Genomic DNA, 71884 nt, shown 5'->3' with positions numbered 1-71884 from the left:
TGTTCATCCAAGAGCCCAACCCAAGGAGAATGAGACCGGAAAGCTTCAGGCTTCAGCATGCGTCTCCATGCCTGGCCAGAGTCCACTCACCGTGTGCCGTCAGCCAGCAGAACCCGCTCATCACACCACCACGCTGCTTGAAGAGGTCAGGGAGTCCAAAGGAATGGGGCAGTTGAGAGATCCTACCACATCAACACTCGCAGGATGAAGGGCGAAGTCACGTAGCCAGGAATGGAGCTAGACAAACTCCAGATAAATGAGCAACCACTCAGCGTACAGACACTAAGTCCATTCTGAGAAGCCCATACTCCCACAATTGGGGGGGCTCCTCAGCGCAAAGACATGAAGTCCAGCATGAAAAGAGCTTCACCCCAACCAGATCAGGGGTTCTTCACTAAGGCCACTACAAAGGCAATCCTCCAAATATTATAGGGGCTCCCCAGTGCAAAGACATGAAGTCCAGCAGGAAAAAAGGGCCACCCCGGCACTTCAGGGGCTCTTCAGTATATGACCACTACAAAGCCCATGCTCCAAATATTATAGGGGCTCCCCAGTGCAAAGACATGAAGTCCTGCATGAAAAAAGTGCACCCCAAATAGATCAGTGGCTCTTCAGTATATGACCACGACAAAGGACCTCCAGTGACTGTTGCTGCTGTCTATCTTCTGTCGCTTTGTGAGATTGTGAGCCCCTCGTGAGCACAGATCCATCTTATTCATTTATTATTTCTCTGTGTAAACCGCCCCGAGCCATTTTTGGACGGGCGGTATTGAAAGTGGATAAATAAAAAAAATAATCTACTCTTTCTCCTCTTTAGAAGGCCTTCTTGAGGACCAGGGCTGTTCATCCAAGAGCCCAACCCAAGGAGAATGAGACCGGAAAGCTTCAGGCTTCAGCACGCGTCTCCATGCCTAGCCAGAGTCCACTCACCGTGTGCCTTCAGCCAGCAGAACCCGCTCATCACACCACCACGCTGCTTGAAGAGGTCAGGGAGTCCAAGGGGATGGGGCAGTTGAGAGATCCTACCAAATCAACACTCGCAGGATGAAGGGCGAAGTCACGCAGCCAGGAATGGAGCTAGACAAACTCCAGATAAATTCATTTATTTATTTATTTTTTATTTTTGCATTTATATACCGCCTTTCGTTAAAATGATAACCCCAAGGCGGTTTACAAAAGTTTAAAACATACAATAAAAAGACAATAAGAACACATCATGTCAAAAGTATAAAAACATATAAAAGCAGGCATAAAACAATACAACAAATAAATGAGCAACCACTCAGCATACAGAAACTAAGTCCATTCTGAGAAGCCCATACTCCCACAATTTGGGGGGGCTCCTCAGCGCAAAGACATGAAGTCCAGCATGAGAAGAGCTGCACACCATTCAATTGAGGGGCTCTTCAGTATGTCCACTACAAAGGCCATGCTCCAAATATTATAGTGGCTCCACAGTGCAAAGACATGAAGTCCAGCAGGAAAAAAGGGGCACCCCAGGCACTTCAGGGGATCTTCAGTATATGACCACTACAAAGACCATGCTCCAAATATTATAGTGGCTCCCCATGGCTAAGACGTGAAGTCCAGCATGAAAAAAGCTAAGCCCTTACTAGATCAGGAGCTCCTCAGAATATGACAACTACAAAGGCCATGCTCCAACTATTATAGGGGCTCCCCAGTGCAAAGACGTGAAGTCCAGCATGAAGAGCTGCACACCATTCAATTGAGGGGCTCTTCAGTATGTCCACTACAAAGGCCATGCTCCAAATATTATAGTGGCTCCACAGTGCAAAGACATGAAGTCCAGCAGGAAAAAAGGGGCACCCCAGGCACTTCAGGGGATCTTCAGTATATGACCACTACAAAGACCATGCTCGAAATATTATAGTGGCTCCCCATGGCTTAAACGTGAAGTCCAGCATGAAAAAAGATCCACCCTTACCAGATCAGGGGCTCCTCAGAACATGACAACTACAAAGGCCATGCTCCAACTATTATAGGGGCTCCCCAGTGCAAAGACGTGAAGTCCTGCATGAAAAAAGTGCACCCCAAATAGATCAGTGGCTCTTCAGTATATGACCACTACAAAGGACCTCCAGTGACTGTTGCTGCTGTCTATCTGCTGTCGCTTTGTGAGATTGTGAGCCCCTCATGAACACAGATCCATCTTAGTTATTTATTATTTCTCTGTGTATAAGGCCCCGAGCCATTTTTGGACGGGCTCTATAGAAAGTGGATAAATAAAAAAAATAATCTACTCTTCCCCCTTTAGAAGGCCTTCTTGAGGACCAGGGCTGTTCATCCAAGAGCCCAACCCAAGGAGAATGAGACCGGAAAGCTTCAGGCTTCAGCACGCATCTCCATGCCTGGCCAGAGTCTACTCACCGTGTGCCTTCAGCCAGCAGAACCCGCTCATCACACCACCACGCTGCTTGAAGAGGTCAGGAAGGCCAAAGGGATGGGGCAGTTGAGAGATCCTACCAAATCAACACTCACAGGATGAAGGGCGAAGTCACGCAGCCACCGTGTGCCTTCATCACACCACCACGCTGCTTGAAGAGGTCAGGGAGGCCAAAGGGATGGGGCAGTTGAGAGATCCTACCACATCAACACTCACAGGATGAAGGGCGAAGTCACGCAGCCACCGTGTGCCTTCATCACACCACCACGCTGCTTGAAGAGGTCAGGGAGGCCAAAGGGATGGGGCAGTTGAGAGATCCTACCACATCAACACTCACTGGATGAAGGGCGAAGTCACGCAGCCAGGAATGGAGCTAGACAAACTCCAGATAAATGAGCAACCACTAAGTCCATTCTGAGAAGCCCATACTCCCACAATTTGGGGGGGCTCCTCAGCACAAAGACATGAAGTCCAGCATGAAAAGAGCTTCACCCCAACCAGATCAGGGGCTCTTCAGTATGGCCACTACAAAGACCATGCCCCAAATATTATAGGGGCTCCCCAGTGCAAAGACATGAGGTCCAGCAGGAAAAAAGTGCACTCCAAATAGATCAGTGGCTCTTCAGTATATGACCACTACAAAGGACCTCCAGTGACTGTTGCTGCTGTCTATCTTCTGTCGCTTTGCGAGCCTGTGAGCCACTCGTGGACACAGATCCATCTTATTTATTTATTTACTTATTATTTCTCTGTGTAAACCGGCCCCAGCCATTTTTCAACGGGAGGTATAGAAAGCGGACAAATAATTATAACAAAAATAATAATCTACTCTTTCCCCTCTGTAGAAGGCCTTCTTGAGGACCAGGTCTGTTCATCCAAGAGCCCAACCCAAGGAGAATGAGACCGGAAAGCTTCAGGCTTCAGCATGCGTCTCCATGCCTGGCCAGAGTCCACTCACCGTGTGCCGTCAGCCAGCAGAACCCGCTCATCACACCACCACGCTGCTTGAAGAGGTCAGGGAGTCCAAAGGAATGGGGCAGTTGAGAGATCCTACCACATCAACACTCGCAGGATGAAGGGCGAAGTCACGTAGCCAGGAATGGAGCTAGACAAACTCCAGATAAATGAGCAACCACTCAGGGTACAGACACTAAGTCCATTCTGAGAAGCCCATACTCCCACAATTGGGGGGGCTCCTCAGCGCAAAGACATGAAGTCCAGCATGAAAAGAGCTTCACCCCAACCAGATCAGGGGTTCTTCACTAAGGCCACTACAAAGGCAATCCTCCAAATATTATAGGGGCTCCCCAGTGCAAAGACATGAAGTCCAGCAGGAAAAAAGGGCCACCCCGGCACTTCAGGGGCTCTTCAGTATATGACCACTACAAAGCCCATGCTCCAAATATTATAGGGGCTCCCCAGTGCAAAGACATGAAGTCCTGCATGAAAAAAGTGCACCCCAAATAGATCAGTGGCTCTTCAGTATATGACCACGACAAAGGACCTCCAGTGACTGTTGCTGCTGTCTATCTTCTGTCGCTTTGTGAGATTGTGAGCCCCTCGTGAGCACAGATCCATCTTATTCATTTATTATTTCTCTGTGTAAACCGCCCCGAGCCATTTTTGGACGGGCGGTATTGAAAGTGGATAAATAAAAAAAATAATCTACTCTTTCTCCTCTTTAGAAGGCCTTCTTGAGGACCAGGGCTGTTCATCCAAGAGCCCAACCCAAGGAGAATGAGACCGGAAAGCTTCAGGCTTCAGCACGCGTCTCCATGCCTAGCCAGAGTCCACTCACCGTGTGCCTTCAGCCAGCAGAACCCGCTCATCACACCACCACGCTGCTTGAAGAGGTCAGGGAGTCCAAGGGGATGGGGCAGTTGAGAGATCCTACCAAATCAACACTCGCAGGATGAAGGGCGAAGTCACGCAGCCAGGAATGGAGCTAGACAAACTCCAGATAAATTCATTTATTTATTTATTTTTTATTTTTGCATTTATATACCGCCTTTCGTTAAAATGATAACCCCAAGGCGGTTTACAAAAGTTTAAAACATACAATAAAAAGACAATAAGAACACATCATGTCAAAAGTATAAAAACATATAAAAGCAGGCATAAAACAATACAACAAATAAATGAGCAACCACTCAGCATACAGAAACTAAGTCCATTCTGAGAAGCCCATACTCCCACAATTTGGGGGGGCTCCTCAGCGCAAAGACATGAAGTCCAGCATGAGAAGAGCTGCACACCATTCAATTGAGGGGCTCTTCAGTATGTCCACTACAAAGGCCATGCTCCAAATATTATAGTGGCTCCACAGTGCAAAGACATGAAGTCCAGCAGGAAAAAAGGGGCACCCCAGGCACTTCAGGGGATCTTCAGTATATGACCACTACAAAGACCATGTTCCAAATATTATAGTGGCTCCCCATGGCTAAGACGTGAAGTCCAGCATGAAAAAAGCTAAGCCCTTACTAGATCAGGAGCTCCTCAGAATATGACAACTACAAAGGCCATGCTCCAACTATTATAGGGGCTCCCCAGTGCAAAGACGTGAAGTCCAGCATGAAGAGCTGCACACCATTCAATTGAGGGGCTCTTCAGTATGTCCACTACAAAGGCCATGCTCCAAATATTATAGTGGCTCCACAGTGCAAAGACATGAAGTCCAGCAGGAAAAAAGGGGCACCCCAGGCACTTCAGGGGATCTTCAGTATATGACCACTACAAAGACCATGCTCGAAATATTATAGTGGCTCCCCATGGCTTAGACGTGAAGTCCAGCATGAAAAAAGATCCACCCTTACCAGATTAGGGGCTCCTCAGAACATGACAACTACAAAGGCCATGCTCCAACTATTATAGGGGCTCCCCAGTGCAAAGACGTGAAGTCCTGCATGAAAAAAGTGCACCCCAAATAGATCAGTGGCTCTTCAGTATATGACCACTACAAAGGACCTCCAGTGACTGTTGCTGCTGTCTATCTGCTGTCGCTTTGTGAGATTGTGAGCCCCTCATGAACACAGATCCATCTTAGTTATTTATTATTTCTCTGTGTATAAGGCCCCGAGCCATTTTTGGACGGGCTCTATAGAAAGTGGATAAATAAAAAAAATAATCTACTCTTCCCCCTTTAGAAGGCCTTCTTGAGGACCAGGGCTGTTCATCCAAGAGCCCAACCCAAGGAGAATGAGACCGGAAAGCTTCAGGCTTCAGCACGCATCTCCATGCCTGGCCAGAGTCTACTCACCGTGTGCCTTCAGCCAGCAGAACCCGCTCATCACACCACCACGCTGCTTGAAGAGGTCAGGAAGGCCAAAGGGATGGGGCAGTTGAGAGATCCTACCAAATCAACACTCACAGGATGAAGGGCGAAGTCACGCAGCCACCGTGTGCCTTCATCACACCACCACGCTGCTTGAAGAGGTCAGGGAGGCCAAAGGGATGGGGCAGTTGAGAGATCCTACCACATCAACACTCACAGGATGAAGGGCGAAGTCACGCAGCCACCGTGTGCCTTCATCACACCACCACGCTGCTTGAAGAGGTCAGGGAGGCCAAAGGGATGGGGCAGTTGAGAGATCCTACCACATCAACACTCACTGGATGAAGGGCGAAGTCACGCAGCCAGGAATGGAGCTAGACAAACTCCAGATAAATGAGCAACCACTAAGTCCATTCTGAGAAGCCCATACTCCCACAATTTGGGGGGGCTCCTCAGCACAAAGACATGAAGTCCAGCATGAAAAGAGCTTCACCCCAACCAGATCAGGGGCTCTTCAGTATGGCCACTACAAAGACCATGCCCCAAATATTATAGGGGCTCCCCAGTGCAAAGACATGAGGTCCAGCAGGAAAAAAGTGCACTCCAAATAGATCAGTGGCTCTTCAGTATATGACCACTACAAAGGACCTCCAGTGACTGTTGCTGCTGTCTATCTTCTGTCGCTTTGTGAGCCTGTGAGCCACTCGTGGACACAGATCCATCTTATTTATTTATTTACTTATTATTTCTCTGTGTAAACCGGCCCCAGCCATTTTTCAACGGGAGGTATAGAAAGCGGACAAATAATTATAACAAAAATAATAATCTACTCTTTCCCCTCTGTAGAAGGCCTTCTTGAGGACCAGGTCTGTTCATCCAAGAGCCCAACCCAAGGAGAATGAGACCGGAAAGCTTCAGGCTTCAGCATGCGTCTCCATGCCTGGCCAGAGTCCACTCACCGTGTGCCGTCAGCCAGCAGAACCCGCTCATCACACCACCACGCTGCTTGAAGAGGTCAGGGAGTCCAAAGGAATGGGGCAGTTGAGAGATCCTACCACATCAACACTCGCAGGATGAAGGGCGAAGTCACGCAGCCAGGAATGGAGCTAGACAAACTCCAGATAAATGAGCAACCACTCAGCGTACAGACACTAAGTCCATTCTGAGAAGCCCATACTCCCACAATTGGGGGGGCTCCTCAGCGCAAAGACATGAAGTCCAGCATGAAAAGAGCTTCACCCCAACCAGATCAGGGGTTCTTCACTAAGGCCACTACAAAGGCAATCCTCCAAATATTATAGGGGCTCCCCAGTGCAAAGACATGAAGTCCAGCAGGAAAAAAGGGCCACCCCGGCACTTCAGGGGCTCTTCAGTATATGACCACTACAAAGCCCATGCTCCAAATATTATAGGGGCTCCCCAGTGCAAAGACATGAAGTCCTGCATGAAAAAAGTGCACCCCAAATAGATCAGTGGCTCTTCAGTATATGACCACGACAAAGGACCTCCAGTGACTGTTGCTGCTGTCTATCTTCTGTCGCTTTGTGAGATTGTGAGCCCCTCGTGAGCACAGATCCATCTTATTCATTTATTATTTCTCTGTGTAAACCGCCCCGAGCCATTTTTGGACGGGCGGTATTGAAAGTGGATAAATAAAAAAAATAATCTACTCTTTCTCCTCTTTAGAAGGCCTTCTTGAGGACCAGGGCTGTTCATCCAAGAGCCCAACCCAAGGAGAATGAGACCGGAAAGCTTCAGGCTTCAGCACGCGTCTCCATGCCTAGCCAGAGTCCACTCACCGTGTGCCTTCAGCCAGCAGAACCCGCTCATCACACCACCACGCTGCTTGAAGAGGTCAGGGAGTCCAAGGGGATGGGGCAGTTGAGAGATCCTACCAAATCAACACTCGCAGGATGAAGGGCGAAGTCACGCAGCCAGGAATGGAGCTAGACAAACTCCAGATAAATTCATTTATTTATTTATTTATTATTTTTGCATTTATATACCGCCTTTCGTTAAAATGATAACCCCAAGGCGGTTTACAAAAGTTTAAAACATACAATAAAAAGACAATAAGAACACATCATGTCAAAAGTATAAAAACATATAAAAGCAGGCATAAAACAATACAACAAATAAATGAGCAACCACTCAGCATACAGAAACTAAGTCCATTCTGAGAAGCCCATACTCCCACAATTTGGGGGGGCTCCTCAGCGCAAAGACATGAAGTCCAGCATGAGAAGAGCTGCACACCATTCAATTGAGGGGCTCTTCAGTATGTCCACTACAAAGGCCATGCTCCAAATATTATAGTGGCTCCACAGTGCAAAGACATGAAGTCCAGCAGGAAAAAAGGGGCACCCCAGGCACTTCAGGGGATCTTCAGTATATGACCACTACAAAGACCATGCTCCAAATATTATAGTGGCTCCCCATGGCTAAGACGTGAAGTCCAGCATGAAAAAAGCTAAGCCCTTACTAGATCAGGAGCTCCTCAGAATATGACAACTACAAAGGCCATGCTCCAACTATTATAGGGGCTCCCCAGTGCAAAGACGTGAAGTCCAGCATGAAGAGCTGCACACCATTCAATTGAGGGGCTCTTCAGTATGTCCACTACAAAGGCCATGCTCCAAATATTATAGTGGCTCCACAGTGCAAAGACATGAAGTCCAGCAGGAAAAAAGGGGCACCCCAGGCACTTCAGGGGATCTTCAGTATATGACCACTACAAAGACCATGCTCCAAATATTATAGTGGCTCCCCATGGCTTAGACGTGAAGTCCAGCATGAAAAAAGATCCACCCTTACCAGATTAGGGGCTCCTCAGAACATGACAACTACAAAGGCCATGCTCCAACTATTATAGGGGCTCCCCAGTGCAAAGACGTGAAGTCCTGCATGAAAAAAGTGCACCCCAAATAGATCAGTGGCTCTTCAGTATATGACCACTACAAAGGACCTCCAGTGACTGTTGCTGCTGTCTATCTGCTGTCGCTTTGTGAGATTGTGAGCCCCTCATGAACACAGATCCATCTTAGTTATTTATTATTTCTCTGTGTATAAGGCCCCGAGCCATTTTTGGACGGGCTCTATAGAAAGTGGATAAATAAAAAAAATAATCTACTCTTCCCCCTTTAGAAGGCCTTCTTGAGGACCAGGGCTGTTCATCCAAGAGCCCAACCCAAGGAGAATGAGACCGGAAAGCTTCAGGCTTCAGCACGCATCTCCATGCCTGGCCAGAGTCTACTCACCGTGTGCCTTCAGCCAGCAGAACCCGCTCATCACACCACCACGCTGCTTGAAGAGGTCAGGAAGGCCAAAGGGATGGGGCAGTTGAGAGATCCTACCAAATCAACACTCACAGGATGAAGGGCGAAGTCACGCAGCCACCGTGTGCCTTCATCACACCACCACGCTGCTTGAAGAGGTCAGGGAGGCCAAAGGGATGGGGCAGTTGAGAGATCCTACCACATCAACACTCACAGGATGAAGGGCGAAGTCACGCAGCCACCGTGTGCCTTCATCACACCACCACGCTGCTTGAAGAGGTCAGGGAGGCCAAAGGGATGGGGCAGTTGAGAGATCCTACCACATCAACACTCACTGGATGAAGGGCGAAGTCACGCAGCCAGGAATGGAGCTAGACAAACTCCAGATAAATGAGCAACCACTCAGCGTACAGACACTAAGTCCATTCTGAGAAGCCCATACTCCCACAATTGGGGGGGCTCCTCAGCGCAAAGACATGAAGTCCAGCATGAAAAGAGCTTCACCCCAAGCAGATCAGGGGTTCTTCACTAAGGCCACTACAAAGGCAATCCTCCAAATATTATAGGGGCTCCCCAGTGCAAAGACATGAAGTCCAGCAGGAAAAAAGGGCCACCCCGGCACTTCAGGGGCTCTTCAGTATATGACCACTACAAAGCCCATGCTCCAAATATTATAGGGGCTCCCCAGTGCAAAGACATGAAGTCCTGCATGAAAAAAGTGCACCCCAAATAGATCAGTGGCTCTTCAGTATATGACCACGACAAAGGACCTCCAGTGACTGTTGCTGCTATCTTCTGTCGCTTTGTGAGATTGTGAGCCCCTCGTGAGCACAGATCCATCTTATTCATTTATTATTTCTCTGTGTAAACCGCCCCGAGCCATTTTTGGACGGGCGGTATTGAAAGTGGATAAATAAAAAAAATAATCTACTCTTTCTCCTCTTTAGAAGGCCTTCTTGAGGACCAGGGCTGTTCATCCAAGAGCCCAACCCAAGGAGAATGAGACCGGAAAGCTTCAGGCTTCAGCACGCGTCTCCATGCCTAGCCAGAGTCCACTCACCGTGTGCCTTCAGCCAGCAGAACCCGCTCATCACACCACCACGCTGCTTGAAGAGGTCAGGGAGTCCAAGGGGATGGGGCAGTTGAGAGATCCTACCAAATCAACACTCGCAGGATGAAGGGCGAAGTCACGCAGCCAGGAATGGAGCTAGACAAACTCCAGATAAATTCATTTATTTATTTATTTTTTATTTTTGCATTTATATACCGCCTTTCGTTAAAATGATAACCCCAAGGCGGTTTACAAAAGTTTAAAACATACAATAAAAAGACAATAAGAACACATCATGTCAAAAGTATAAAAACATATAAAAGCAGGCATAAAACAATACAACAAATAAATGAGCAACCACTCAGCATACAGAAACTAAGTCCATTCTGAGAAGCCCATACTCCCACAATTTGGGGGGGCTCCTCAGCGCAAAGACATGAAGTCCAGCATGAGAAGAGCTGCACACCATTCAATTGAGGGGCTCTTCAGTATGTCCACTACAAAGGCCATGCTCCAAATATTATAGTGGCTCCACAGTGCAAAGACATGAAGTCCAGCAGGAAAAAAGGGGCACCCCAGGCACTTCAGGGGATCTTCAGTATATGACCACTACAAAGACCATGCTCCAAATATTATAGTGGCTCCCCATGGCTAAGACGTGAAGTCCAGCATGAAAAAAGCTAAACCCTTACTAGATCAGGAGCTCCTCAGAATATGACAACTACAAAGGCCATGCTCCAACTATTATAGGGGCTCCCCAGTGCAAAGACGTGAAGTCCAGCATGAAGAGCTGCACACCATTCAATTGAGGGGCTCTTCAGTATGTCCACTACAAAGGCCATGCTCCAAATATTATAGTGGCTCCACAGTGCAAAGACATGAAGTCCAGCAGGAAAAAAGGGGCACCCCAGGCACTTCAGGGGATCTTCAGTATATGACCACTACAAAGACCATGCTCCAAATATTATAGTGGCTCCCCATGGCTTAGACGTGAAGTCCAGCATGAAAAAAGATCCACCCTTACCAGATCAGGGGCTCCTCAGAACATGACAACTACAAAGGCCATGCTCCAACTATTATAGGGGCTCCCCAGTGCAAAGACGTGAAGTCCTGCATGAAAAAAGTGCACCCCAAATAGATCAGTGGCTCTTCAGTATATGACCACTACAAAGGACCTCCAGTGACTGTTGCTGCTGTCTATCTGCTGTCGCTTTGTGAGATTGTGAGCCCCTCATGAACACAGATCCATCTTAGTTATTTATTATTTCTCTGTGTATAAGGCCCCGAGCCATTTTTGGACGGGCTCTATAGAAAGTGGATAAATAAAAAAAATAATCTACTCTTCCCCCTTTAGAAGGCCTTCTTGAGGACCAGGGCTGTTCATCCAAGAGCCCAACCCAAGGAGAATGAGACCGGAAAGCTTCAGGCTTCAGCACGCATCTCCATGCCTGGCCAGAGTCTACTCACCGTGTGCCTTCAGCCAGCAGAACCCGCTCATCACACCACCACGCTGCTTGAAGAGGTCAGGAAGGCCAAAGGGATGGGGCAGTTGAGAGATCCTACCAAATCAACACTCACAGGATGAAGGGCGAAGTCACGCAGCCACCGTGTGCCTTCATCACACCACCACGCTGCTTGAAGAGGTCAGGGAGGCCAAAGGGATGGGGCAGTTGAGAGATCCTACCACATCAACACTCACAGGATGAAGGGCGAAGTCACGCAGCCACTGTGTGCCTTCATCACACCACCACGCTGCTTGAAGAGGTTAGGGAGGCCAAAGGGATGGGGCAGTTGAGAGATCCTACCACATCAACACTCACTGGATGAAGGGCGAAGTCACGCAGCCAGGAATGGAGCTAGACAAACTCCAGATAAATGAGCAACCACTAAGTCCATTCTGAGAAGCCCATACTCCCACAATTTGGGGGGGCTCCTCAGCACAAAGACATGAAGTCCAGCATGAAAAGAGCTTCACCCCAACCAGATCAGGGGCTCTTCAGTATGGCCACTACAAAGACCATGCCCCAAATATTATAGGGGCTCCCCAGTGCAAAGACATGAGGTCCAGCAGGAAAAAAGTGCACTCCAAATAGATCAGTGGCTCTTCAGTATATGACCACTACAAAGGACCTCCAGTGACTGTTGCTGCTGTCTATCTTCTGTCGCTTTGTGAGCCTGTGAGCCACTCGTGGACACAGATCCATCTTATTTATTTATTTACTTATTATTTCTCTGTGTAAACCGGCCCCAGCCATTTTTCAACGGGAGGTATAGAAAGCGGACAAATAATTATAACAAAAATAATAATCTACTCTTTCCCCTCTGTAGAAGGCCTTCTTGAGGACCAGGTCTGTTCATCCAAGAGCCCAACCCAAGGAGAATGAGACCGGAAAGCTTCAGGCTTCAGCATGCGTCTCCATGCCTGGCCAGAGTCCACTCACCGTGTGCCGTCAGCCAGCAGAACCCGCTCATCACACCACCACGCTGCTTGAAGAGGTCAGGGAGTCCAAAGGAATGGGGCAGTTGAGAGATCCTACCACATCAACACTCGCAGGATGAAGGGCGAAGTCACGCAGCCAGGAATGGAGCTAGACAAACTCCAGATAAATGAGCAACCACTCAGCGTACAGACACTAAGTCCATTCTGAGAAGCCCATACTCCCACAATTGGGGGGGCTCCTCAGCGCAAAGACATGAAGTCCAGCATGAAAAGAGCTTCACCCCAACCAGATCAGGGGTTCTTCACTAAGGCCACTACAAAGGCAATCCTCCAAATATTATAGGGGCTCCCCAGTGCAAAGACATGAAGTCCAGCAGGAAAAAAGGGCCACCCCGGCACTTCAGGGGCTCTTCAGTATATGACCACTACAAAGCCCATGCTCCAAATATTATAGGGGCTCCCCAGTGCAAAGACATGAAGTCCTGCATGAAAAAAGTGCACCCCAAATAGATCAGTGGCTCTTCAGTATATGACCACGACAAAGGACCTCCAGTGACTGTTGCTGCTGTCTATCTTCTGTCGCTTTGTGAGATTGTGAGCCCCTCGTGAGCACAGATCCATCTTATTCATTTATTATTTCTCTGTGTAAACCGCCCCGAGCCATTTTTGGACGGGCGGTATTGAAAGTGGATAAATAAAAAAAATAATCTACTCTTTCTCCTCTTTAGAAGGCCTTCTTGAGGACCAGGGCTGTTCATCCAAGAGCCCAACCCAAGGAGAATGAGACCGGAAAGCTTCAGGCTTCAGCACGCGTCTCCATGCCTAGCCAGAGTCCACTCACCGTGTGCCTTCAGCCAGCAGAACCCGCTCATCACACCACCACGCTGCTTGAAGAGGTCAGGGAGTCCAAGGGGATGGGGCAGTTGAGAGATCCTACCAAATCAACACTCGCAGGATGAAGGGCGAAGTCACGCAGCCAGGAATGGAGCTAGACAAACTCCAGATAAATTCATTTATTTATTTATTTATTATTTTTGCATTTATATACCGCCTTTCGTTAAAATGATAACCCCAAGGCGGTTTACAAAAGTTTAAAACATACAATAAAAAGACAATAAGAACACATCATGTCAAAAGTATAAAAACATATAAAAGCAGGCATAAAACAATACAACAAATAAATGAGCAACCACTCAGCATACAGAAACTAAGTCCATTCTGAGAAGCCCATACTCCCACAATTTGGGGGGGCTCCTCAGCGCAAAGACATGAAGTCCAGCATGAGAAGAGCTGCACACCATTCAATTGAGGGGCTCTTCAGTATGTCCACTACAAAGGCCATGCTCCAAATATTATAGTGGCTCCACAGTGCAAAGACATGAAGTCCAGCAGGAAAAAAGGGGCACCCCAGGCACTTCAGGGGATCTTCAGTATATGACCACTACAAAGACCATGCTCCAAATATTATAGTGGCTCCCCATGGCTAAGACGTGAAGTCCAGCATGAAAAAAGCTAAGCCCTTACTAGATCAGGAGCTCCTCAGAATATGACAACTACAAAGGCCATGCTCCAACTATTATAGGGGCTCCCCAGTGCAAAGACGTGAAGTCCAGCATGAAGAGCTGCACACCATTCAATTGAGGGGCTCTTCAGTATGTCCACTACAAAGGCCATGCTCCAAATATTATAGTGGCTCCACAGTGCAAAGACATGAAGTCCAGCAGGAAAAAAGGGGCACCCCAGGCACTTCAGGGGATCTTCAGTATATGACCACTACAAAGACCATGCTCCAAATATTATAGTGGCTCCCCATGGCTTAGACGTGAAGTCCAGCATGAAAAAAGATCCACCCTTACCAGATTAGGGGCTCCTCAGAACATGACAACTACAAAGGCCATGCTCCAACTATTATAGGGGCTCCCCAGTGCAAAGACGTGAAGTCCTGCATGAAAAAAGTGCACCCCAAATAGATCAGTGGCTCTTCAGTATATGACCACTACAAAGGACCTCCAGTGACTGTTGCTGCTGTCTATCTGCTGTCGCTTTGTGAGATTGTGAGCCCCTCATGAACACAGATCCATCTTAGTTATTTATTATTTCTCTGTGTATAAGGCCCCGAGCCATTTTTGGACGGGCTCTATAGAAAGTGGATAAATAAAAAAAATAATCTACTCTTCCCCCTTTAGAAGGCCTTCTTGAGGACCAGGGCTGTTCATCCAAGAGCCCAACCCAAGGAGAATGAGACCGGAAAGCTTCAGGCTTCAGCACGCATCTCCATGCCTGGCCAGAGTCTACTCACCGTGTGCCTTCAGCCAGCAGAACCCGCTCATCACACCACCACGCTGCTTGAAGAGGTCAGGAAGGCCAAAGGGATGGGGCAGTTGAGAGATCCTACCAAATCAACACTCACAGGATGAAGGGCGAAGTCACGCAGCCACCGTGTGCCTTCATCACACCACCACGCTGCTTGAAGAGGTCAGGGAGGCCAAAGGGATGGGGCAGTTGAGAGATCCTACCACATCAACACTCACAGGATGAAGGGCGAAGTCACGCAGCCACCGTGTGCCTTCATCACACCACCACGCTGCTTGAAGAGGTCAGGGAGGCCAAAGGGATGGGGCAGTTGAGAGATCCTACCACATCAACACTCACTGGATGAAGGGCGAAGTCACGCAGCCAGGAATGGAGCTAGACAAACTCCAGATAAATGAGCAACCACTCAGCGTACAGACACTAAGTCCATTCTGAGAAGCCCATACTCCCACAATTGGGGGGGCTCCTCAGCGCAAAGACATGAAGTCCAGCATGAAAAGAGCTTCACCCCAAGCAGATCAGGGGTTCTTCACTAAGGCCACTACAAAGGCAATCCTCCAAATATTATAGGGGCTCCCCAGTGCAAAGACATGAAGTCCAGCAGGAAAAAAGGGCCACCCCGGCACTTCAGGGGCTCTTCAGTATATGACCACTACAAAGCCCATGCTCCAAATATTATAGGGGCTCCCCAGTGCAAAGACATGAAGTCCTGCATGAAAAAAGTGCACCCCAAATAGATCAGTGGCTCTTCAGTATATGACCACGACAAAGGACCTCCAGTGACTGTTGCTGCTATCTTCTGTCGCTTTGTGAGATTGTGAGCCCCTCGTGAGCACAGATCCATCTTATTCATTTATTATTTCTCTGTGTAAACCGCCCCGAGCCATTTTTGGACGGGCGGTATTGAAAGTGGATAAATAAAAAAAATAATCTACTCTTTCTCCTCTTTAGAAGGCCTTCTTGAGGACCAGGGCTGTTCATCCAAGAGCCCAACCCAAGGAGAATGAGACCGGAAAGCTTCAGGCTTCAGCACGCGTCTCCATGCCTAGCCAGAGTCCACTCACCGTGTGCCTTCAGCCAGCAGAACCCGCTCATCACACCACCACGCTGCTTGAAGAGGTCAGGGAGTCCAAGGGGATGGGGCAGTTGAGAGATCCTACCAAATCAACACTCGCAGGATGAAGGGCGAAGTCACGCAGCCAGGAATGGAGCTAGACAAACTCCAGATAAATTCATTTATTTATTTATTTTTTATTTTTGCATTTATATACCGCCTTTCGTTAAAATGATAACCCCAAGGCGGTTTACAAAAGTTTAAAACATACAATAAAAAGACAATAAGAACACATCATGTCAAAAGTATAAAAACATATAAAAGCAGGCATAAAACAATACAACAAATAAATGAGCAACCACTCAGCATACAGAAACTAAGTCCATTCTGAGAAGCCCATACTCCCACAATTTGGGGGGGCTCCTCAGCGCAAAGACATGAAGTCCAGCATGAGAAGAGCTGCACACCATTCAATTGAGGGGCTCTTCAGTATGTCCACTACAAAGGCCATGCTCCAAATATTATAGTGGCTCCACAGTGCAAAGACATGAAGTCCAGCAGGAAAAAAGGGGCACCCCAGGCACTTCAGGGGATCTTCAGTATATGACCACTACAAAGACCATGCTCCAAATATTATAGTGGCTCCCCATGGCTAAGACGTGAAGTCCAGCATGAAAAAAGCTAAACCCTTACTAGATCAGGAGCTCCTCAGAATATGACAACTACAAAGGCCATGCTCCAACTATTATAGGGGCTCCCCAGTGCAAAGACGTGAAGTCCAGCATGAAGAGCTGCACACCATTCAATTGAGGGGCTCTTCAGTATGTCCACTACAAAGGCCATGCTCCAAATATTATAGTGGCTCCACAGTGCAAAGACATGAAGTCCAGCAGGAAAAAAGGGGCACCCCAGGCACTTCAGGGGATCTTCAGTATATGACCACTACAAAGACCATGCTCCAAATATTATAGTGGCTCCCCATGGCTTAGACGTGAAGTCCAGCATGAAAAAAGATCCACCCTTACCAGATCAGGGGCTCCTCAGAACATGACAACTACAAAGGCCATGCTCCAACTATTATAGGGGCTCCCCAGTGCAAAGACGTGAAGTCCTGCATGAAAAAAGTGCACCCCAAATAGATCAGTGGCTCTTCAGTATATGACCACTACAAAGGACCTCCAGTGACTGTTGCTGCTGTCTATCTGCTGTCGCTTTGTGAGATTGTGAGCCCCTCATGAACACAGATCCATCTTAGTTATTTATTATTTCTCTGTGTATAAGGCCCCGAGCCATTTTTGGACGGGCTCTATAGAAAGTGGATAAATAAAAAAAATAATCTACTCTTCCCCCTTTAGAAGGCCTTCTTGAGGACCAGGGCTGTTCATCCAAGAGCCCAACCCAAGGAGAATGAGACCGGAAAGCTTCAGGCTTCAGCACGCATCTCCATGCCTGGCCAGAGTCTACTCACCGTGTGCCTTCAGCCAGCAGAACCCGCTCATCACACCACCACGCTGCTTGAAGAGGTCAGGAAGGCCAAAGGGATGGGGCAGTTGAGAGATCCTACCAAATCAACACTCACAGGATGAAGGGCGAAGTCACGCAGCCACCGTGTGCCTTCATCACACCACCACGCTGCTTGAAGAGGTCAGGGAGGCCAAAGGGATGGGGCAGTTGAGAGATCCTACCACATCAACACTCACAGGATGAAGGGCGAAGTCACGCAGCCACTGTGTGCCTTCATCACACCACCACGCTGCTTGAAGAGGTCAGGGAGGCCAAAGGGATGGGGCAGTTGAGAGATCCTACCACATCAACACTCACTGGATGAAGGGCGAAGTCACGCAGCCAGGAATGGAGCTAGACAAACTCCAGATAAATGAGCAACCACTAAGTCCATTCTGAGAAGCCCATACTCCCACAATTTGGGGGGGCTCCTCAGCACAAAGACATGAAGTCCAGCATGAAAAGAGCTTCACCCCAACCAGATCAGGGGCTCTTCAGTATGGCCACTACAAAGACCATGCCCCAAATATTATAGGGGCTCCCCAGTGCAAAGACATGAGGTCCAGCAGGAAAAAAGTGCACTCCAAATAGATCAGTGGCTCTTCAGTATATGACCACTACAAAGGACCTCCAGTGACTGTTGCTGCTGTCTATCTTCTGTCGCTTTGTGAGCCTGTGAGCCACTCGTGGACACAGATCCATCTTATTTATTTATTTACTTATTATTTCTCTGTGTAAACCGGCCCCAGCCATTTTTCAACGGGAGGTATAGAAAGCGGACAAATAATTATAACAAAAATAATAATCTACTCTTTCCCCTCTGTAGAAGGCCTTCTTGAGGACCAGGTCTGTTCATCCAAGAGCCCAACCCAAGGAGAATGAGACCGGAAAGCTTCAGGCTTCAGCATGCGTCTCCATGCCTGGCCAGAGTCCACTCACCGTGTGCCGTCAGCCAGCAGAACCCGCTCATCACACCACCACGCTGCTTGAAGAGGTCAGGGAGTCCAAAGGAATGGGGCAGTTGAGAGATCCTACCACATCAACACTCGCAGGATGAAGGGCGAAGTCACGTAGCCAGGAATGGAGCTAGACAAACTCCAGATAAATGAGCAACCACTCAGCGTACAGACACTAAGTCCATTCTGAGAAGCCCATACTCCCACAATTGGGGGGGCTCCTCAGCGCAAAGACATGAAGTCCAGCATGAAAAGAGCTTCACCCCAACCAGATCAGGGGTTCTTCACTAAGGCCACTACAAAGGCAATCCTCCAAATATTATAGGGGCTCCCCAGTGCAAAGACATGAAGTCCAGCAGGAAAAAAGGGCCACCCCGGCACTTCAGGGGCTCTTCAGTATATGACCACTACAAAGCCCATGCTCCAAATATTATAGGGGCTCCCCAGTGCAAAGACATGAAGTCCTGCATGAAAAAAGTGCACCCCAAATAGATCAGTGGCTCTTCAGTATATGACCACAACAAAGGACCTCCAGTGACTGTTGCTGCTGTCTATCTTCTGTCGCTTTGTGAGATTGTGAGCCCCTCGTGAGCACAGATCCATCTTATTCATTTATTATTTCTCTGTGTAAACCGCCCCGAGCCATTTTTGGACGGGCGGTATTGAAAGTGGATAAATAAAAAAAATAATCTACTCTTTCTCCTCTTTAGAAGGCCTTCTTGAGGACCAGGGCTGTTCATCCAAGAGCCCAACCCAAGGAGAATGAGACCGGAAAGCTTCAGGCTTCAGCACGCGTCTCCATGCCTAGCCAGAGTCCACTCACCGTGTGCCTTCACCCAGCAGAACCCGCTCATCACACCACCACGCTGCTTGAAGAGGTCAGGGAGTCCAAGGGGATGGGGCAGTTGAGAGATCCTACCAAATCAACACTCGCAGGATGAAGGGCGAAGTCACGCAGCCAGGAATGGAGCTAGACAAACTCCAGATAAATTCATTTATTTATTTATTTTTTATTTTTGCATTTATATACCGCCTTTCGTTAAAATGATAACCCCAAGGCGGTTTACAAAAGTTTAAAACATACAATAAAAAGACAATAAGAACACATCATGTCAAAAGTATAAAAACATATAAAAGCAGGCATAAAACAATACAACAAATAAATGAGCAACCACTCAGCATACAGAAACTAAGTCCATTCTGAGAAGCCCATACTCCCACAATTTGGGGGGGCTCCTCAGCGCAAAGACATGAAGTCCAGCATGAGAAGAGCTGCACACCATTCAATTGAGGGGCTCTTCAGTATGTCCACTACAAAGGCCATGCTCCAAATATTATAGTGGCTCCACAGTGCAAAGACATGAAGTCCAGCAGGAAAAAAGGGGCACCCCAGGCACTTCAGGGGATCTTCAGTATATGACCACTACAAAGACCATGCTCCAAATATTATAGTGGCTCCCCATGGCTAAGACGTGAAGTCCAGCATGAAAAAAGCTAAACCCTTACTAGATCAGGAGCTCCTCAGAATATGACAACTACAAAGGCCATGCTCCAACTATTATAGGGGCTCCCCAGTGCAAAGACGTGAAGTCCAGCATGAAGAGCTGCACACCATTCAATTGAGGGGCTCTTCAGTATGTCCACTACAAAGGCCATGCTCCAAATATTATAGTGGCTCCACAGTGCAAAGACATGAAGTCCAGCAGGAAAAAAGGGGCACCCCAGGCACTTCAGGGGATCTTCAGTATATGACCACTACAAAGACCATGCTCCAAATATTATAGTGGCTCCCCATGGCTTAGACGTGAAGTCCAGCATGAAAAAAGATCCACCCTTACCAGATCAGGGGCTCCTCAGAATATGACAACTACAAAGGCCATGCTCCAACTATTATAGGGGCTCCCCAGTGCAAAGACGTGAAGTCCTGCATGAAAAAAGTGCACCCCAAATAGATCAGTGGCTCTTCAGTATATGACCACTACAAAGGACCTCCAGTGACTGTTGCTGCTGTCTATCTGCTGTCGCTTTGTGAGATTGTGAGCCCCTCATGAACACAGATCCATCTTAGTTATTTATTATTTCTCTGTGTATAAGGCCCCGAGCCATTTTTGGACGGGCTCTATAGAAAGTGGATAAATAAAAAAAATAATCTACTCTTCCCCCTTTAGAAGGCCTTCTTGAGGACCAGGGCTGTTCATCCAAGAGCCCAACCCAAGGAGAATGAGACCGGAAAGCTTCAGGCTTCAGCACGCATCTCCATGCCTGGCCAGAGTCTACTCACCGTGTGCCTTCAGCCAGCAGAACCCGCTCATCACACCACCACGCTGCTTGAAGAGGTCAGGGAGGCCAAAGGGATGGGGCAGTTGAGAGATCCTACCAAATCAACACTCACAGGATGAAGGGCGAAGTCACGCAGCCACCGTGTGCCTTCATCACACCACCACGCTGCTTGAAGAGGTCAGGGAGGCCAAAGGGATGGGGCGGTTGAGAGATCCTACCACATCAACACTCACTGGATGAAGGGCGAAGTCACGCAGCCAGGAATGGAGCTAGACAAACTCCAGATAAATGAGCAACCACTAAGTCCATTCTGAGAAGCCCATACTCCCACAATTTGGGGGGGCTCCTCAGCACAAAGACATGAAGTCCAGCATGAAAAGAGATTCACCCCAACCAGATCAGGGGCTCTTCAGTATGGCCACTACAAAGACCATGCCCCAAATATTATAGGGGCTCCCCAGTGCAAAGACATGAGGTCCAGCAGGAAAAAAGTGCACTCCAAATAGATCAGTGGCTCTTCAGTATATGACCACTACAAAGGACCTCCAGTGACTGTTGCTGCTGTCTATCTTCTGTCGCTTTGTGAGCCTGTGAGCCACTCGTGGACACAGATCCATCTTATTTATTTATTTACTTATTATTTCTCTGTGTAAACCGGCCCCAGCCATTTTTCAACGGGAGGTATAGAAAGCGGACAAATAATTATAACAAAAATAATAATCTACTCTTTCCCCTCTGTAGAAGGCCTTCTTGAGGACCAGGTCTGTTCATCCAAGAGCCCAACCCAAGGAGAATGAGACCGGAAAGCTTCAGGCTTCAGCATGCGTCTCCATGCCTGGCCAGAGTCCACTCACCGTGTGCCGTCAGCCAGCAGAACCCGCTCATCACACCACCACGCTGCTTGAAGAGGTCAGGGAGTCCAAAGGAATGGGGCAGTTGAGAGATCCTACCACATCAACACTCGCAGGATGAAGGGCGAAGTCACGTAGCCAGGAATGGAGCTAGACAAACTCCAGATAAATGAGCAACCACTCAGCGTACAGACACTAAGTCCATTCTGAGAAGCCCATACTCCCACAATTGGGGGGGCTCCTCAGCGCAAAGACATGAAGTCCAGCATGAAAAGAGCTTCACCCCAACCAGATCAGGGGTTCTTCACTAAGGCCACTACAAAGGCAATCCTCCAAATATTATAGGGGCTCCCCAGTGCAAAGACATGAAGTCCAGCAGGAAAAAAGGGCCACCCCGGCACTTCAGGGGCTCTTCAGTATCTGACCACTACAAAGCCCATGCTCCAAATATTATAGGGGCTCCCCAGTGCAAAGACATGAAGTCCTGCATGAAAAAAGTGCACCCCAAATAGATCAGTGGCTCTTCAGTATATGACCACGACAAAGGACCTCCAGTGACTGTTGCTGCTGTCTATCTTCTGTCGCTTTGTGAGATTGTGAGCCCCTCGTGAGCACAGATCCATCTTATTCATTTATTATTTCTCTGTGTAAACCGCCCCGAGCCATTTTTGGACGGGCGGTATTGAAAGTGGATAAATAAAAAAAATAATCTACTCTTTCTCCTCTTTAGAAGGCCTTCTTGAGGACCAGGGCTGTTCATCCAAGAGCCCAACCCAAGGAGAATGAGACCGGAAAGCTTCAGGCTTCAGCACGCGTCTCCATGCCTAGCCAGAGTCCACTCACCGTGTGCCTTCAGCCAGCAGAACCCGCTCATCACACCACCACGCTGCTTGAAGAGGTCAGGGAGTCCAAGGGGATGGGGCAGTTGAGAGATCCTACCACATCAACACTCGCAGTATGAAGGGCGAAGTCACGCAGCCAGGAATGGAGCTAGACAAACTCCAGATAAATGAGCAGTCACTCAGCGTACAGACACTAAGTCCATTCTGAGAAGCCCATACTCCCACAATTGGGAGGGCTCCTCAGCGCAAAGACATGAAGTCCAGCATGAAAAGAGCTTCACCCCAAGCAGATCAGGGGCTCTTCAGTTTATGACCACTATAAAAACCATGCTCCAAATATTATAGGGGCTCCCCAGTGCTGAGACATTAAGTCCAGCAGGAAAAAAGGGGCACCCCAGGAACTTCAGAGGCTCTTCAGTATATAACCACTACAAAGACCATGATCCAAAAATTATAGGGGCTCCCCAGTGCTGAGACATGAAGTCCAACGGCACTTCAGGGGCTCTTCGGTATATTACCACTACAAAGACCATGCCCCAAATATTATAGGGGCTCCCCATTGCAAAGACGTGAAGTCCTGCATGAATAAAGTGTACCCCAAGCAGATCAGGGGCTCTTCAGTCTATGAGCACTATAAAAACCATGCTCCAAATATTATAGGGGCTCCCCAGTGCTGAGACATTAAGTCCAGCAGGAAAAAAGGGGCACCCCAGGAACTTCAGGGGCTCTTCAGTATATAACCACTACAAAGACCATGATCCAAAAATTATAGGGGCTCCCCAGTGCTGAGACATGAAGTCCACCGGCACTTCAGGGGCTCTTCGGTATATGACCACTACAAAGACCATGCCCCAAATATTATAGGGGCTCCCCATTGCAAAGACGTGAAGTCCTGCATGAATAAAGTGTACCCCAAATTGATCAGTGGCTCTTCAGTATATTACCACTAAAAAGACCTTGCTCCAATTATTATAGGGGCTGCCCAGTGCTAAGGCGTGCAGTCCAGCAGGAATAAAGCTGCACCCGAAACAGATCAGAAGTTCTTCAGTATATGACCACTACAAAGCCCATGCTCCAAATATTATAGGGGCTCCCCAGTGCTGAGACATGGAGTCCTGCATGAATAAAGTGCACCCCAAAGAGATCAGTGGCTCCTCAGTATATTACCACTAAAAAGACCTTGCTCCAATTATTATAGGGGCTCCCCAGTGCTAAGACATTCAGTTCAGCAGGAATAAAGCTGCACCCCAAATAGATCAGAAGCTCTTTAGTATATGACCACTACAAAGACCATGCTCCAAATATTATAGGGGCTCCCCAGTGCAAAGACGTGAAGTCCTGCATGAAAAAAGTGCACCCCAAATAGATCAGTGGCTCTTCAGTATATGACCACTAAAAAGACCTTGATCCAATTATTATAGGGGCTGCCCAGTGCTAAGACATGCAGTCCAGCAGGAAAAAAGGGTCACCCCAGGAACTTCAGGGGCTCTTCAGTATATGACCACTACAAAGAGCATGCTCCAAATATTATAGGGGCTCCCCAGTGATGAGACCTGGAGTCTACCGGCACTTCAGGGGCTCTTCAGTATATGACCACTACAAAGACCATGCTCCAAATATTATAGGGGCTCCCCATTGCAAAGACGTGAAGTCCTGCATGGATAAAGTGCACCCCAAATAGATCAGTGGCTCTTCAGTATATGACCACTAAAAAGACCTTGCTCCAATTATTATAGGGGCTGCCCAGTGCTAAGACATGCAGTCCAGCAGGAATAAAGGTGCACCCCAAACAGATCAGAAGCTCCTCATTATATGACCACTACAAAGACCATGCTCCAAATATTATAGGGGCTCCCCAGTGCTGAGATGTGAAGTCCTGCATGAAAAAGTGCACCCCAAAGAGATCAGTGGCTCTTCAGTATATGACCACTACAAAGACCATGCTCCAAATATTATAGTGGCTCCCCAGTGCTAAGACATTCAGTCCAGCAGGAATAAAGCTGCACCCCAAATAGATCAGTGGCTCTTCAGTATATGACCACTAAAAAGACCTTGCTCCAAATATTATAGGGGCTCCCCCATGCTGAGACATGAAGTCCAGCAGGAAAAAAGGGGCACCCCAGGAACTTCAGGGGCTCTTCAGTACATGACCACTACAAAGAGCATGCTCCAAATATTATAGGGGCTCCCCAGTGATGAGACATGGAGTCCACCGGCACTTCAGGGGCTCTTCAGTATATGACTACTACAAAGACCATTCTCCAAATATTATAGGGGCTCCCCTTTGCAAAGACGTGAAGTCCTGCATGAATAAAGTGCACCCCAAAGAGATCAGTGGCTCTTCAGTATATGACCACTAAAAAGACCTTGCTCCAATTATTATAGGCGCTGCCCAGTGCTAAGACATGCAGTCCAGCAGGAATAAAGGTGCACCCCAAACAGATCATAAGCTCTTCAGTATATGACCACTATAAAGCCCATGCTCCAAATATTATAGGGGCTCCCCAGTGCAAAGACGTGAAGTCCTGCATGAAAAAAGTGCACCCCAAATAGATCAGTGGCTCTTCAGTATATGACCACTAAAAAGACCTTGCTCCAATTATTATAGGGGCTGCCCAGTGCTAAGACATGCAGTCCAGCAGGAATAAAGCTGCACCCCAAACAGATCAGAAGCTCTTCTGTATATGACCACTACAAAGAACATGCTCCAAATATTATAGGGGCTCCCCAGTGCTGAGACATGAAGTCCAGCAGGAAAAAAGGGGACCCCAGGAACTTCAGGGGCTCTTCAGTATATGACCACTACAAAGAGCATGCTCCAAATATTATAGAGCCCCCCCCCCGGTGATGAGACATGGAGTCCACTGGCACTTCAGGGGCTCTTCAGTATATGACCACTACAAAGACCATGCTCCAAATATTATAGGGGCTGCCTAGTGCTAAGACATGCAATCCAGCAGGAAAAAAGCTGCACCCCAAACAGATCCGAAGCTCTTCAGTATGTGACCACTACAAAGACCATGCTTCAATTATTATAGGGGCTCCCCAGTGCAAAGACGTGAAGTCCAGCAGGAAAAAAGGGGCACCCCATGAACTTCAGGGGCTCTTCAGTATATTACCACTACAAAGACCATGCTGCAAATATTATAGGGGCTCCCTAGTGCTGAGACATGAAGTCCAGCAGGAAAAAAGGGGCACCCCGTGAACTTCAGGGGCTCTTCAGTATATGACCACTACAAAGACCATGCTCCAAATATTATAGGGGCTCCCCATTGCAAAAACGTGAAGTCCTGCATGAAAAAAGTACACCCCAAATAGATCAGTGGCTCTTCAGTATATTACCACTACAAAGACCATGCTTCAATTATTATAGGGGCTGCCCAGTGCAAAGACATGAAGTCCAGCATGAAAAAAGCTGAACTCCAGGCAAATCAGGGGTTCCCCAGTATAGACTCTATGAAGGCCATGTTCCCACAATTTGGGGGGCTCCCCAGTGCAGAGACGTGAAGTCCAGCATGGGATAGCTGATTCTCTGCTCTAGAAGGGGCCACTGCGTGTATGGACACTCAGTCGATATTTTCAGTCCACGTCCCTCTCAAATCAGGGGCTACTCAGTGCAGGGACATCCAGTCCATCCTGAAGCAGCCAGGCTCGAGGTCTATCAGCCTCTACCTAGGGATGCCTTGCAGAGAGAAAGCCAACAATTTGGGGGGCTCCTCAGCGCAAAGACATGAAGTCCAGCATGAAAAGAGCTGCACCCCATTCAAATGAGGGGCTCCCCAGGACAAAGTAGTCCAGCATGAAAAGAGCTTCACCCGAACCAGATCAGTGGCTCTTCAGTATATGACAACTACAAAGACCATGCTCCAAATATTATAGGGGCTCCCCAGAGCAAAGACATGAAGTCCAGCAGGAAAAAAAGCTGAACCACAGGCAAATCAGGTGTTCTCCAGTATACAGACTCTATGAAGGCCATGTTCCCACAATTTGGGGGGCTCCCCAGCGCAAAGACTTGAAGTCCAGCATGAAAAAAGCTGCACCCCAATTAGATCCGGGGCTCTTCAGTATATGACAACTACAACGGACATGCTCCAAATATTATAGGGGCTCCCCAGTGCAAAGACGTGAAGTCCAGCATGGGAAAGATGCACCCCAGCCTAATCAGGAGCTCCTCAATGTACAGCCACTAGGAAGGTCATGCTCCCACCATTATAGCCCCTCCCCAGTGCAAAGACATGAAGTCCAGCATGGGAAAGCCACACCCCAGCCCAGTTAGGGGCTCCCACTTGTATTGTCACTAAGAAGGCTATGTTCCCACATTTTTAGGGGTTCCTTCGTGCAGGGACATTAACTTCAGCACAAGATAGCCAAGCTCCAGGAACTCAGAGTGATACATGGCAGGGAGAAAGTCAGCAATCAAGCCATCCAATTTGTAGAAGCAGAACCTTTCCATTTCTTCTGTGAAGCATCTTGAAAAATAATCATTTCTACTTCTTCCCTTTTCATGTCTCCTGTTGCTTCTTTCTGCTTGTTTTTCTTCCTCCTTCTGCACTACTTTGTCTTTTCTCCCCTTTGCCTCCTAAACAAAGGAAAAAGCTTCATAAGTTTCAAGAAGAAGTTTCAAGACCTTTACTCTTTACTCTCTTTTGAATGGCTTATTAAAGACTATCTCCTTGGGATTGTTTTCAATTAAAGTCGGTATATAAATCTAACAATAAATTTTTAAAGATCTGTTCATCAAGGAGTCCAAGCCAAAAATGAGACAACTAGACCTGTTTGGATGGGGCAGCATATAAATATCATAAATAAATAAATAAATAAGGAGAACCAGACCTCAAATCTTAAGCCTTCAGGACTTGTTTCTTTGCCTCTTCACCGTCAGCCAGCCAAGCCTGCTCAGCACACCATGCTGCTTGAAGAGGTCAAGGATGCTGCATTCCCACTGTCCTTGCTTCCTCTGTGGGCAGGGCAGACCAAGCTGATTTTCTGGGCTGGTTGGAGATGTCACACTTCCACCATCCATCCTTTCCTCCACGGGCAGGGCAGACCAAGCTGATTGTCTGGGCAAGTCAGATATTCCATTTCACCACTATTCAGGGGCTTCTTAGAACCAAAGTGTAAAATCTAGGTGAAAGGCACACTCCTACTAAATGAAAGGCCATGTAGAGCAATGAGATAGTCTAGAACAAGAATGAGATCCTCTGACTAAATCAAGGGTTATTCAAAGCAAAAACATGGAGTCCATATAAGAAAGTAATCCTCTAGCTCCTTTGCAGGCTGCTCTGAGTAATGGGTGTCAGGGTACGCAACTTAGCTGTGAGGGGCTACAGCCAAGCCATCTTAGGGACTGCTATGAGAAAAAAATCCTATGCTTTCTGGGGTTTCAGGTTTTTATTGTGGATAAGCTTTTTTCATTATTTCCATATGCTACTTTGAATATCATTTTAATACGCTAGTTCTAAAGTATCTAACCTGCTTTGAAAATGCTTCACACTTTTTTTTAACTTTCCCTAATTAAATTAATGACCTATATTTCCTTTATTATACTGCACTAGATTTTTAAAAAGATTTTATCCTATTCTTTTAGATTTTAACCTATTCTTGTTTTATTTTATCCTATTTAAAGCCTGTTTTTGTTTTTGCTTTTACAAATATCATAAAGTTTGTATTTAAACAATATTCTAAGCAGCATATAGAGACAACGGGTGGGGTAAGCCATCCATAATCAAACCCTGGGAACACCCAAGCTCTTTGGAGGGAGCCACCACCTTCCAGACAGAGCAGCCTCCTGCTTATAGGGCTGGGGGGGAATATTTACAAGCTACCACGTTGCCATCGAAGAAGCACCAAGGGGCTCTTTCCAGGCCGCCCCTCTTCTCTCCCCGCCGAAGTCGCCTCTCTCACAGCTGTGTGGGGAGCTCCAGAAACCCGCCTCACAGCAACTCCCCTTCCAGCATGCACGGCTCTCGAGGGGCTCCTTGCGCGTCCTCTCAGGGCTGCTTCGCGAGGCTGAAATGAGAGAGTGGGAAAAAAGAAGACACGCCGCGGGGCGGCCGCGGGGAGGGAGGGAGGGAGGGACACGCAATGCATTGCAATGGAGCCTTGAGCTGGCGGCCCTTGGCTGCGCTCCCCTCCCTCACAAGGCCTCCTTCCCCTTCAGGCGCCTAAACTCAATGCGAGCGAGGAAACGCGCAGAACCCGTCGAGTTGCCTGGGCGGAGCCAGCAGCCGGCCAATCAACGGCGAGAAGGCAGCCTCGTGCTCTCAAGTCCGGGAGAGCGTGGCCAGCAGCCAGCCAATCAACCACCGCGGCCGAAGTTTGCGCGCGTGCGCGCGGTGACTCGAGCGGGAAAGGGAAAAAGAGGGCTGCGTGCTGCTGAGGGGGGATGGGTGGAGCAATGGCCGCGATGGTGGCTTTCCCCGCCTTCATCCCCCCCCCCCCCCGTTAGAGGGATACACTGAATGACTGAGCCAAGTTTCCAAGACTTGATGCCCATAGAAAGGACACGAGGGCGTCTCGTTCCCTTGCAAGGAGCACCAAGCTTGCCAGTTCTGACATAAACTGATCCTGGAGATTATTCCCCCTCCAATATTAATTTCTCCACAATGTCCATTCAGATCTCCAAGCTCCCTAGTTAGGAAACACACGCCAGAGTTAGCCATTCTTTCTGAATCGTTCTGGAGATTTCATTTTCCTCCAATATTTCTCCACAGTACCAATTCCTAGAGGCTCCAGGGGCTGGAGTGGGCAACCCTGACTGGAAGGATTTGGGGGCAGCTGAGGAGGAAAAGAGCCCCCACAGATACTGGGGGGCTCTTTTGCCCAATCTAGCCACTCCGCAAGGGAACAGGGGGACCCCTGCATCTGAATAAATCTTCATTTTGATGTCTTTTGATAGTATATTATATTTTCCAAGGGATGTTTTCACCCGACTGCCTGAGAGAGGTGTGTTCTTGACACATTTCTCTCAGGCAGCCAAGTTAAGACATTTCTTGGAAAAGGTGTGTCCTCAAAATGTCTTGGAATAAATATTGCTTCAGCAACTGCTCTTGGACTGTTTTTGAAGCCATCTCAGCTTATATTGATCCTCTGTTTTGAACCCCTGCATCTCTGTCATGAAGAGATGCTTGAGCTGCCATTTCTACTGCTAGGGACTTTTGGAAATTATTGGTGGTTATTAATAATAATAACAATAATAATAATAATAAGTGTTTATATCATAGTTTTCCACACAAAAATGTTCTCAAAGCAATGTGCAAAAAGTATGAGAAAATTGTTCCCTGCCCCAAAAGAGCTTACAGTGGAGGGGGAGATGGAGACAGCAGCAATAGCCACTGAAGACCTGCTATACTGGGCTGGAAAGCGACAATCACTTCCCCCTGCTTAATATCAGAGCGCCACAACTTTAAAAACGTGCCCCTTTGCCTGGTTCGTTCCTAGGCTGAACGGTTCCGCTTTTGCTCTCAGGGCTTTTAAAAATATGCAACCAGACACAACACATGGTTTCAAACAAACAGACAAAAGGCGTAGTTCTAAAAGAACATTTGTGCATTTCAAAAACTGAAGCCATGCACAAATTGTGTTGTTAGATGGTGTGTAAAGAAGTGGCTGGCAAGAATGAGAAAAGCCAAGTTTCTGCAGTGCCAGGCACCTCTCAAGCTCAGGACCACATTTCCACCAGAGATGCTTCCTGCAAACTCCAAAGACTAAACACTCGTTTGCAAGAGTGTATCTGAAGTTCAGTTCTGAGAGATCTCCCCCCACTCTGTGTAGGCTTCTACATGTTGTGCATGCAATAGGCTACCTAGCTTATGTGTACAGAGAAGGAAAATGCATAGGGCCACATCATATCCCCTTTCCCTTGCAAAACAATTGTTTTATCCCAATGCAAATCTTGAAGAGCATAAGAACAGTCCTGCTGGGTCAGGAGTTCAAGGCCACGCCCCCTTTACTTGTCTCCAAAGTAATTGAATTGTTCTCCCCCTTACTTTTATTGTAAGCCTTTTGGGGGCAGGGAACTAATTTATTTTTACATACCTTTGGCTGCGTAAACTGTTTTGAGCATTTCTTTTTCTGTTTCTAAAGTGCACAAAACTATTTTAATAACTAGCACAATCATTATATTTGTATCAATTTTATTTTGGGTGGTGTTACTATGTTTTGGCTAGGAACAAGCAGGGAACAGGGCAGCACAAACTGGGAGGCAGAGACAGTGAAGCAAGCAGCTGCTGACTTGGGCAAATTTTGGGGTGGGCATCGCCCACTCTGCCCTCAGTGAGGAGTCTCCCCTGTGCTGAACTGCTCCTTCTCTGCCAAATTTCTGCCTTGTGGGCCATGGCAATTGTCTCTGTGGGGCAGCAGAAAGGTCTTTGTGGACAGAGAGTAGGGAATTAGTTTTCTTTTAGAAACCCTGGTCTTTAGTAATTACGGTGTAGATTTGTTTTTATATATGCAGGTGATCCTACTGAATAATTTATAGGGGTGCAGAAAACTTAGTAATTGGCTCCTCCCCATGCCCCATATATTGTATCTAGCAGAGATGCACACAAAACTAATGTTACAATTCGTTTTGAATTCAAATTGAATCCCGATAATTTGTTTCAAATTTGAAAAAATGCGGATCTGGTCCAATAATTTGATTCAAATAGAATTTGAATCAATTCAACCCTGTTTTAGGACCCTTTTTAACCAACCAGGGTGGCTGAATGGTTTTTTGGAAGTGCCAAACAGTTCTTGAATTGAATTAGAACTGAATTTTAAAAAAATGATTTGAATTCTAATTGCCCTTTTAAGAGGTGATTCGATTAGAATGTGAATCACTTGAATCACCCAGATTCAAATTTGAGTCGATTTGCACATCCCTAGTTTCTAGCTCCATTTGCATGATGCCCACTGAATATTAATGTCATAAGGGAAGGTCCATTTCCAACAGCCCCTGGTCCATTTGTGGCCTCCCAGGACCAGCCCTCCTCCAAAGCCACTCCCAGACTTTGGAATGTGCTCCCCACAGAAATTCAAGGTTTAACACTGCTTGAGTAGGGGCTACCCTAAATTCTGGGGGACATGGTCACCATACCTTTGGTCCATCTAGCTCAGGGTTGTCTACCCAGACTGGCAGTGGCTTCTCCAGGGTTGCAGTCAGAGAGTCTCTCTCAGCCCTACCTTGGAGACACCAGGAAGGGAATTTGGAACCTTCTACATGCAAGCAGGAAGCTGCTCTTTCCCATCTGCTAAGGGGAAGCTCTTCCAGTGCTCAAAACATGTCGTCTCCCATGCAAATGTAGCCCAGGGTGAGCCCTGCTTTGCAAAGGGGACAATTCATGCTTGCGAGCACAAGACCAGCTCTCCTCCATCAACCCTAAGTGCAGCCCCCTGACTCTGGGGCCGATTAACCTTTTTGCCGCCCATAGGCACAAAGGCTTTTGCCGCCCTTAAAAAAAAAAGCTTGTGGGTGGGGGACAGGAAAATCCCCCCTTTTACTTTGATTTGAGGGGGGGGGAAGCTGTGGCGGCAGCAGTAGCTGTGGGGAGGGGGTGGGCTCTGCTATCTGCCATTCAGTCAGCTAGCAGGAGGAGAGGAGGAGGGAGCTGGAGCTTGCTGCTGCCACCCGTACAGCAGGCTTAGAGGTTAAAAAGGGGGCACTGTGACTCTCCTCTCCTCACCCCCTCACCCTCCTTGCAGCTGCAGCCAGACACCCCATCCCGCTGCCAGCAATCCTTGGGGGCAAAAGGGAGAACTTCCCCCTCGCCCGGTTGCCCCCCCCTCCTCACAGCTACTGCTGCCGCCATGGCTTTTTTTTCAAAGCAAAGTAGAAGGGGTAGTTTCCCCCTCGCCTCCCCTTGCTTCCTCGCTCAACTCCAGCTGGAGGCAAAGGCAAACTGGAGGGATGTGCAAACTGGTTTGACGTCAAATTGGTTCGGTTCGATGGTTTGAGGTTGAACCGAACCACCCCCGTTCGGTCCGACCCTGGAGAGAACCCCCCCCGGCCCATTTGGAGGGTTCGTGAGTTATATACACTTACCCCCTGGGGGGGGTGTCTCTGAGGCAGCAGGGGGCCTCCACGGAGGGTCCCCCTCCCCCACCAGCCTCCCATCCATCCCAAACCAGCCCATCCATCCATTTTTCAGCCCATTCGGGCCTTTCCCCCACTGGTGCAGTGGCCAGTTTAGAGGCCACTGCACCTGCACAATGGGCCTCTGCATGGCCTGGCAAGTTTGGGGGCTGGTTTTGGACGGCTTGGGGGATGGGGGCCTCCACAGACCCCCCACCTCTGCTTTGGAGAACCCCCCACAGATGGGGTAGGTTGAAATTTTTTTTAAAGCTTGTGAAACCCACCCCCCACAACCAAACTGAACCAGCGAGGGTGCCAGGGGGTGCTGGACTGAACTGGCCTGGTCTAGCTTGGGTCTGGTTCGGACTCAAACCGAACCGGACCAGCCAGTTCTGTGCACAACCCTAGCAAGCCGCACTTCTGGATTGGACATAACCAAGGTGCCGCTGAAATACCGTTATCAGCAGTGTAATGCACTACAAACCGAAGGTAACAAGTGGAGTTAGGGGAGAGAAACCGCAGGTCCATTTAAAAAAAAAAATTACAGATCCCCGGATTTGGACGTTCAGCTAGCAAAGCTGGAGGTGAATGGACCTCTGGTTTCATGTTTTGTCTGAATCCAGCCATTCTCTTAGAGACTCCCAAGCCCTCATCCCAGAATTGCCTGTCTGGCAGTGGAGTGACATTTGCAATCTACAGGCACAAGCCTCAGAGAGAGGCAACCATTTCTATTATGGTTTATTTCAGGGATTGGATGGAGGCATCAGTGCCAAGACTGAGTCCTTGGGGTTTCATTTTTGTGTCTTTTTTAAAAAAACCAAACCAAAAAATATCTGATTTTCTGACAAATGGCTCTATATGAGGCAAGCCAAGTTTTTAATGCTCCATTTGTAAGTAAGACAAAGTGCCAAAGAAATGGCTTGCCCATTAGTTAATAGGCAAAGATTCATAGGCACTGGTTGTAAATGTTCTACAGATGCTACAAATGCTATTAGTTTGTCATTTGCTAACAGAGGAAAGAGGCACCTTTTTAAAAGTGGCAATTCTCTTTATTTAGCAGCAGGAGAGCAACTGGCGCTATCCATCCCCAGCATAGCATCCCTTCGGTGGCTGTTGCCGGAGTCTATCTTATACTTCTTTTTTATATTGTGAGTCCTTTGGGGGACAGGGATCCATTGTATTTATTTATTTATAGCTATGGAAACTGCTTGGGCAACTTGAGTTGAAAAGCAGAATATAAATACTTGTCGTATACACAATGGTAAGCAGGGAGGATAACAGAGGAAGTAAACAGGAAGCCCCAGTGCACACACCCCCCCGCAATTTATCATTTATTCATTTATTTGATATCCCTGCAAACTGTGGTTAGTGTTGGACTAGGACCAGGAAGACCTGAGTTCGAATTCTCATTCAGCCATGGAACTCACTGGGTGACTCTGGGCCAGTCATGTATCTCTCAGCCTAACCTACCTCACAGGGTTGTTGTGAGGATAAAAATAAGTATGTACACTGCTCTGAGCTCTTCAGAGGAAGAGTGGGATATAAGCGTAAAAATACATAAACAAACAACCAAACAAACAAACTGAGCAGTGGTGGGTGGAGGGGTGAAGAAAGGAAAATTTTTAGTTTAAAAAAAAGATGACAGCAGGGAGACATGATAGAGGTCTATAAACTCATGCATGGTGTGGAAAGTGGATACAGAGAGATTTCTCTCCCTCGCACATAACACTAGAATCAGGGCTCATCCCATGAAACTGATTGCCAAGAAATTTAAGACCAACAAACGGAAGTACTTTTTCACACAACGCATAACCAACTTGTGGAATTCTCTGCCACAAGATGTGGTGAATGCCAGCAGCCTGGATGGCTTTAAGAAGGGTTTGGATCACTTCATGGAGGAGAGGTCTATCGACGGCTACTAGTCTGAGGGCTATAGGCCACCTCCAGCCACAGAGGCACGATGCCTCTGGATACCCGTTGCAGGGGAGTAACAGCAGGAGGGAGGGCATGCCCTCATCTCCTGCCTGTGGGCTTCCCAACAGCATCTCGTGGGCCACTGTGCGAAACAGGATGCTGGACTAGATGGGCCTTCTTGGGTCTGATCCAGCAGGGTTGTTCTTGTGTTCTTATGAAAAGCAGAGCTTGTACAACATCAGGACTGACAACATGTGAGTCACTGACTCTTCCTCTTGTTTGCACAGGAAGCTGCCATATACTGCGTCAGACCATTGGTCCATCCTGCTCAGTACTGTCTTCACAGACTGGCAGCGGCCTCTCCAAGGCTGCAGGCAGGAATCTCTCTCAGCCCGATCTTGGAGATGCTGCCAGGGAGGGAACTTGGAACCTGGATGCTCTTCCCAGAGCGGCTCCATCCCCTGAGGGGAATATCTTCTAATGCTCACACTTCTAGTCTCCCTTTCATAAGCAACCAGGGCAGACCCTGCTTAGCTAAGACGACAAGTCATGCTGGCTACCACAAGACCAGCTCTCCTCTGTATATTGTATTATGCGTACAATATACAGCAGCAGGAGTTGAAACAGCCCTGAGCTGGCACTCTAAAAGGGAAGACGTAATGGGCTGCAGGTGAAGTCTAGGCATTCACATCTCCCCCACCCTTCCATTCATTCTTTTGCTTCATTCATGAGGCTTTCATTTCCATTCACTCACACCCTGGAAATCAAGGCCTTCTGGCTTGAAGGAGTGCATTATGTCCTAATGGAGGCCCAATGTGCCTTGGCTCTCAGATGCTTGGAAGCTGTGGTGCTCAGACGTGTAGAGAGGATTGCTGGTCTTGCGGTAGCAAGCATGTATGGCCCCCTGTGCTAAGCAGGGTCTGCCCTGGTTGGCATTTGGATGGGAGACTCTATAGAAAACATAGGGACATAGGAAACTGCCATATACTGAGTCAGACCATTGGTCTATCTAGCTCAGTATTGTCTTCACAGACTAGCAGCGGCTTCTCCAAGGTTGCAGGCAGGAGTCTCTCTCAGCCTTATCTTGGAGATGCTGCCAGGGAGGGAACTTGGAACCTTCTGCTCTTCCCAGAGCGGCTTCATCCCGAGGGGAATATCTTGCAGTGCTCACACATCAAGTCTCCCATTCAGATGCAACCAGGGCAGACCCTGCTTAGCTATGGGGACAAGTCGTGCTTGCTACCACAAGACCAGCTCTCCCCTCTATATGTGTGAGCACTTTCAGATATTCCCCTTAGGTGATAGAGCCACTCAGGGAAAAGCATCAGCAGAAGGTTCCAAGTTCCCTCCCTGGCAGCATTTCCGAGATATAGCTGAGAGAGACTCCTGCCTGCAACTCTGGAGAAGCCGCTGCCAGTCTGTGTAGACCAACAATGTTGGGTCTCCAGATGTTATTGGACTTCAACTCCCATGATCCCCAACCAAAGGCCTCTGGGGCTGGGGATGATGGGAGTTGAAGTCCAATAACATCTGGGGACCCAACGTTGAGAATCCCTGGTGTAGACAATACTGAGCTAGATGGACCAATGGGACTCAGCATAAGGCAGCTTCCGATGTTCCTATGTTCCCCAAGGCCATTCATGGGTTTCGCTTTAGCCATCCTGATGGAGGACAAGCATCTGGATACTGTTCTCACCTTTCTCCCCAGGTTTCACGGAGAGGTCATGGCTGGTACCAGGGGCTGGCATTGGCTGGGCAGCGGCCAGGGGTTCCAGTCCAGCAGGGGATTCTTGACTCTGAAGCTGGAGGTGGCCTATAGCCCTAGTCTTAGTAGCCATTGATAGACATGTCCTCCATGAATTTGTCTAAGGCCCTTTTAAAGCCATCCAAGCTAGTGGCCATCACCACATCCCGTGGCAGAGAATTCCATTGGTTAATTCTGGGCTGCGTGAAAAAGTGCTTCCTTTTATCAGTCCTGAATTTCCTGACCTTCAGTGTCATGAGATGACCCCTGAAACAGATATTCACTATGTTATGCTGAACACAGGTACAGAAGTACACTTCCTATCTGTACCAGGTCTTGGAAGGGCCTGTATCCAGGTTCACTTTTAATATGAACCCAGGTACAGTCGCTCACACAAACCTGTGAATGAGTGTACAGACGTCTATACGCTTGTACAGCATAAAGTCGGAATCAGACAGGAGAGAGCGAGAAAATGTGACCAGTGACATTGTGAGGGGGTGATTGGTCTGTTGAGGGGGATCTCCATTTAGGAATACAGGAACATAGGGAACTGCCTTATACTGAGTATAAGGTCTCTATGAGCATGTCAAAAATAAAATAGAGCAGAAGCTTTCAAGTTCCCTCCCTGGCAGCATCTCCAAGATAGGGCTGAGGGAGATTCCTGCCTGCACCCTTGGAGAAGCCGCTGCCAGTCTGTGTAGACAATACTGAGCTCGATGGACCAAGGGTCTGACTCAGTATATGGCAGCTTCCTATGTTCCTATGTTCCGTCAAAAGAGGACTGGTTGTGAGACACACTGAACCATCACGTCATGTCGTGTTCCTGCTGACATGCAGAAGAGGTCATTTTGGACGACATCCACATTCCTTTCGGTTCCGGTGGGCTGGGCTGGCAAGGCATCCTCGGAGCAGCTGCACGCGAGATGGACAATACTGTCGTCCCCATCATGCCAGTGGCGCCGCTTGCTCCCAGTGCCTGGCACAGATCCCAGCGGGTGGGTGGGTGGGAGTCGGGAGCCTGTTCTTTATTTAGCCTCTGCGTCTCATTTCCGATCTGAGAGTTTCCCAAAGGATGAGCCGCTTCGGCAGGATTCGGTGGCGTTGTTCTGGGGAAAACCCGGCAGGATCTGCACAGTCAGGGCTTTGATGTGTTTCCTTTGGGCTGCTTCCTGCTCGCTGGAGCACAGGCTAAAAATATGCTTCTGCTGACATCATGGCTGCTTCCCTTCTCCCGTTGGGGTGGGAGCCACACAGGTCCCCAACCAACGCATTCCTCGGGAGGAGGGGGAGGAGGAAGAGGGAGGTCCCCTCCAGGCCTGCTCCGGACAGCTGCACACCAGCTGCAAGGGAGGTCGGGAAGCAGGCAGGTTGTTTAGGAGAACATCACCTGCTTGTTACAGGCTGTTTTCCGTTGCTCCAGGATGCGGCATTCCAACCAGGGCCGTCCCTTGGGGGTTTCTTTGGCACCCCAAGAAAAAGTTTGATTTCAACACTCAGCTGAGAAGCGTGAAGGCTTGTCTTTAATTTGAGCCAGGCAGGCTGTTCATTCACGAGGTCGTCTGACCGGCCAGCAAATGACTAGCCTGCCTGGCTGGAGGATACAGTGGGAGAGAGTTCTTCAGAGAGAAAAAGATGCTGCTGCTGTGAATCTGGAAACCCTGCCTGAGGCCATTTCTTTTTGGAAATGAACACTGATTCAGGCCATGCAGCGTCCAGAGAGGGAGTGCATCTTCGGAGACCAGCTGCTTATTGGGAGCTGAGGTGCCGTGAGCAAAGAAGACGGTGACTTCTGGGGGTGCAGAATGTGTAGGCGCTTTGGGGAAGCAGGGTGCCGTTTGACATCTTACAGTCTCACCCCACTGGGCAGTACTTCAGGGGTGCGGTGCAAGAGGGAGAGAAAGAAGAATGGGCAGTGCTGCATCCTGGTACTGTTTATACGCCCCTCGCAAACTGGCACCCTAGACCAGGGGTTCTCAAACTTGGGTCTTTAGAGGTTGTTGGACGACAACTCCCATCACTCAAAGGCCATTGTGTCTAGGGGTGATGGGAGTTGTAGTCCAACAACCTCTAAAGACCCAAGTTTGAGAACCCCTGCCCTAGACGATCACCTAGGTCTGCTTAATGGATGGGCCAGTCCTGCTTGCAAGGAGCCTGAGGAGAGGAGAGGTGAGGAATTTTCTGTCAACTTCCCCTCCTCCATACCACTTTCAAAGTTTGCAAGAGTTGGTTTTGCAAGGGAGCTGGCCCCCATGAGACTCTTGGGGCGCAGCAGCATTCGGTACTCTGCCTCAGGCACATGGATACCTTGGGATAACCATCCTGGGCCATTTTTGGAAGGGCAGTATAGAAATCAAATTAATAATAATACTAATACCTTGGGCTGCTTCTGGTTCCTTGGGCAGCAAAGCACATAGATGATTCCGGCTATCCCTACTTGGCAGGGGCAGTCCCTGTCAACGATGTAGTCGGACATGCAGAAGTTCAGGCGCTCCCATGAAGTTCAGGCGCTCCCCATAGCCACACTCACCATGGTGGCCAGACCCATCCCAATGGCCACACCGCTCTCTCAGATAGATGCAATAATTGGGAAGATGCTTTTACAAGGAGTCAAGGATCATTGAGACTCTAGGGAATGTCCTAGAATGGATGACAGGGAATGCCCCCTGAAAGGCATGGGTTCCTTCCAAATGGCCATAGGGATGCAATTTGGCAGGGCCAGTGGCCATTCCGAAATTCCACGCATTCCACGGCCATTTGGAAGGGACCAGTCCATTTCAGTGGGCATCCCTGGGCCTTCGTTTTAGGATGTCCTGCCACTAGTCCACCGTAGGGCTTGCATGTCGACGGTCCCAGGGGTTAGGGTCCCTGGCAGCATCTCCCGGAACGGATAGGAAAGACTCCTGCCTGAAATCTCGGAGAGCCGCTGCCAGTCAGTGCAGACAATACTGAGCCAGATGGTGCAATGGTCTGACTCAGTATAAGGCAACTTCCTATGTTCCTAATACAGGAAGGATGGTAATAAACAGTTGGAATAGCAAGAGAGCAGCATGTTATTTCTAATGAGAAAGCAAAGGGCTTTGTGTCCCTGCTGAGACACCCCCCCTTGGGGATGTAGTGTTGCCTCTCCCTGCAACACTACACCATTGGCCCTATTTTCTACTTGGGGCTGACCCATCCACTAGGTTTTAATAGCTCCGATGGTCCTGCCTTTATATATGAAAGAGCATGGGCACCTGATCACATATATGACCCCCTTCATGTCACAGGTAAAGAAGTCACGGAGTGTATATTCTCATGAGTTAGATACCGGACTTTTAAATAGCTCACGTTTCAAATGATTGATGCAAATCGTGGGACAATTTCCTAGGGGTAAATGTCTGTTCATAGACCCATCTGATACTGAGAACATAGGGACGTAGGAAGCTACCTTCTACCGAGTCAGACCATTGGTCCATCCAGCTCAGTACTGTCTACACTGACTGGCAGCAGTCATTTCCAAAAAAAGACCCCATCTCCATAAGGCTTTTGAGTGCACATAGGAGGCTGTCTTATGCCGAGTCAGAACATTTAGCTCAGTATTATCTACTACATACTCAGCCCTACCTGGCGATGCTGGCAGGGATTGAACCTGGGACATAGGGCCATAGGAATATAGGAAACTGCCTTCTCCTGAGTCAGACTGTTGGTCCATCTAGTTCAGTATTGCCTACCCAGACTGGCAGCAGTTTCTCCAAGGTTGCAGGCAGGAATCTCTCTCAGCCCTGTCTTGGAGATGCTGCCACAGAGGGAACTTGGAACCTTCTGCATGCAAGCAGACAGGTGCTCTTCCTATGTTCCTATATTCCATTGAGGATGGAGGCATCAGTACCTCTCCCCTCCTGTGGGTATCGCTGGCCGGGCAGTTTTTCTAGGAGCAGAGATGGTTCCTGAACCCAGTCCTACTTGTCCTCCATGTCATAGGACCCCTCCTCTGAGAACCAGAGAGGGAAGAAGAGCTGGTCTTGCGGTAGCAAGCATGAATGGTCCCCTCTGCTAAGCAGGATCCACCCTGGTTGCATTTGAATGGGAGACCACATCTGAGCATTGTCCACCATATGATACCCCCTTCAGGGGGTGGGGCCACTACCCAGTGGTAGTCGCTGCTTTGCCTGCAGAAGGATCTGTCCCTGGCAGCATCTCCAGGTAGGTCTGGGAAAGACTCCTGCCTGAAACCGTGGAGAGAGGCTGCCACCAGTCAGTGTTGACAATCCTGAGCTAGATGGTCTGGTCTGACTCCGTCTGGCAGCTTCCTAGCTTCCTATGTAACCAGGGTCTGGCTTTCTGAATCCTAGACAGGACAAAGCGAGAGTTCTCTCTTATGCAGAAGAAGAGCTTCTTCTAAAAGGCCTGCGCAGACTGTGAACGCAGCCAATGCAGCTCCACATTGATCTGGCCTGCCAGGTGCTTCAAGCTGTGTTCCTATCCTTTGTCTTCCCAGGCAGGCAGCCAAACCAGGAGCCCTGCTGCATCCCAACGGCGTGAGGCTTGCAGGTTCAAAGGTTGTGCAGGCTGGCTCCGCTCTCGCACCCTCAACTCTGCTCCCCTGTTCCGCTGCGGCGGTTTTCTAAACCCGCCACCGAAGCTCTCATTTATGGATCGAGTCATATCCCTTTTATTGTGACCGATTCTTTTGCCATTGTTTGGGACAGAGGGGTGCAAAATATCTTAAGTGGCCCTTTGTTTGCTGAGGCCATGAGAATCAAACGGCTCCAGGGAGAAAGAAGCAAGCAGCTCCTCAGGGCAGAAACTTGGTTTTCTGAGTGCAATGTGGCTCTACGTCCATGGGTGAGATTCTTCTCACACAAGGAAGCTTGGTTTTCTGATAATTCAGAGGTGTACATCCAGAATTGCAAGAAACTTGGTCTAGGGAAATAAAGGGAGAATCACTTTCAATCACTTGATTTTTATTTTTATTTTTATTTTTATAGCACATTTCCATACCACCCCATATTTAAGTCTCTGGGCAGTTCACAATCACAGTGATATGCTTTCCCTGCAGGAAGTGTTGAGGTCGGGCAGAAAATTAATACATCAGGAAGACATCTAGCCTAGTCCTTTCCCTGATATGTTACTTTTCTGTGTGCAGAAAACCCTGTGTGCTACTTTTCTGCATGCAGCCTCCTCCTCACCACTGGCAAACGCTTCCCAAAATGACATTCTGCTTGAACGTTATTCATGAATGGAATTTGCTGTACAAGATACAATGACCTCCACTAGCTTTAACGGCTTTAAAAGGGGATTAGACACATTCATGGAGGTCAGCCAGATGCTGTTAGCCGCTGTTAGTCATGATGGCTATGTAGAACCTCTGTGTTCAGAGGTAGTCTACCTCTGAATACCAGTTGCCGTGTGGGGCAACAGCAGGGGAGGGCTGCTGTCGCATGAACATTTCTAGCTGCCTTATAGTAGGTGCTTATAAATCTGCGGGTAGGAAGCAGCATCTCAGAAGAGGTATTCCCCCTTCTCTCACATACAAATAAGGGAATGCATCTTCCAAGACTATGCCCACTATGATACACGTGCAGATGGGAAGCACCGTCTTAGAAGAGGTATTCCCCCTTCTCTGACAAACAGGAGGGAATGCTTCGCCTGAGAAAATGCCTCCTACAGCACATGCACCCATGATCTTAAAGCAAAGCATGTTTCTTGCTTCAGAAGCATTGTTTTACCCTTATGTAAATACATGCAAATATAATCAACATAGCCTTTCCTCTCCTTTCTCCTTTGTTTTTCAACCAGCTAACGTAAAACTTGAAAATTTAGTCACTTTTTAGTATTCAGAGGCCCCTCATAACTTGAGGCCCTAAGCTTTAGCTTGTGCCTAAATCCAGCACTAAATGTATGGGTCTCAACCCTGAAACTGAGCAAAGAGGCACTTCTTTAAAAACTGTGATTCTCTTTATTGAGCAGGGGGAGAGCAGCTGACCCTATCCATCCCCAGCACAGCAGCCCTCCAGTGGCTGTTGCTGATGTCTATCTTTTGTTTGTTTGTTTTTAGATTGTGAGCCCGTTTGGGGACAGGGAACCATTTTATGTATTTATTTCCATCTATGTAAACCTCTTTGGGAACTTTTACTGAAAAGCGGTATATAAATATTCATCATATCCATATTTGTGGGGCTGGGGCAGGACCCGGGGCTGGCTGGACTTACCAGTTTCCACATTCATGTTGGGTCTAGCTCCCGGTAAACTCCCTGAACCGTTAGACGTTGAGCTGGTCGCACAAGACTTCTGCGACTTCAGAGAAAGGCAGGACCGGTTCCGCTCGAGGTTCCGCGAGGGATGGTGTCCCACAGTCACGGCAGAGAAGCTCCAGTCTGAAAATCAGATGGGAAGTCAGGCTTTGGGGAGATGCAAAAGCGTCAAGAGAGATCCGCTTGGACCAGCACACCATGGATGTTTGAACAGTAGCCCTCAAAGTCACCAGAGCTGTGTACCGACAGCTTTTTAACTTTCTAACGTGCAACTTTTGTTGAGCAGGAGGAGAGCAACTGAACCTATCCATCCCCAGCACAGCATCCCTCCAGTGGCTGTTGCTGGTGTCTATCATATATTTCTTTTTTTAGATTCTGAGTCCTTTGGGGACAGCTTTTAAATGTGGTTCTAACAGAGGTCTTGCTTTTCATTTCAATTAATTTTAAGAATGTTTTCATATGGTTTCCTCTGTTCTGCTCATTTTGTGAGCCGCCCAGAGCCGTAGTGCCTTGGAGGAGTGAGGTATGAATATTTCAAACCAACCAACCAACCATGTTTAATTCTGAGGTGTGATGGCCTCTCCTGTATCCCAGGCCTGCTCAACTCCAGCCCTCCTGCAGATGTTGGCCTACAACTCCCATAATCCCTGGCTTTTGGCCATTGTGGCTGGGGATGATGGGAGTTGTAGTCCAAAAACAGCTGTGGGGGAGGCAAAGTTGAGCAGGCCTGCTCTACCCTCTCCCGACCGCCATCTTACTCAGGGGTGTAGCGAGGGGAGAGTGGGCCCTTATTTAGAACATGGGTGGCCCTCCCACTTGCGGGAGCTACTGAGCTCCCTCCTCCCGTAGGCTGGGGCTCCTGCTGCAGCCGCCGCCACCAGCCACCTCCTTCAGCCAATGACCTGGCTTCACTCATCCTCTTTCCATTGGCTGGGCCTGGGGGAGGAGGGCGCTCACCAGCTCCGCCCAGAGGCTCCCGGATGCATTACGGCGGGTTCTTTGCACCCATAGGCATTATGACAGCTCCTCCCCCATCTTGATGCAACAACCTGGAGCAGTCTTGCTGCAGAGAGGGAGGGCTGGTGCTTCACACAACCACCGAGAGTATGAGTGGCTGTGGAAGGCTTGAGTGGTTGTGGGAATCCATCCAAGGCAGCCAGAGAATATGGGACGCAGGGACCCCAGCAAGAGTCTGTGTCTTACCGGAATGGCTGCGCCGAAGCCTCCCGCAGCAGAAGTGCACTTGGCACTGCTTCCTCACGTTCTCCTTCATGAGGCAGTGGAAGATGAAAATGAAGAACCCTGAAGGGAGAGTGGAAGGAGCATCAGTGCCAGGGCTGACCCAGGATCTGCAGGGGCTCCCACCTTGGCTCCCCAGATATTGTTGGACTACATCTCCCATCATCAATGGGAGGACGTTTTGGGCTTGTGCTAGCAAGCATGGATTGTTCCCTTCCCATTTAAAGACAGGGAGAGGGGAAGCCTAAGATCAAGAGGCAGGGAGTTCCAGAGAACTGGGGCCACCACTAGGAAGGCTTGCCCATGTGTCCCCAATGGTTGTGCTTCAGAAGGTGGCAAGACGTGCAGGAGAGCTTCTCTACCTGATCTCACGGCTGGGCAGAACTTACCTTGCAGGGTGTTGCAAATGGCAAAGGGATACATGAAAAACTCCTCCACTGGGCCCCATGCAAAGAAGGCAAAGCCCCACGTTAAGCCGAGCAAGAATGTCAAGCTGGCCACCCGCTTCAGGTCTCGGTGCCAGCTCTCGCAGTTGCTTCGCCCTCGGTGCTTCCCTTTCATGGTCCGAATCTGCAGGAGGACAGCGATGAATATGGTGGAGTTCATCAGGAACATCAAGCAGAAATACGCCACCACCGAAATGTAAAAGACAAGGTTGTCCTCAATCCAGCAACTGTTGAAGACAAGGAAAAAGCAGACTCTTATGGCTGCTGGGTGATCATTGCATGGTCAGGCGAACAGTCCAGGGTGGTTAGTTCATGTTTTATCAATGGGAGCGAAGGGCGGGAGCTGAGCTCTTGATAGCTGGATAGCTCTCTTGAATGTTTGGATTGAGATACCCATCAGAGGCTGGAGGAAGGAAGGCCTCTCCCATTGAAGGGAATGTGCAGTGTGTGTGTGTGTGTGTGTGTGTGTGTGTGTGTGTGTGTGTGTGTAGGGGCAACTGGCAGAGAGAGTAGAGAGATCAGAGTTTTTAAGCTTGAACAAAGAGTGCAGCCTTGGAGGTCTGGGCATGGTTGCTCTCTGGTGTGATCTTCTGCTTTATAACAGTGCCTGCTCTTTGCCTCCACTTGTGCTCCGCTTGCCTATTTGTAAATAAAGCAAATAGCAAAATGTCATAAGTCTCCAGAGCTCTCTCTCCTCCAAAGGAAACCAAACCAGGCAGCACTGCCTCTTGGAACTCCTCAGTACAAGAGTATGCTCTTGAGAAAAGGAAGGCTGTTTGTTCGTCAGGTAAAGAGGGGGTAGGCTGGCAGGGGCAACACTTTCATGAGGCGAGGTGAGGCGAGGTGAGGCGAGGTGAGGCAGTTGCCTCCGGTGGCAAATCATTAGGGCACCAGCAGGGCAGCATCGGAGCACCTTTTAGGGATGGATCTGATCGTTGCAAAGCTTGGGCCAGATCCTTTGCTTGTAAAGGGGGATCCTCAGTGGATTCCCATTTACAAGCATGCCCCCTCAAACCAAATTGAACCGGTTCAGCCCGGTTCGACCCTCAGACCGAATCGGGGGCCGGTTTGACTTGAACTGGCTCAAATTCAGCTCAAATCCAAATCAAACTGCTGGCATCGGTTCCATGCACACCTCTACTTTGCACAACCAGCTCCACCTAGGTAGGGCTGCCCTAGCTCAGGTAGAGCTGTTCGTGGGAACAACTTCCATATTTTGCTGTGGTTTTTAAATGAACACCTCTCCTCAAACTCCTTGCAAAGCTCGCAAAAAGTACCAGGAGAGAAGGGGAGGCTGCTGGCAACCTTCCCTCCTCCCTGTCCCCTGCACCACTGGGAAAGCTTGCAAGGGTCAGTTTTTAAAGGGGGCTGACCCCCACCCCTGTGGGCTCCCATGATAAGGAGCAAAGGGGTGCATTTTAAAAAGAAAGAGGACATAGGGCCATTCCTTCTTCCCGGCTGTCACTTCCTCCGTTCCTTTGTGCACTCAGGTAGAACTCTGGATTATCCGCATGAGAGACTTACAAAAGCATGAATGAGTTGGAAGGAGATCCATCTCCATAAAAGTTGACTTTTACAATGAGAATAGTAACTACGATAACAGCTGGTATTCCTGGTGGCATACAAGAGACAAAACAGGCAAGGGGTTACTAAAAAGGGAATTAGAGAAACATAGAAGCAATCTCCTTTGTCCCTGCCCGGCTATCTTCCAGTATCACTGCTAAGCAGGAGGGAAACTTCTTAAAGCTGTGGAGTGCAGCTATAAGGCAGTGGAGGTCTCAAACTAGGGGTCTTTGCAGCAGGGCTCTGGCTGGCATCATGCTCCTCCACAGCAAATCCTGGACAGAAAGAGCTATCCATCTGTTTGCTGCTGAACTGCAGTGCCACCCATATAATGGCTGGAACAGGTACTGCAACTCCCTGGCAGAAGGAGCTAGTGGCCTATTTGCTGCTGCACTGCAGTGCCACCCATATAATGGCCAAAACAGGTACTGCAACTCCCTGGCAGAAGGAGTTAGTGGCCAGTTTGCTGTTGCACTGCAGCGCCACCCATATAATGGCCAGAACACATACTGCAACTCCTTGGCAGAAGGAGCTAGCGGCCTGTTTGCTGCTGCACTGCAGCGCCACCCATATGATGGCAGGAACGGGTACTGCAACTCCCTGGCAGAAGGAGCTAGCGGCTTGTTTGCTGCTGCACTGCAGCACCACCCATATAATGGCCAGAATGGGTACTGCAACTCCCTGGCAGAAGGAGCTAGCGGCTTGTTTGCTGCTGCACTGCAGCACCACCCATATAATGGCCAGAATGGGTACTGCAACTCCCTGGCAGAAGGAGCTAGCAACCTGTTTGCTGCTGCACTGCAGAGCCACTCATATGATGGCAGGAACAGGTACTGCAGCTCTTTAAGCCAAGTGACCCAAGGCTCCAATGGGGCCTGGTTAGCCCCATTTAATAGTGCTTTAAGCTTAACTCTTTAGCCTGAACAATGCTCCTTGTTAGAGCAACATCCCTGCCTTATCTTCTGCTACTGGCCTTTCCTTATGGATCTGATCCAGCACTTGGTCCAAGCCTTACATAAGATATTCCCCTGAGGGGATGGGGCCACTCTGGGAAGAGCATCTGCATGCTAGTATGCACAGAAGGCCCCAAGTTCCCATCCACCCCATGGCATCTCCAGATAGGGCTGGGAGAGACTCCCACCTGTAACCTTGGAGAAGCTGCTGCCAGTCTGTGTAGACCATATTGAGCCAGATGGACCAATGGTCTGATTCGGTATAAGGCAGCATCCTAGGTTCCTATTCTGGACTGACAGTTCTCCCTACTTGGGTGCAGGTGCAGGATCCAAGATGGCAGGCCCATCGCCCTTACCCCAGCCCACGACGGAAAATTTCACCATGTAGTTGGGAACGTAAATGTTGAAGACTTTGATGAGGGCATAGTACATGTGGATGGCTTCAAGGCCCATCCAAGTGAAGGTTGCCAGCAGAAAGTAATGGAGGACGGCGGCGACACCAATGCAAAGACCGTTGATGTGGAACGAGTAAAGCCATGAGTTCACCAGGAAGGTGAGGTTCAGCATAAGCAATGCGAAACAGAGGTTGATGAGGATCTGGGAGGGGTAATCCCCATGGAGTTTCCTGGAACAAAAATGGAAAATAGTCATTTCGTCTCCGCAGCCCTTGCTTCCAGTCAAGAAGATACTGCTGGGTTTGTATTGCTGGCACTGGCGGGTCAACAGGGACAATTCTAGAATAACTAGGCTGGGGGAGCAAAAGGGTAACCAAGAATGTCTTTGTGGGAGGGACGATTTGGCTACACATTAAATACATACAGAGGCAAGATAATAGATTTGCCTTATTAAGGAAGCTTGCTTGACATTTTCAGACTTAATCAGAACATGAGCCAGATACCTCTGGGCAAATGACAGACCTCTTCACGCAGTCGTTTGAGCAGCAGGGAAGTTACTTGCCTAGGGAAGTTACTTGCCTGGTTCGAATCCCTGCTGGTGTGTTTCCCAGACTATGGGAAACACCTAGATCGGGCAGCAGCGATCTAGGAAGATGCATCCCGTCCCCACTGATGCGGTTGGACTACAACTCCCAGCATCCCCAGGAGCTGCATTTCAGTGACAGTGTCAAGGCCATTCTGGCCGGGGGTGATGGGAGTTGTAGTCCCAACAACATCTGGATGCCCAAGTTGGAGAATCTCTGTATTTGTGCCTTTGTCACTTTATTTGTCAATGGCCTTTGCATGCTCTTTTGTGCGTGGAGGCAGGGTATACATTAATAAAATATAAAATAGTAAGTAAAGGATAAATACCTTCCCTAAGTCACTACATGTCAAGCCTCTGCAAGGGTAAAACTTGGCAAGGGTAAAACTTACTCAGCAAGGGTAAAACAAGGGTAAACCATTAATATAAACTGCAACACACACACAATTGTAGCTGGGGGGGTGATGGGAGTTGTAGTTCAACAACAGTTGGAGGGCCCAGTTTGCCCATCCCTGTCCAGCTGTCTCTTGCTCACTCAAAAGGGCCATAAGGCTTGTTCCCCAGTTGCCTTTTGCGGAGATCTTCTGCAGGCCACATTTCTTTTTTACCCAAGCACATTCACACTTCTCTGCAAAGCCCAGACTCATACCCTGATGACACAGAGGAGGAGGAGGGTGCAGAGGCGTAGCAAGCTTGGAGTGGGCCCAGAGACAAGATTTTAAAATCCCCCCCTCACTGAAGCTTAGCTCATGAAGTAAAGAAATCTTAAATAAGGCTGAATAGTGGTAACAAAAAGCATAGTAATTAACACACACACACACACACACACACACACACACACACACACACACACACACAACACCTATGTGCCACAATAGAACATCATCCTAAATTATTTTTTTAAAGGTTTTGTAAATTGTAGCTCCGGTCTTAACACTCGCATCAATTTTGGAGGATGAATACAACTGAAGGAAGCCCGGGCGGATGTGTGGCTGGGGGAGTCAGTCATGTGACTTGCCTCTGGGGAGGGCCCCAAGGCAGTGGGCCCCCAGACCACTGTCTCCCCTTGCCCTATTATAGTTACGCCCGTGGGAGGGAGAACATTGTCAGGTGGAACTACACCCATCAATAGCTTTGGAAATCACCCATCTTGCTGAAGATTCCCGCCAGGAGGGAAGCAAACTGATGAACCCAGATGCAGGGTCCCCTCAAACAGGGATTCCCAGATGTTGATAACTACAACTCCCAGAATCCCCAAGCAAAAGCCATCACAGCTGGGGATTCTGGGAACGGCAGTCAATGGCATCTGTGGATCCCTGTTCGAGGGAACACTGCCCAGATGTAGGATACTTAAAGCAGCACTTTCTCCCGGCTGGAGTAAATTTACTCAAGAGGATGTGGCAGCCGGGCACCATCTTATTCTGCTAGGCTAACCCATGAGTAAACTTTACACTCCATCAGGAGCAGCAATGGAGCATTTCAAGGTGGTGGCTGAGATCAGCTGGGCACTGCCTGGAACAGTGATGCCTGTGCAATTGTCTGCAAATTTATACTGCAAAAAAAAAACCACCAAAAAACCAAATGCACCAAAATCAGTAGAATGGCAATGAGAGAAGATGAGTGACAAAGGAAACGATGAGAACTGGAACAAAGGCATTTGGGTACAGACATGCGTTAGAGCAGGGCTTCTCACACTTGTGGCCCCAGATGATGTTGGACTGCAACTCCCATCATCCCCTGCCACAATGTGGCATGGGATGATAGGAGTTGCAGTCCAACAGCGTCTGGGGACACAGGTATGAGAAGCCCTGCTTTAGGTGGGAAATCAGTATTGGTATATAGGACATCAATATGTGCAAGATGAACCTACTCACTCAATGGAAAGGTAGATCACAATAGTCAAGCCGAGGAAAATGGAGGAAACGCCACAGCCCACGTGGGAGACCAGTGTTAAAGCCTGGCTTTCCGTAGCATTGCCGACTGGTTTTCGAGATAAGTCCTGGAAACCAGCATTAAAAAAAACCCAAACACCTTGGTTAGAACTCATTGAGGAAACCAAGGCCGCGTTCTCACGACCAGGACAACCGTGATTAAAGGGTTAACTGCGATCAGCCAGCCCCTTGTTGGCAAGTTACCCAACATCAGTGACTGTCCCACACCATTGTTGCTCAAGACTGTTCCGCAACTCTCATCGCGCAAGCTTGTATGGGCCCACTCACACATTATGTCCAACACTCGTACAACGAGTGCACCATGTACACAGGTACAGTCATTCACATGTTATGCTGAATGAAGACACAGAACTACACTCTCTATCTGTACCGTTCATTTGAAGGGCCTGTATCCATGTGCACTTTTTAAATGAACACAGGTACAGTCATTCACACAAAGATATGTATGAGTGTACAGACATCTGTACACTCGTACAACATAACGTCTTAATCGGGCTTATGTGAGCCATTGTTGGAAGGGCAGCCCTGCACCCTGATCCACTTTTGGAAGATAAAAGTAAAGTTGCCATCAAGTCGATTTCGACTCCTGGCGCCCACAGAGCTCTGTGGTTTTCTTTGGTAGAATACAGGAGGGGTTTACCATTGCCTCCTCCTGCACAGTATGAGATGAAGCCTTTCAGCATCTTCCTAAATCGCTGCTGCCCGATATAGTACCAGCGAACTGGCAACCTTCCGCTTGTTAGTCAAGCATTTCCCCGCTGGAAGGGCAGTATAAAAATTAATGAATAAATAAATAGTGTCCCAGAGAAGGTCTTCCTCTAGTGCAGGGATTCTCAACGTTGGATCCCCAGATGTTAATGTACTTCATAGGAACATAGGAAGCTGCCATATACTGAGTCAGACCATTGGTCTATCTCGCTCAGTATTGTCTTCACAGACTGGCAGTGGCTTCTCCAAGGTTGCAGGCAGGAATCTCTCTCAGCCCTATCTTGGAGATGCTTCCCGGGAGGGAACTTGGAGCCTCCTGATGCTCTTCCCAGGGCGGCTCCATCCCCTGAGGGGAATATCTTCCAGTGCTCACACTTCTAGCCTCCCATTCATTTGTAACCAGGGTGGACCCTGCTTAGCTAAGGAGACAAGTCATGCTTGCTACCACAAGAACAGCTCTCCTCCCATAGTCCCCAATTGAAGGCCACTGGGGCTGGGGATTACGGGAATTGAAGTCCAATAACATCTGGGGACCCAACGTTGAGAATCCCTGCTCTAGTGGATGCACACCACAACTTTGTGCCGCTGTACAATTTCCTTGTGCGAGTACAACTTTGTGGACTGCGCCGTTGCACCGTTAAGATGTCAGGCACTGAACTGACAACATCCACTTCCTCTCTCATGCTGCAGGTGAGTTGTTGTTTTTAAAGTGGCAAGGTTCCCTCAAATCCAATGGCAAGAGACCGCCCGCTGCCGCCCGCCCCAGGAACCCTGGGGTGATCCACACCGGTGAGCAACAATACTTACCATCAAGACTCCAAAGTGGGTCAGGTGGTTGCAGTTACAAACTGTGTGATTTCTGTCGGTATATTTCATGTCACACCCTGATGTATTCCAGCCGCCGAGGCCATCTGCACAGCAGAGAAGTGAGATATTTCATCCGCGGTAAGCCGCACCTGCCATTTTTAGCCATTCCCTGGTGGGACACGGTGTGTGTGTGGGGGGGGGGATGTGTGAATCCGAACCCGGGCCCACGCTGACTAACAGATCAGCCCCATCAGTAAAATACCTTGTGTGGGGGTGTGGCGTTAGAGACCCTGTGTGCTTCCAGAATGCCTCTCTCAGCTCACCCACTGAGATTAGCATCACTGAACTGGTGGGCAGAAGAGAGATAAAAAATTGTCATTTACTTGGCTGGGCTCCATTTGAAGCAGCAGAGCCTTCATTCCTAAATAAGAGTTCTCTGCTGCCCACTGCCCAGATTACTTAGTTTGGGATTTTGAATGATAATATGCTGTTTTAAGGCATAGCCTATGTCCTGCGAACGTTCCTTTTTTCCTGCCCTGATCAATCATGGTCCATATTTTTGCCTTTGAGGGCTATGTCTTGGGGAAATTGTGTTAGAATTGTGTTAGTATTGTGTTGCCTTTGAGTGGGAAGCCTCACACTGTGACTGCTAAAGCATATTTCAACCCCTTGACATCCTGTAGGTCAATTATTATTTTTTGGTTAGTGTATCTTTGACAACTAATGTCCCTTGAATTTAGCATTTAGATTAGTAGAGGGTAGATTACTGTACTGTACAGGTGGAGTAGAACAGGGTTTCTTAACCTTAGGCCCCCAGATGTTGTTGGACTACAACTCCCATCATCCCCAGACATGGCCTTTGTGGCTTAGGGTGATGGGAGTTGTTGTCCAACAACATCTGGGGGTCCAAGGTTAAGAAACCCTGGAGAAGAAGATACAACTACAAGCCAGTGTGGTGATGGTGTTAGAGCATTGGACTAGGACTGGGGAGACCAGAGTTCAAATCCCCATTCAGCCATGAAACTCACTGGGTGACTCTGGGCCAGTCACTTTTCAACCCACCTCCAAAAGCATAAGAACAAGCAGAAAATACGGACATCAGCAGTATTCCTTGTAACCGGGACTACCAGATATTGTTGACTACACTCTAAATCAGATACACTAAATCAGAGGAGAGTGTTCTCGCTGGAGCAATTTAATGCCTTGCCTCCTGCCATTTTGGATGGCAGATTTAAGAGAATACCACTCAGGAATTGGCTATGTCCATGCGGTTTGGGCAATATCGAGTCCATCTCACATGTGCTTTTATACTGTTTATATTATAGGGACATTTGCATTGCCTGGATAGAACCACTTATAAAAACCCATGCCAGGACAATCAGGAGAGGATTATACTTCCTTTCTTCTAGCAGAACAGTATACAGTAATTACAGCTGGGGGAGCAAGTAGGGATGTGCAAATCAATTTGGGTACAAATTGATTGGTAGTCAAATCTGGCTGATTTGGGCAATTTGGAGACAGAACAAATCACTCCTGTGGTCCATTGACTAGATTCGGGTCCAAATCAAATCACACCAGATTCGATTTGAATCTATTCAAGATTCAGATCCCTCATATAAATTTCCCCAGATTCCCAGCTTTCTTTAAAAAAAAAAAAAAAAAGCTAAGCTTTAGCCGTTGTAGAAGTGGAGTTATGGAGGGTTTCTGACTTCTGGGTGTTTAGTCTAGGGAAAGTTTGTTTAGTCAGATTTTGCATTAGACTGTTATTTTCTTTTCATGTGTTTTGCATATCCACCCCTGAACCAGTTCTATTGTTGTTTTCTTCTAATGCAACTAAGCTAAGAAAAGCTGAGCCTGCGCCCATCCAGCTAGGGCACTGTAAAAGACCCTATAAGCTTTTAAAGGTACTTTTGTGTTTTCCTACATCCCAGCTCTTTGCAACTCGGTAACCACGGTTTTTAAAGTGGGCCGCCCCACTATCATCTGGGGTGCCTTTTGAAGTATTCTTGTAACCTACTAAGTATTTCTCTTACCTGTAACTAAAAGCTGGCAGAGCCTCAGGCTGAAGCAGTCTGTAGCATTTGAATAAAGCTTTATTTTTCTTTTTGTTCTTTGCAGTTTTAGCAAGCCTCTTTGAGCGGATTTTTAACTCAGGAGTGGGGACTGAAAGGGTTTTCCCCCCCTCTCTGGTGCAACACATCTCAGATCGTTCAGCAACCTACCAGTTTTCTCATCACATGTAAGCTTGCACATAGAAGGCATTTGTACTTTTCCAATAGCAGAGGAGAGAGTTTCCCTGAGAATTCCACCCAAGCCTGGGGGGATCAAAATCTGTTGATAATTTGTATGGTGGTGGCAGGGGGAACTACCAGAAATAAAGGAAAGTTTTTGGGGGAGAAGCCTTTGTTCTGAAAGCATGGAGGGGATGATTCAGCATTTTTCTTCCCCTCATGTAGGCTTACTCTAAAACAAAGGCTTGGGTAAATCCTTCACACAGGTCCTTTATTTTAAGGGTGTTTCATTTCAAGTTCGAACCACTCAAAACGGCCCATTTCAAGCTCAAATTGATTCAAATTCGAATTGATTTGCACATCTCTAATGTGCACACCATACTCACTGTTCTTGTTAAAATCCCAAAACACACATACTGGGGCACCGTCCTGAAAAGGAAAAAGAAACTGCTTAAGACATGTTGCTTTCAGAATGGCTGGTCTTTCGCTTCATCTAAAGCTTTTTAATAAGCTTTGTTAAAGCTTAATACGATTGTGTCACACCACCATCTGTAAGATGAGAGAGAGAAAGAAAAGTCAGAGGCAGAGTTTCCACTAAAATGATTTGAGGCCAGGATATTTAAAGAACTGTTTCCTCCCACACAATACTACATGCCCACTCAGGCTTTTGAATACAGACCATTTCTGTATCCTGTTGCTGTTGGAGATGCAGCAGGCAGTGTGTGGGATAGGGCCTTATCCTCTGTGGCACCCAGCCCACAGAACTCTCCACTCCAGAAAACTCATCTGGTTCCCTTCCCTTGACATTTAGACTATGGATATGAATTCTGTCTGCACCTGCTTCCACTTCAGATGCTGTTTTTCTGCTTTATTAGATGTGCTCACTGGAGCAGAAATTAGTTTGTCAGAATCTATTCTGCTTCTGGACATTTTTTTGAATTCCACAAACCACATGAGGAAGAATTCCTGCTCACTTTTCTGCCTTTTTCTAGTAAACACCACACTTTTCAAATTTCAAATTTAAAACTAAAAGGAACTCATCTGCCCCCAAGGGCACCCCAAATCTTTTTAAAAACTTTTTTTGCACAACGACACCTTTTAAATTTAATTCTTATTCATCAGTGTCACATATAATTTTTAAGTGCGGGGAGTGAAACATCCACAAAGCAATTTCAGAAACAAAAAGTAGCAATAAGAGAGCAAGACACTAACATTACAGGGGATATTTGTTGGATGTGTGACAATCAGAAAAATAATTATGTTTTAGAGTTTTTAATCTATATTTTAAATTGGTTCAAAAATGTTAATGCTTTTATTATTATTGTGTTTTAAATTGCAAACAGTTCAGATATATTTATATTTTATAGAAATTTGCTAAATTAATAATTATTATTATAATAGAATTAAAAGGGTCTATTATTCTTATTTAACCTTTGTTTTATTCTTTTAAAACCGAGAGATTGGGAGTAGGGGTGGGTGGGTTTGTTTTTAATTACTACTGCGAGAGCAAATGAGCAAAATCCATTATGGACATTCTAGAATACAGATTCTTTCTGGAATCCAAATCCAAATGGAATTCCAAAGGATACGAGTATAAAAGATACCAGAATTTATTTATTTATTTATTTGTCATATTGCTATACCGCCTGATATAGACATCCCTAGTCAGTGTACAAATTTGTAGGTGGTGTACAAACATTGGAACAATTACAGAATAGCACTGATGGAATCTACCCATTCTTCATTTAGATAAAGAAAAGGAAAGGTTGTGCCGTTGAGTCGGTGTCGACTCCTGGCACCCACAGAGCCCTGTGGTTGTCTTTGGTAGAATACAGGAGGGGTTTGCCATTGCCTCCTCCCGCGCAGTGTGAGATGATGAGATTACCCCATCTAACTTGGCAAAGAGGCACCTTTTAACGTGGTGATTCTCTTTTATTTAGCAGGGGGAGAGTAACTGGCCCTGTCTACCTCCAGCACAGTACCTCCAGTGACAGTTGCTGGTGTCTATCTTATGTTTCTTTTTAGATTGTGAGCCCTTCAGGGACAGGGTTCCATCTTATTTGTTTGTTATATCTTTGTGTAAACCGCCCTGCGCCATTTTTGGAAGGGCGGTATAGAAATCAAATGAATGAATGAATGAATGATGCCTTTCAGCATCTTCCTATATCGCTGCTGCCCAATATAGGAGTTTCCCATATTCTGGGAAACCTATGAGCGGGGATTCGAACCAACAGCTTCCTGCTCTTTAGGCAGGTTGCTTCCCCACTGCGCCATTAGGTGGCTAGTTCTCCCTCTTTTTAGACTGTTATACTGTTTCATCTGCTGTGCTTTATGGGTTGTTGTTTTGGGGTTGGGTTTTTTTTTTAGAGAATCTCAATGGTATTTTATTGCGATTCATTCATTCATTCATTCATTCATTCATTCATTGTTACATTTATATACCGCCTTTCATTAAAAACAATCCCACGGCAGTTCACATAGAAAAATTAAAACAGGACTATTAAAAAATTACACAATTAAAATATTAAGCTAAAAAATAAAAATAGATCTAAGAAAGATGTTAAAATACACATTTATCTTAGGAACATAGGAATCTGCCTTCTACGAAGTCAGACTCTTGGTCCATCTAGCCAGCTCAAAAGGTCCATCTAGCCCAATAAATGCAGTCAGAATCCAAGATACAATACCACATTTTGCTTTATGTGTTGCAAATTAATATTCACTGGGTTCTCGAGATTTCCAACAGACACATTTTGAATGCTGGCACCCACAACGTAGCTGTTCAGCCTGTGATCCTTGAAGCTGCTGTCCTGTAAGAGAAATGAACACACATGTGAGGATTCACGGGTCTGCAATGCATGCTTTTGGTTGGATGAGCCATGGGAACATAGGAAGCTGCCTTCTACTGTGTCAGACCCTTGATTCAGCTAGCTCAGCTTGATTCAGCTAGCTCAGCCCCAGTGGCCTTTGGTTGGGGATTATGGGAGTTGAAGTCCAATAACATTTGGGGACCCAACGTTGAGAATCCCTGGTCTACACTGACCAGCAGCGGCTTCTCCAAGGTTTTAGGCAGGAGTCTCTCCCAGCCCTACTTGGAGATGCTGCCAGGGACTGAACCGGGGACCTTCTGCATGCAAAGGAGATGCTCTACCACTGAGCTATGGCTCCATCTCTGAAGGGGAACAACTTGGAGTGTTCACATGTAGTCTCCCATCCAAATGCAACCCAAGCAAACCTTGCTTAACAAAGGGGACAATTCATATTCGCTACCGCAAGACCAAGCCACCTAATGGCGCAGCGGGGAAATGACTTAACTAGCAAGCCAGAGGTTGCTGGTTCGAATCCCCACTGGTATGTTTCCCAGACTATGGGAAACAACTTTATCGAGCAGCAGTGATATAGGAAGATGCTGAAAGGCATCATCTCATTCTGCTCAGGAGATGGCCATGGTCAACCCCTCCTGCATTCTACCAAAGACAACCACAGGGCTCTGTGGTCTCCAGGAGTTGACATCGACTCGATGGCATACAAGCTACCGCAAGACCAGCCACAGCCAAGAGGGAGCCCTGTCTGAACTGTAAACCCTACCAAATAACTAGTACTACTGCTACAAATATTTATATACTGCTTTTCAGCCAAAGTTCTCAAAGCGGTTTACAAGGAAAATGATAAATCAGAAATCGAAAAAGAAACATAAACTAGACACTGGAAACAGCCACTGGACGGCTGTTCAATAGGTCAGGGCTTCCTAACCAGATGTTTCCTCCAGATGTTGCTGGACTACAATGTCCATCATTCCCAGCACAATAAATTATAGCTGGGGTGATGGGAGTTGTAGTTTAACCACATCTGGAGAGCCACCAGTTGGGAAACCCTGAACTAGGACATAACTATGAAATAACTAGGGCATGCAGCCGTTGTAAGACCATTGTCAAAAGACCCAGTTGGAGATTACTTTCTGGGTAGCCCCAATTCTGGGGAACCACAGGAATAAACAATTAAATCTCATGTTTAGAGACGGTGAGATTTGACCAAAGGCCGTAGTGGCAGGAGATGCTGGGGGTTGTAGTCCAACAACAATTGGGGACCCAAAGTTGGCCAGATGTCATTGGACTACAACTCTCATTATCCCCTGCCACAGTGGCCTTTGGCTGGGCATTGTGGCTGGGGATGCTGGGAATTGTAGTCTAACCACATCTGGAGTCCCAAGGCTGGAAACCCTGGAATTAATTTCTTGTTAATTTGACTATTTTTGCCTGCTTTTACACCTGTCAACATTGTTTTAACTTGATTAGGGGGTGGGGTGTCATTACATACACGACCTTGTGAACCCATGTTGAAAGGCAGTTTATAAATCTGACTGATAAAGAAAGAGAAATATAGGACCTAGGGGCCCAATGGAAGGACTAGGTTGAAAGTTAAATCAGAGCCTGCCCGAGCAAGCTGTTTTTCATGAGGAGGGAGGTTCCAGGGATTTCTCCTGCGAAGCCAGCTGCTGGATTGCGGACTTCGGCTGGGCTGGGCTTTTCAGCATCTTTACCTCAAACAGTGAAGTCATGCCGAAGAAATTAAACTGGATTTTTGTGTGATCCTCAGGATCAAAAGACTGGACTCTTAAGTACTTCCCCAGCAATCCAGGCAAAAATAATGAAGCCAGAGCCTTTTCAGCGGTGGACGTTTGGTGGATAGCAATCTGTGGAGAAGAGAAGGCACTTAGGAACATGGGAAGCTGCCTATGTTTGTTTACCATCCAGTTCAGACCTATGGCTGAACTGGGTTGTTGGGAGGATAGATCAGACTTATGTGCTCAGCTGCGCACAGGACATATGGGCCCCAATCAGTGTAGTCAATTGGAACGGCCCAAGGTATTTGTGGCACCTGCAGTGGGGCGCTAAATGCCCTCTTGCCCCATGCCCTGATGGGGGCCAGCCCCCTTTCAAAACCAACCCTTGAAAGTTTTGCGAGTGGTGTAGGGAATGAGGAGGAGGAGGAGGAGGAGGAGGGAAGGTAGCCAGGAGCCTCCTCTTCTCTCTTCATGCTTTTTGCAAGCTTTGCAAAGGAGTATGAGGAGTGATGGCCCCAAATCAGCCCTGAAGAACTGCCCTGGTGGTGACAGCGGGGGACATCTTGCCACCCTCCTGGTGCCCCAATAATCTGCCACCTGAGACAAATGCCTCACCTTGCCTCATGAAAGGGCCGCCTTGCGACCAATGGGCCACCTTTATCCCAGTTTTCACTAGACAGGTGCTCCTACCAGGAGCCTTTGAAGCAGGAACTCAAGGTGGGGAAGAGGAAGGCGGAAAGAAAGCCTCACCGTTGGATCCATCTCTCGGTCGTAGGAAGTCACCACAAAAGAGATTCCCTGGAAACTCATGGGATCTGGACACGTCAGAGCCAAAGCTAGAGTGGGCAGGATGATGGAGACCTGTCTCCCACTGAAAGCCATCTTGAAACCTACTTGTTCCATGATCTGTAACATGCTGGGCAAGGAAGGAAATAGATGGACAGACATCATTGCAGGCCTGTTCCAAACAGCCAACGGAATCTCTCTTTCTCCCTCCCCTCCCTCCCTCTCTCTCTCTATCTCTCATTTTTCAGCCATGATTGCCTCCCAAAGCAGCTGATCTTTGGTTCCTGCTCTCCCAAAACTCTTGGAGAGGAAGGGAGATAGGATTCTATTTCCTTGTAGAATTTTACTGATTACCCCTCGATTTTGCCGCCCTAGGCAGCTGCCAGTACTATTTATTTGTTGAGACCATTTCTACCCCACTGCTCAGGGTGACTTACAATAAGGCACAATAAGACAACAAAACCATTATAAAACAACAATAAGTAATAATAAAACATACATTTAAAAAAACAAAGCAGCAAAATAAAAGAGCAGATAGGCCTACAACAATTAAAACAGGAGGGCCAATAAGAACCAGTTTCAACATGCTTCTTTAAATATCCCCTGCTAACTGAGCAAAGAAGCACCTTTTCAAAGTGGTGATTCTCTTTAGAATCAGGAGGAGAGCAACTGGCCCTATCCATCCCCAGCAGAGCATCCCTCCAGTGGCTGTTGCTGGTGTCTATCTTATGTTTCTTTTTTTAGATTGTGAGCGCTTTTGGGGACAGGGAGACATTTTATTTATTTATATCTATGTGACCACTTGGGGAACTTTTTGTTGAAAAGCAATATATAAATATTCATTGTATTCGTATTCATCGTCGTAAAAAAGACGGTTTTCCGATTCTTTTTGGAGCTTTCCAAGGAGGGAGTGTGATCTGTGAGCTGGATATTCCTGGCTGGAAGCAACCGATGTGTGGATGCCCAATCACAAAGAAAGAAGAGTGACCTCCAGGCTCATCAAGCACACTGGGCCAATAGGGGTGTGCATGGAACCAGCTGGTACAGTCCACTTTGAGTCTGAACCGGACCCGAACCGGACTGGGCCAGTTCAATCTGGCACCCCCCTCGAACCACCACCACCCCTGATGGTTCGGTCCGGGGGGGGGGGTGTCCGCGAGTTGTTGGTTTATTTAAATTTTTAAAATGTAAACTTAACCCCTCTGGGGATGTTCTCCGAGGCAGTGGGGAGGTCCACGGAAGTTTCCCCTCCCCCACCGGCCTCCCTTCTGTCCAAAACCGGCCCGTTCGGCTGTTCTTCGGCCCATTTGGGCCTTCTACCCGGCTTTGGCAGGGCATTCCAAAGTCAGGGAGCCACTACTCAGAAGGCCCTGTCCCTGGTCCCACCAGCTAGATCTGAGTCAGTGGTGGGGCCAAGAACAGAGCCAGGAGTCAACACCGACTCGACGGCACACCTTTACCTTTTACTCTTACACTGGACCAGACATGGCTCCAGACTTCATATAGCAAGCAAGCAATCAGCTGACAACTGAGCAGTGCTACTCCAATCACTGCAGTTTCTGGAGGAGGACTGAAAGAATCACACAGCCCAACACTTTTTATCTGGCAAGCTGACAGGCTATTTTGGGCACGGTTCCTTTTCATTCCCATGTTCCAACAGGAGTCAATTTTTAATCAAGGTGTGCCCTCCACTAAAAAAAATGGCCTCCATGTTTTCATTCTAAAGTTGACAGGCAGAATTACGCAGCCCTTTAATGCATCTTGCTCTGGGTTTGGTTTGTAACACCCAACCTATTTTTTGAGCATGGGAGGTGATCAAGGTCTTGCCTGCCTTGGTCCCGTGACCAAGGTCCTGCCAAACCCCACAGACTTTCCCTCCAAAGAAGAGAAACAGGATCCCCATACAGCCCAAGCTGGGAAGCCAACATGAAGGGTAACAGGGAATCCCTGGCCTTAAACCCCACACTGAAGGCAGTTGCAATATTTTTATTATGATTTGATTTGATTTGATTTGATTTGATTTGATTTGATTTGATTTGATTTCTATAGCACCCTTCCAAAAATGGCTCAGGGTGGTTTACACAGAGAAATAACAAATAAATAAGATGGATCCCTGTCCCCAAAAGGCTCGCAATCTAAAAAGAAACATAAGATAGACACCAACAACAGTCACTGGAGGGATGCTGTGCTGGGGGTGGATAGGGCCAGTTGCTCTACCCCTGCTAAATACAGAGAATCACCATGTTAAAAGGTGCCTCTTTGCCCAGTAAGCAGGGGCCCAGTGACCACAATGGGTCTCCTAATCAGCTTCTATTCATAGGTCTCCTATTGAGATAGTCTCCCATTCATGGGTCTTAACTCCCTCCCCCACCCATGCCCAGCTTTTCCATACAGCTCTGGGCCTTCACCCCGCCCTCACCATCGCCACTCCAACTCCAGGAGTTATGTGCCTTTCTTTACGCTAAGCAGGTGATCCTCTTGCTAATCCCATACCTGTTAACCTCCGCTTGCAGGTCCTGGTTGTTTGCTTCCTTGGTCATAAAGACATTTATAATTCTCAACGTCTTCGTCGCAAGGGTCTCGCCGATTTCCTCAAGGTTGGCAATGTCACGGAGTTTGCTGACCAGGACCTTGATTTCTTCTTGACTCAAGGTGGTAGAATTTATCAGCATCAGATTCAGAATATGATCTGCGACATCACCAGCATTTTCTGCAATGGGTCACAGAGAAACAAGTCACTTAGCTTGAAGAGGGATGTGAATAACAGGGAAGACTTGATCACATGACCATCTGGGGGTGGGTAGGGGCCCAGGTGAGCTTCAACCCCATCACCTTCACACAAGCAGCATCCCAGCTTGGGTCCGCAAACTCAGCAGATACAGATATGTCCGCAGACCCAGCAGATATGGATACATCTGCAAACCCAGCAGATAAGGATATGTCTGCAAACCCAGCAGATACAGATGTGTCCGCAAACCCAGCGGATATGGATGCGTCCGCAAACCCAGCAGATTTGGATCTGCCAACCCAGTGGATACGGCTGCCGAGGCTCCATTGCTGAACTCAGCAACTGGAAGCCCCACCCCTCCATGGAAGGCCCTCCAAGGTCACTATGCCTTCCCAGCATGACTGCCAGCAGACTGGAAAAGCTTCATGACATCAGCAGCTGCCCTCCCATTGGCCATGGAGGAGCAAGAGGCAGACATGGAGCTTTGGCCATGAAGGAGCAGGAGGCGCCCTGCCAAAACTGCTCCAGCTTCAGGATCATAGAGTGTGCTTTGCAGGCTAGTGCATCCATGGATGGCGGCCACTGTATGCACAACTCTCTATGGTTTCCGGAGGAGGACCTGCTGGGCGCAGGTGGCTGGGTAGAAGAGGCACGAGAGGTAGAAGGATCCTCCTCTCCTCCACCCTCGGTAAGAAGCTGGGTACAAAAACTGGGTAGCCCTGCTGGGAGCAACCTGGGCTGGAGGGGATTGTGTGGATTCTGACGATCATGCAAATCGGGATAGCCCGCTTCCTGCCTCCATTTTAATGGGGGGGTGCCCAGCCTGCAATTTGCCCCTCAGACACAAGAATGGGGCCAACCAGATCTTGCTCTGTGACTCCCAATGTCCCAACGTCTGAAAGCAAAACTCCAGGAAACCTACCCTCTGTGATGGTCACATTCTTAAGGCCCATAATGTTATTCGGTAGGACTCCCAGTGGTAGGCATGAGAGTAGATTTGGTGTCCTCCAAGAAGCTTTTCCCGTTGCAAGGTTCACAACACTTGAGAAAGAGAAGAAAAGCATGCATGACTTTAATTGGAAGATGGAAGGATGGGGCCGTAGCTCAGTGGCAGAGCGTCTGATTTGCATGCATAACAGGAGCCTAGGAAGCTATCTTATACCGAGTCGGACCATTGGTCCATCTAGTTCAGTATTGGCCACATTCACACGTAACGGGAAACCGGAGTAAAAGGGCCAGAGGTTACCAAACCTGTACGTCTGAACACGTGCAACTCCAGTCCCGCATGGAGAGCGATCCGAGGTTTTGCTCTCCAGACTCCGATTCGGGTTTCCGCTCCTACTCAAGGTTAACAGCCATCTTCAGTATGTCCGAATGTGGAACTGCCAGCTCAGCTGTCCGAAACCGGGCAGTCCCCACATCCTACCTTGCTTTTTATTTGTACACAACCCACAATCGGGAGCGCACACAGCTCCCGAAGCTGGGTAGAATGCTCGTCCTATCCAGGTAATGGCCCTGTGGACAAGCCTTGAATGTGCCGGAGGTTTCCCTGCTCCTCTGGCAGCTGCCCCACTCATGCTAAGTCTGTAAACTGCTTTTTCGACCCAGAGCAGTTTAAGAATAGTTTGATGGTGCAAAGGGAACTCTGTGAAACAGACAGTGTCATGCTTGCACACCCAGGCGGTGTTCTCAGTGTGCTGCACAGTTCCACTACTTGGGAGGAGAGCTGGTCTGGTAGTAGTAGCAAGCATGAATTGCCACCCCTTGCTAAGCAGGGTCCACCCTGGTTTGCATTTGAAAAGGAGACTACATATGTGAGCACCTCTTAGGGGTGCTCTGGGGCTTTTCATTGGGCATTCACCATTCATTTTAGTCATTCATCTAGAAATGCTTGCCTGTAGAAGGTTCCAAGTTCCCTCCCTGGCAGCATCTCCAAGATAGGGCTGAGAGAGAGTCCTGCCTGCAACCTTGGAGAAGCCGCTGCTAGTCTGTGTAGACAATACTGAGCTAGATAGACCAATGGACTGATCTGGCAGAAGGCAGCTTCCTATGTACCCAGTGAAGTGAAGAGATGCAAGTGAAGAAGCAGCGGCAACTCACCATGCTCTTTTGGCAAACTTCTCTCTGTTTCTCTCGCAGCTCAGCTGTGCCTCCACCGCATCAGGAACTTTCTCTTCCCATGTGTAGTTCCCTTTCCATTTTGAAATGGTTTGTCTTCGAGGGCATGATCCTGGATCTTAGAGGAAGGTAAGAGTGTCAGAAGAGCTGTGCTTGATCAGACCAAGGGCTCTGCTAATACAGAACCGGGACCAACCGGATGCCTCCAGCTATTGAAGGGCAAAAAGACAAGAAATACCAGTTGCCCTTCACAACTGGTATTCAGGGATAGACTGCCTCTGGGCCTGGAGGCTCCACTGAGTGATCATGACAAATAGCTGCCAAGAATCCTGTCCTCCATGAATTTGTCTTATCCCCTCTTAAAGCAATCCAGAGCAGTGGCTATCTTTACATCACTCTCATAGAATTCCGTGAGTTAATTGTGCAATTCGTTTTTTAAATAATCATTTACTAGGAGATTGTGGAGAGCCACTTTTGTTGTATTATCTCACCGCTATTTCCCGGGGGGTGGGGGCACCACCCCAGTCTCCCTCACTGAAAACTGTAGGTTTCCTTAGGAAAAGAAAAGAAAAGAAAAAAGAAAAGAAAAGAAAAGAAAAGAAAAGAAAACCTGGCAAGCAAATATTTGCTTTTATAGTAAAGCTCTCTCCATATACTGGAAAGACACCGGAGCAGCATTTCTTAACCTTGGGCCCCCAGATGTTGATGGACTACAACTCCCATCATCTCCAGCCATGTCCATTGTGGCTGGGGATGGTGGGAGTTGTAGTTCGTCAACATCTGGGGGCCCAAGGTTAAGAAACCCTGCACTGAGGTATAGTGGTTAGTATATTGGTTTTTGAGCAAGGCGATCTAGACATCTCAAATCCTGCTTATGACCTTGGGCCACTAAATATATGAAGTTTGGAACACTGAACATATGAAGATGTGGCTGTAGCTCAGTGGTAGAACACCATCATTGTGTACCGAAGGTCCCAGGTTCAATCCCTGGCATCTCCAGGAAGGGCTGGAAAAGACCCCCATCTGAGACCCTGGATGTTGTAGACCAGGGGTATCTAATGGCAGCCCTCCAGCTGACTAGGAGGTAAGGATGTGGTGGGGAAATTAGACTTAATAGATTCGACTTGACTGCTTGCACAGAATGAGTTTCGTTCAAATTGATTTGAATTTGGGCATATTTGAATCGAATTTGAGCAAATCCGATTCGAGTTCAAGCAAACTTTTAGTGTCACCTGCTATCTGATCCTTTTAGTAGGAGCTCCCAGGGATTGGGAATGTGGCTTATGCAGAAAGGATTGTAAAGATTCCGAAAATAACTGGCTTCCTCCTGATATTGTAATGTAAGAACTGTAGCCTCCTTTATCAAGTTCTTGCTTTGTATTAGGTTATGCTTTTGTTTACAGTAATTTTATTTTGAGCTTATATTGTTCAATACAACAATGCCAGCTTAACCTTAAGACTCATTTCCTTATCGGAGGAATGTACTGGAAAAAGAAAATCTGCCCCCTCACCTAAATTGATATTAAGCTGTATTACTTTCCTATTATTGTTAGGGGATTGCCCGGAACCATTCTGGGCGGTTCAGTTCGAATCCGAACGAAACTGCCAGTCCACGAACCAGTTCATTAGAACTGATCAGCGGTTTGGTTCATCCAATCGAACCAGTTTGGACCCAGCTATGATTGTAAAGGGGAATCCAGTAAGGATCCCCCTTTACAAGCAAAGGCAATTCCTAATTCTGAAGGCATTTAAAGGGCAGGCAGGGCGGGCAGGCAAGAGAGCATCTAACCAGCTGCTCCATGGCGGTGGCTCCTATAAGCCCAGCCGGAACTCCCCCACCAGCAACGCGGATCACCAGTGGCCCAGTTCCAGCCTCCACACATACGCAGAGGCCATTTGCGTCACCATGCAAATTTGGAGCTACAGCCCCTCCCCGTCTACCTCTCAGCCTCCCCCACAGGGTTGTTGTGAAGATAAAAGAGGATGAACATGCACAGTACCCTGAGCTTCTTGGAGAAAGGATAGGATAAAAATCAGATGGGTTACCAAAGGGAGCAACAGCCACGTCTTCCTCCTCCACCATCATCCTCAGATTCTCTTTTTCATAATTGCCATGCATCAAGTTCTTCAGCTTTTCAGCCAGGTGGTCTTTGGACTGGTTGGACATGGCCTTCATTACAGCCTTAGAGGTGTAGCTGAAAGCAAAACACACATCGAGGCTTAATTTCTGCTCAGGTTCACCACCAGGGTTCAGCTCTAGCATTTGTTTATAAGACCACTGAAGCATATAACGCCAATTCACACAATCTGTTAATGGGGTAGGACAACCTCCTACCCAGATTTTTGCTCGTGTGCAAGCAAAGAGCTGGGTAGGAGGAGGGGAGAGCCATATTCATGCTTCTTCTTACGTTCCACGTTCCCATTGTAATTCTGTCTTTGCAGCTTCGGATTTTCTTTTCCCGCATGGCAACTGGTCTTGTGGTAGCCAGCATGACTTGTCCACTTAGCTAAGCAGGGTCTGCCCTGGTTGCATATGGATGGGAGACTTGATGTGTGAGCACTGTAAGATATTCCCCTCAGGGGATGGAGCCACTCTGGGAAGAGCAGAAAGTTCCAAATTCCCTCCCGGGCATCTCCAAGATAGGATTGAGAGAGACTCCTGCTTGCAACCTTGGAGAAGCCGCCGCTGCCAGTTTGTGTAGACGATACTGAGCTAGATAGACCAATGGTCTGACTCAGTATATGGCAGCTTCCTATGTTCCATCGGTACTCTGAGAGATCCTCAGTTTTTCCTCAGTAGCATGTTGAGTACCATCTGACCTGAGGGGCCCATCACCCAGCACTACATCAACAATCATTCTGTCTTGTCTATCTGTTTCTTGGTTAAATACAGGAATGGTTTACCGTTGCCTTCTTCCGCGCAGTATGAAATGACTTTTTCACATAGTGCATAGTTAATCTATAGAATTCTTTCCCACAAGATGTGGTGATGGCCACTAGCTTGGATGGTTGTAAAGGGGGATTGGACAAATTCATGGAGGACAGGTCTATCAATGGCTACTAGTCTGGTGTCTATAGGCCACCTCCAGTCTCAGAGGCAAGATGCCTCTAAATACCAGTTTTAGGGGAGCAACAGCAGGAGAGAGGGCATGCCCTCTGCTCCTGCCTGTGTGCTTCCCAGAGGCATCTTGTGGGCCACTGTGTGAAACGGGATGCTGGACTAGATGGGCCTCGGTCCTGATCCAGCAGGGTTGTTCTTATATGACGATGGAGCTGGCTGGCAGATGAGCTTCAGATGGCCATGTGGTCCCTTCTGAGTGCTGGGCACACCCCCTGCATGTGATGTCATACATAGGGGACCTGGTGGTTGGTGCTCATGAGGTGCCATCAGGGAGAGGGATGAATACAAGCCTCCTCACTCCTAAATCTGCACTTGAGTCCCTCAGCAGACAGGGGAAGGGTGGGAAGGAGTGTTTTTGAAAATGCAGATCTTACCTCTCATGCTTTCCCACCATCTTCCGTTCACAAGATGCAAAGAAGAAAAAGAAAGAAGCCAGATTATTGAAATGACTGAAGGTGTGGGCAAAGGATAAGGCACTTGAAAGAATTTCTACTGATGAGCTACTAATTACTCTCAAATGCTATAAACATCTTTTGGTCTGCATGCAGTGAATTATGTTTCAATGTTGCCAGGTATTAGGACATGCAGTGTTTTTATTCCTCTCCATTCATACCCATAATGCTTTGATGAACACCTTGTTTGTTTTTTCACTTGGGGCGAAGAAAATCTGTAAGCCATTCTCCCGGAAAATTTGGAGCAATTGAAAGCAAATGTACGTTGCTTGGATACCAGAGAGTTCTTAAGTGTTATTTGGTGGAGTGCAGGGCGGCAGGGGGCTGGTACATCTTAAAAATGGTATATAGCTGAGGAGGGGGAAGGCAGATCCACAGCAAAAAAGGAAATAAATTTATATTTCCAAGATTTCTACCTATATCTACTCTCATTAGAGATGTGCACACAATGAATTTTTCAATTTGAATTCAAATCAAATTCTGAAAATTCATTTTGAATTCGAATCAATTTCGAATCTTGTCCAAACATTTGATTTGAATTCAAATCAAATTCAAATCAATTTGACCCTGTTTGGGCACATTTTAAAATCCATTAGGGGGGCTGAATGGTTTTTTTAAGGTGCCAAATGGCTCTCAAATTGAATTCAAATCAAATTTCAAAATTTCAATTCAAATTCACCTAAAAATTCAGGTCAAAAATTCTCTTTTTAGGGGGGATTTGATTTGAATTTTAATTACTCAAATCATCCAGATTTGAGTCAAATCAATTTGAATTTGAATCAATTTTCACATCCCTGCCTCTCATATCTCTATATTCATCATATTTATATTCGTATGGTGCCTAACCATACAGAAATCAAATAAATAATAATAATTAATCATAATAACCTACTTGCAATTTATTGATTGCTCTGTGCATGGTAGCATTCCATTGATGACCAGCTGACAGCACTGGAGATCCAGTTATTTGTGACTCTATATCCCACCCCATCATATATCTATGGTGATCCTGGAGCAATAAAGCTGGAGCAATTCTCAAGATCAACATGGGATTTCCAGCTTTGCATGCTGGTACCACTGGGGTGACTGAAGAAAGAGCAACTTTTAAAATGGTGTCTCTCTTCTGTTTAGCAGGGGGAGAGCAACTGGCCTTATCCAACCCCAGCACAGCATCCCTCCAGTGGCTGCCGCTGGCTCTACCTTATACTTCTTTTTAGATTGTGAGCCCTTTGGGGTGGGGAACCATCTTATTTCTTTTTCAGTGTAAACCACTTGGAGAACCTTTTTGTTGGAAAGTGGTATATTATCTATCTATCTATCTATCTATCTATCTATCTATCTAAGCAATGCACTCTGGGAAGGTGGTGCACCCATGACAAATGTGCTGAATAGTCCTGGGGCAGTTTTAGCAAGGCAGGCGATGCCCAGGATCCGATGCCTCCGGGGTGATCCCTACATAACATGCAAAGAGACGGCAAGTTTACCATTCATCGGCTGAGCTCAGTTGCCATGGTACATTTCCCACAGCTGCCATGGCAATCCAGCTGGAGAAGACAAGCCAGGCCAGGAAGAGACAAAACTCGTTAAAAAACAACAACGCATGAGCCGTGGGAGGCTCGGAGGAAAAGCAAACAAACAATCCGCGTGCACCTTAGGAAAGCAATGCAAGCAACGGCATTCAAGGTACATACCCGGACTCCAATCCGTGCCCTTCCTCGTGCGCCATTGGCCCTGCATCAAAAGCAGGGAAAGGTCAGATTCTGTGGCAGCTTTGGGCAGAAATAGCAAAAGGGGGCAGGATTGGGCACCCTCCGGAGAGGAGAAATCTGTGTGGCAGAGGGGGACTTCTACATGCTACCAAGACCCAGCCCTGGTTATAAACCTGGAGTTGTCGTTCGACAGCAGCTGGAGGGGCAAGATTGCCCACCCCTGATATAAACTGTGCAGAGGATTTGAAGCTAGTTGATTATCCCTGCAACTGGTATTCGGAGGCATCTTGCCTCTGAGGCTGGAGGCAGGCTATAGCCATCAAGACTATGGCCATTCTCCATGGATTTTTCTAACCCCCTTTTTAAGCCACCCAAGCTGGGGGCCATCACTGCATCCTGTGGCAGAGAATTCCCCTCTAATTAATCTATGGAATTCTCTGCCACAGGATCAGGATCAGGTGTTCCTGATCTGGGGCTCAGACTTTGTATTGGGACCCAAGTGTCCTGCTTCGGTGTCCCAGCCCTCTCAACCAAGCTGTCCCCTCACCCTCTCTGATAGTGGCCAGGTGGCTGCATGAAGCCTGGATCCAGACACCTCCCCATGTTTGCTTCCTCTGCCTCCACCTCAACTTCCTCCTCCTCTTCCACTTCCTCCGCTGCTGCTTCCTCTTCTTCCACTGCTGCCTCCACTTCTGCCTCTACTTTCTCCACTGCTGCTTCCTCCTCTTCCCTCTGCTGCCTCCCCCCTCCTCCCCTTCCTCCTCTGCCACCATGACTCCTCCTCCTCCTCCTCCACTTCCTTCTCCACTGCCTCTGCCTCCTCTTTCTTCTCTGCTTCCTTCGCTGCCTCCTCCCCTCATCCACTGCCTCCTCTGCTGCCTCCTCCTCCTCCATTGCCTCCTCCACCTCCTCCTCCTCTACTTCCTCCTCTGCCACTGCCTCCTCCACCACCACTTTCTCTAGTGCTGCTGCTGCCTCCTCCTCCTCCTCTGCATCCTACACTGCTTCCTTGACTGCTTCCTCCTCCACTGCCACCTCCTCCTCCTCCTCTGCTGCCTCTTCCTCCATCTTTGCCTCTTCCTCCTCCTCCTCCTCCTCCTCACCCCAGACCTCCTAGCCTTTTCATACCCATCTTGGGCACGCCCCAACAGATGTAGAGGGTTACCATATCCCAAGCATGAGACAAACGTCTTCAAGTACTCACGCTGCATTTATCTTGATGTTATGATTTGTAATGGCAAATTCAGAGCAACCAATGTTCTTTTCAATCTGCAAAAGAGACAAAATAGTGGAAACCCTGGGCGAAGAATACATTAAGGTCATTCACACAATCGAAAACTGTTCTACCCAGGTTTGGGATCTGTGTGAACTCCCAATTTTTGATTGTGTGGAAGCAAGGTTAGAGGAAAACCTGGGTAGCTTTTTCTCCTACCTTGCTTCCACACAATCACTTCTACCCAGGTTTTCCTCTAACCCTGCTTCCACACAATCAAAAAATTGGGAGTACACACAGTTCCCAAACCCAGGTAGAACACAGTTTTCGATTGTGTGAATGACCTCTTAGTGTCTGGTTAACAGTGATTGCCTGTAGGGATTTCTGAAGTAACCTTTTTATGACTGTCTCTCACTTTTGACACACTGGGAGAAGAGTAGCTCCTCATTGCAGAAAATAAATAACCCCTATAGGAACATAGGAAGCTGCCACATACTGAGTCAGACCATTGGTCCATCTAGCTCAGTATTGTCTACACAGACTGGCAGCGGCTTCTCCAAGGTTGCAGGCAGGAGCCTCTCCCAGCCCTATCTTGGAGATGCTGCCAGGAAGGGAACTTGGAAGTTGGAACCTTCTGCATGCAAGCCGGCAGATGCTCTTCCCAGAGCAGCCCCATCCCCTCGGGGGAATATCTCACCATGCTCACACATGTAGTCTCCCATTCAAAGGCAAATCCAGGTGGACCCTGCTTAGCAAAGGGGACAATTCATGCTGGCTACCACAAGACCAGCTCTCTGACAAGCTTCTGAGGAACCCTAAGGCTACTTAAAGCACAGTTTAAAAATTACTGGGCAGCATCGAAACTAAGTTAGTCGTGATTAAGTCCCATTGAAATTTATAAGATTTAAATTAGTCATGACTAGTTCATCTCATTGATTTCAGTGGTGCTTAGTCATAACTAATAAGTCCGGATGCTTGCTGCCCACTGTTCTTTTTTCCTTTCCTTTTCCTTTTTACAAGTTTCTTCCTGTTCTAATTTCCGCCTTTATCTCCTAACATTTCTTCCAAAGTAGATTGGGGCAGCGGGGAGGAAAATGGATACTTACCCAGCTTCTAGCAAGGTTCTTGGCATCATAGTAGTCAAATGTCTCTAAAGCACTGGAAGACACTGAGAAGTTCATCTCAATGTGGTAGAAGGTAACTGCCACGAGGGAAACAAAACCGATGAGTGGGGGGTTATTTGCACATTGCTTTTTGCTAAGAGTGTTAAAGATCGCCACACCGTGGTTTTTATCATATCAGTTTCCCCAGGAGCTTTTTCACACAGGGCTTTTAGTTTGCATTCAAAATAGAGGGTGTGCGTTCACATGTCAGCCAGATTTACCCCAAAGTCTCTGCGAGCGATTAGGGAGCACTTACGAATACGACAAATATTTACATACAAAAACAAATATCACATACGGTTCGAGTTTTTCACTGAGCATTAGAATGTCGCCTGATTTATAACTCGGGTTTTTTAAAAATCCTCTTTTTGCATCGGTTTTTTTGGGCAACTTCAAACTCGCAGTAAAGCCTCGCATTAAACTCATGTAAAGGCTGCTGTCTGAAAATGCTTCTGCAGAACGTTGCATTTTCACCTGAGTGAGCTAATTGGGCGAGATCTGCTAATTTCACCACCCTGGGTGAAAACTCTCAGGATTCCTGATATGGTCATTACCAGCTCTTGCCACATGAGGGCAGATTGAAATAAAATGTACACTAGATGGGCCTGGTATGGTAAAGTAAAGTAAACAACTTCAAGGTGACTTTTAATTAGGGATGATACCTGATCAGAGAAACCTGTTGCTTAACCCTCTGAGTTTTATTTGATTGATTGATTTAATATGCACAAATTTTCATTAGAGAAAAAACAATAGTTCTAAAGAAAAACATATTGGGCAAAGCCACAGTTAGTCCTATCAAAATTAATGGGATTTAACACCTAATGGGGAAGTAACTTGCCTAGGAAGCAAGAGATTGCCGGTTCGAATCCCCGCTGGTGTGTTTCCCAGACTATGCGGAACACCTCTATCGGGCAGCAGCAATATAGAAAGATGCTGAAAGGCATCATCTCATACTGTGTGGGTCACCATGA

At 47.8% G+C, this 71884-nt stretch overlaps 1 protein-coding gene across 2 annotated transcripts; it reads right to left on the bottom strand.

Moving 5' to 3' along the window:
- Nucleotides 1-40603: 40603 nt before the first annotated feature.
- Nucleotides 40604-70894, bottom strand: ADGRG4 (adhesion G protein-coupled receptor G4). 2 transcript variants are annotated; one of them, XM_053274215.1, is made up of 20 exons: nt 70857-70894; nt 69742-69806; nt 68520-68559; nt 66751-66770; nt 65302-65450; nt 63238-63373; nt 62060-62178; nt 60903-61119; nt 58374-58539; nt 57600-57752; nt 55747-55869; nt 53446-53488; nt 50829-50932; nt 49236-49360; nt 46740-47008; nt 45392-45479; nt 43811-44094; nt 43386-43484; nt 42141-42305; nt 40604-40851 (listed from the first exon to the last, which is right to left on the bottom strand). In XM_053274215.1, the coding sequence occupies exons 4-20, from the start codon at nt 66768-66770 to the stop codon at nt 40724-40726; spliced, it is 2388 nt and encodes a 795-aa protein (XP_053130190.1). In that variant the 5' UTR covers nt 68520-68559; nt 69742-69806; nt 70857-70894; the 3' UTR covers nt 40604-40723. The 2 variants fall into 2 exon arrangements, with proteins under 2 accessions (XP_053130190.1, XP_053130189.1); XM_053274214.1 differs by lacking the exons at nt 69742-69806; nt 70857-70894 and adding an exon at nt 69085-69270.
- Between the last annotated feature and the right edge of the window lie 990 nt (nt 70895-71884).

This window comes from Hemicordylus capensis, chromosome 11, assembly GCF_027244095.1.
Source record: "Hemicordylus capensis ecotype Gifberg chromosome 11, rHemCap1.1.pri, whole genome shotgun sequence".
NCBI lineage: Eukaryota > Metazoa > Chordata > Lepidosauria > Squamata > Cordylidae > Hemicordylus > Hemicordylus capensis.
The sequence above is the reverse complement of the archived record's forward strand: the minus strand, read 5'-3'. Positions and strand labels throughout refer to the sequence as shown.

Bases quoted from the DNA above. Each gene is read 5' to 3' on its own strand.
- ADGRG4 (XM_053274214.1), bottom strand. From the start codon at position 69,140: ATGGGGAGGTGTCTGGATCCAGGCTTCATGCAGCCACCTGGCCACTAT. The intron at 43,485-43,810 runs GTAAGTTCTGCC...CTCTCCCTTCAG, and splicing joins CATTTGCAACACCCTGCAAG to GGTTCTTCATTTTCATCTTC. The intron at 42,306-43,385 runs GTAAGACACAGA...TCTGATTTTCAG, and splicing joins GCTTCGGCGCAGCCATTCCG to ACTGGAGCTTCTCTGCCGTG.